The following is a 71,878-nucleotide window of genomic DNA, read 5'->3' as shown; positions in this document are numbered from 1 at the left end:
ATGGATCCTAGACGATCATAATTTATCATAAGTAGGAACGTTACTTTTGATGAGATTCGTATGGGGATGAAGTGAAAAGAACTGGATGTTAAAGAATCAGAAACTATGGTGGAAAAGACTCAATTTGAGGTGAAGGTTCCTACTAGTGAGACTAGAGACAGGGGAAGTAGTAGGGACTCCTATTTCAGTACTATTGAAGAGCAACATACAATGTCTCCTAATTATCAGTTGGCGCGTGATAGAGTTATGAGAGAGATTGTACCACCTCAAAGGTACGGTTATGCTGATCTTATTTGTTATGCTTTGAATGTGGTTGAAGGGTTGCACGATTAAGAACCAAAGACCTTCAAGGAAGCACAGAAAAGCAAAGATAATCAAGATGGTTGATTCTAATAAATGATGAGACGAGTTCACTGATGAAGAACTGTACATGAGAACTTGTGAGACTACCTAAGAAACAAAGGGTGGTTGGATGCAAGTGGATTTTCAAGAAGGAAGATATTCCAGAAATTTAAGAACCAAAGTTTAAGGTAAGACTTGTAGCGAAGGGTTTCACTTAGGTGGAAAGGATTGATTACAATGAAATTTTTTCACCCGTGGTAAAACATTGTTCTATAAAGGTACTTATGGAAATTGTAAATCAATATAATCATGAGTTATAACAAATGGACGTCAAAACAACTTTCTTACATGGACACCTTGAAGAGACAATCTACATGGAACAACCTGAAGGTTTTGTAGAAGATAAGGCTAAAGTATGTTTGTTGAAGAAACCTTTGTATGGATTGAAACAAAGTTCAAGGTAGTGGTATCGTCGGTTTGATGAATTTCTTCTTAAACATGATTTTGTAAGAAGTAATTATGATAGATGTGTATACATATTGAAGAGGATCGAGAAAATAATTATCTACCTCCTCTTATATGTTGACGATATTCTGATGGCAAGCTCTAGCAAAAATGAAACGGTAAGCTCAAGGAGATCTTGAATAATGAATTTGAGATGAAAGATCTTGGTGAAGCTAAACGAATCGTGGTTATGGATATCATGAGAAGGTGTAAGAAGAGTGAATTGTTCTTATCTTAATCTAGTTTTTTTTGTTGAAACAGTCAAGAAATATATGCATTAATATACTTAGGCATAAGAGATGCCCTCAGTATAGCAATAGCAGAAATTTAAAGCAATTTAAATCCTGCATATACTGATACAAATAATACAGTAACACAAACTTAATCCGCCCACCAAACCTCAATCCTCCCACATAAAATAAACAGATTATAGTAATTACAATTACAACACCTATCCAAACTATAAATTCCAATAACTTGCAGTCCCACCGACACAAAACCATAACCGAACTCGGTTGAAGATGCAGCCAGAAGGAAAAACTTGTGACTCCATCTAGTTACTTGAAGAAAGTGATGAAGCAGTTTAAAATACAAGATGCTAAAACCGTCAACGCTCCTTTGGGTCATCACACGAAGTTTTCGGTTAAACAATGTCCTCAAACTCATAAAGAGAAGAAGATAATTGAGAGTACTTCTTATGCAAGTGGAGTTGAAAATATTATGTATAGTATGATTTAGTATGGTTTATAGTATATGCAATCAGCATAATAAGTTGATTAGTGGCAAATTCTGATTAGGTTTATTGAAAAGCTTTGAAGTGGGTAGCTGACTTAAGTCATGCTTGATAGTAAGATGATGGGCATACTATGACAAGGTCTATTATAGGAATGTCGGACTCTACCCATACAAATATGTCCATACTCTTCCAAAGCATTTTCTTATTACGTTAATGTTGACGTAATTTGATAACATATGAAATGATCGTAAATTAATATTCAAATTTATAAAAATAATCTATATGATAATAACTTTTTTTATTTAACCATTATTTAAAAAAATATCTATTTGATATGATTTATTGAATGAGTGTAAATTTGAACTCTCCTACTATAATTTGACTTTGACATCAATGAGAAAAATTTGCCTCAAACTCGTAAAGAGTAAAGAAGATGCCGCATAGAAAATCATCGAAAGCAAAACTAGGAGATATGGTGAATACATATGGCCAAGTTAATTAAACCTACGATGAAGTTCAAACAACAACTTCGCGAAGCCATAGATTTTCTGTTCACACGCGGTCCCGCTTCTTCCGCCGACTACACTCGTCTTATACTTCACTGTGCTCAATCCAATGACTTCAATCAAGCCAAGAGATTACAGTCTCACATGGAACTTCAACTTTTTCAACCCACAGATTCCTTCATCCATAACCAACTTCTTCATATATATGCCAAGTGTGGAAAACTCTCAGATGCTCAGCAACTGTTTGATAAAATGCCTAAGAGGGATATTTATTCTTGGAATGCATTGCTTTCTGCTTATGCCAAGGTGGGTTCGGTCGAGGATTTGAATGCAGTCTTTGATCAGATGCCGCAGAGGGATTCTGTTTCATATAACACGTTGGTTGCTTGTTTTGCAAGTAATCGGCTTTCGAGTAAAGCACTGAATTTTTTTGTGAGAATGCAAGAAGATGGGTTTCAGCCTACTCAGTACTCTTATGTGAACGCGTTGCAAGCATGTTCTCAGCTCTTGAATTTAAGGATTGGGAAACAAGTTCATGGGAGAGTTGTTGTTGGTGAGTTTGAGAAAAATACTTTTGTTTGGAACGCTGTGACTGATTTGTATGCCAAGTGTGGTGATATTGACAGGGCACGCTGGCTATTTGATGGAATGATTAAAAAAAATCTTGTCTCGTGGAATCTGATGATGTCTGGGTATGTGAAAATGGGAAACCCTGATGAGTGCATTCATTTGTTTAATAAGATGCAGTTATCTGGTTTGAAACCTGACCAAGTTACGGTTTCTAATGTTCTCAATGCCTACTTTCAATCTGGTCGTGTAGATGATGCGAGGAATATGTTTAGTAAAATAGCCAAAAAGGACGAGATTTGTTGGACTACTATGATAGTTGGTTATGCACAAAATAGAAGAGAGGACAGTGCTTTGATGCTATTTAGTGACATGCTTCGTGAAAATGTTAGACCTGACAGCCACACCTTTTCTAGTGTCGTAAGCTCTTGTGCCAAGTTAGCATCTTTGTATCACGGTCAGGTTATCCATGGAAAAATTATTCTTATAGGTGTTGATAGTAACGTGCTTGTATCGAGTGCACTTGTTGATATGTATTGCAAGTGTGGAGTCCCTTTGGATGCTCGGCTAATTTTCGAAACTATGCCTATTAGGAATGTGATCCCTTGGAATTCCATGATTTTGGGTTATGCACAAAATGGACAGGCTCAGGAGGCCTTGGCTCTGTATGAAAGAATGTTGCAAGAAAATTTCAAACCTGACAATATTAGTTTTGTGGGTGTCTTGTCTGCGTGTATCAATGCTGATATGGTTAAAGAAGGACATAAATATTTCAACTCAATCAGTGAACACGGAATGACACCCACGTTAGATCACTATGCATGTATGATTACTCTCCTTGGTCGGTCGGATAATATTGACAAAGCGATGGATTTAATTAAAGCTATGCCTCACAAACCAGATTACCAAATTTGGTCTGCCTTACTATCTGTTTGCTCCAAGGGAGACAAAGAGACTGCAGAGCTTGCGGCTAATTATCTGTTTCAACTGGATCCACATAATGCTGGACCTTATATTATGCTTTCCAACTTGTATGCCGCATGTGGGAGATGGAAAGATGTAGCAGTTGTAAGATCTCTTATGAAAAACAACAATGCAAAGAAGTTTGCTGCATACAGTTGGGTCGAGGATGGGAATGAAGTCCACCGATTTGTTTCTGACGATCAAAATCATCCAGAAATGGAAAGAATCTATACTGAATTGAACAGATTGGTCATAAAATTGCAACAAATTGGCTATAATCCAGATACGGGTATTGTTCTACATAACGTGGGAGAGGAAGAAAAATTGAGATCCATCTCGCACCATAGTGAGAAACTTGCTCTTGCATTTTCTTTAACTTTAAAACCTAATGGAGTTTCACCGATACGGATCATGAAGAATATACGTATTTGTGATGACTGTCATGTATTTTTGAAGCTTGCTTCAATTGTTATAGCTCGACCAATCATTATAAGAGATTCAAGCAGGTTTCATCATTTCTTTGGTGGAAAGTGTTCTTGCAAGGACCACTGGTAAAGTCTCAATCAAATTGTGATATCTTCTGAACTTTGAATGTTTTCGAAAGAAGGGTCCACAATATCATATGCACTTTGTATCCTGTCTAATTGAAACAAGATGAAAAGCTATGATATGGATTGAGATTTCAAGGACTTGCGAAACTGTGCAAAATGCGAATGTTAGGCAAGAAGAACAAGGATGCTATGATGAAAGCTTCTTTTGACTAAGCAAAGCAGCTTAAGACATTTGGGGCTACAACACAATTATGTGTTGAGTTCAATGATTAAGATAGACCCTTGAAAGAGTGTCCAGAAAATTATTAAATGCATGCGTCTTGATGGAGATCAGGGGTGGAAATTATGTGATGTGTACCATATGAAACACTATATTGGCCGAGTAAATTGCTTGTTTATTAATGTAAAATTATGATTATACACATTCACAAGCATTACATGTTTTATATTAATAAAGGAAATTATTTAGTCGTCTCCCTACTATTGTTCTAATTGTTCTTTTCTTTCTTATTAACACATTTCAGTTTTTGTTATACATCATTCTTGTTCTTATGTTTTCTATATTTTTTTACATCTTATAACTGATCCGCAGACCACAGTCATATATTTACATTTTACTGTTGAATAGTGCTACATCCTACTAATAATCTTCCTCGTATTTTAGAAGAGAAATGTTGTAAATATATAACTTAGCTCTAATTAATATTTTGAATTCAATCAATAAGATTCAGATTTCTTTCTTTTTTCCAACTTTATAACAAAGCTCCTGCTTTGCTTCTGCATTTAGTTGCTGTGATTGGTTTTTTTTATTCGTGGCGCCCAGTCAATGTCGCCTGTCGTTAGCCACTATCCTTCGTCATTTATGGCTGTGGACAAAATCCCCCAGCAACTTATCCGGCAATACCACCCATATCAGGAGCACGGGAGCTTTTAACGAGCTCATAGTAGCTCATGTGTTCAAATTCTTCAGTCACTGCATTTTGTTACCTTATTATTTTTGGTATCTACAACTTATCTTGTTACCCTTGTCAGCCAAATTTGCCAATCCAAGGCCCTCTTCTGGACCATACCATACTGACCAAAGTTGAAATGGTGGAAGTGATGGTTGATATGATTCAATCTAACTCGGTGGAAGCTGGCTGAGAAATTGAAAAGATTTAAGGGGCTCATGCACATTTAAAATTTCTGAAACGTGAGTTCGAAAGACACTTGGACGCAGTGAGGTGGATGATGATGTTGTGGGAAAAGTCATGCACAAGCATCAGTGTATCTGCTTTTCTTGATGGGCTCTACCATCTCACTCAAGAGCTCCACTTATGCGAGTGTGGTGCACTTGCACTCCAAACTCATATCAAATACCCTTGTATTGTATTGACTACTATAGGAGGATATTCTCTTCTACACCTACATCGAGCACCACATTCCATGTCCGCTCGATGAGATATGCTTCTACTTTGGATGGATTAGATGTGGATTCTGTATGATGCAGTACTAAACCTCTAATAACTTGATATCAAGTTGACTAGATCTATGTTGACTATATGAACAATATGTTGTATGGAGGATCAAGGCAAAACCATCTTTGAGGGCGTGTAAGGTGGACTACAATACAGGCCTAAAAATTTTCAGTGTTAAACTCTAGTTAAATAGGACCTCATAAAATATTTGTCACAATCAAACCGTGCAAAAATAAGACTTTGTTTGTTACCTACGATTGAACCATACCTAGCTTACACAGAGTCTCTAAAAACTTGAGACGACTCTGGTTCAAGGTGACAATCTTTTAAATATTTGGGAGACTTAGGTGGGATACATGATGGAGTATTTTCGGAAACCACATCCATAACTACTTCGCACGCTTGAAGGAAACATTTGTAGATGTAGCAACCGGACATGCAACTGAAAAATACTTGCATGAACACAAACATAACAACTGACTTTACAAACAACCAATCATAAATTTTTATTAGTTAAAAAACAAAAATATTTTTTTTCTCTCTCCTACTCAATCACAACCACCCCATGAATCTAATTAAAAAAGAAGTTAAATTTTAAATAAATTTAAAGATTTCTCTTTTTTTATTGGTTGTTCCTAACACCAGTGATTTATGTTCGTATCTATGCAAGTTTTTCTCCATGCAACTAAGTTGGTCCCCACATGTGTATACGAGACATTGCAAAACATAAACCACAAGAAAATACACACCACTTTCTTATGCAACACACCTAGTATCAAACACTCATTGACACTTAGGATTTTTACAATAACAAGAGGTGAATAATTTGTGTAGAACAATAATCACTTTTATAATCTTAAGTGATGTATCAATTATCTTGATCTTCCCTTCCAAATATAATAGATCAATTATTCAACCTCAAGAACAAGAATCTGATGGGATATGAAAATGTTATGCAGAATGTTCTTGACAAAGTTTGTGAAAGATGAGGGTAAATAAGTAGAATAACTTTTTTGGAAGAGGTAATTTGAATTGAAAAAATTCTGCATTTTATAGATGAAGAAAACCTTTTTGAAAATCATTGCAATGTGATAGGCCCAGCAGGATTTTAAAGAAGCCCATATGGCAACAGGACTATATTATGAATTAAACTATTTAATTTTTAAGTAGAGTTTATTTTTATTTCCTTCAAATTGGACTCAGCCAAAATATTGTTCCTAGGCCCATTAGTTATGTCTTGTATTTAATAGAGCTGCTGTCTCTAATTTGCAGCATGCTGAATGAAATGAACTTTTAATTTGTCTCTAGTCTTTATCTTCTTTGAGTAGAACCCTAGTTTATGGTAGTAGCAAATCCCTTCTTATCACAATGGTTAAGCAAATAATCTGAAAAATGTCTTGCAATGAAGAAGTGTTATGAAAAGGTGCAAAGATCACAATATTTTTTAAGAAAAGTTGCAGTGACAATCAATAGCACAAACATGACAATCGATTTTCATGCTCCAAACGTTCAAAATATTTCAAAATCTACCTTGTGATAATCGATTGCACCAAAGTGACAATCGATTGTCATGCCTAAAAAGTGTTTTTTCGCTTTGGCATAATGCAAATCAGTTTTGGTACAATCGATTGCACAAGAGGGCCGATCGATTGTCATGCCTTAAAAATCGATTGCACAGTTATGGATATTAATGCACATAAATTTGTATAAATTGATTTGTTTGGTTCATTTTCGTTCACAATTCATATCAATGGTCTCTTACTCATATCTAGTCAAATTAAACTCCAACCTAGTTGCACAATAAAGGAAATCTAATTTATTTAGGATGAACATTGATTTTACATTGTGTGATTTTGTGATCTGAAGGACCAACTATCCGACACCCTGTATTACTACTTACTCCATGCACATTAGCCTACTTTCGATTTCTCTGAAACCACTTTCATTCTCCACCGCGCGCCACCACCCTTCCTTCCTTCTCCTCGCTACACAACTTTTCTCAACTCACCAACATGTATATCACGCCAATCTCAACATCGCAGCCCTCTCACGCGCCGGTAACATCAACGCCGCACGCCACCTGTTCGACAAAACGTCCCCAAAAGATATCGTCACATGGAACTCCATGCTCACAGCCTACTGGCAAAACGGCTTTCTACAACACTCCATATCACTATTCGACTCCATGCCAATCAAAAACGTCGTTTCATGGAACTCCATCATAACCGCATGCGTTCAAAACGACAACCTCAACGACGCGTTTAGTTACTTCACCGCAATGCCGGAGAGAAACACTGCGTCGTACAATGCTATGATGTCGGGTTTTGTGAAAATGGGACGCGTGGAGGAAGCGCAGAAATTGTTTGAAGAAATGCCGCGGCCGAATGTTGTTTCGTATACTGTGATGATTGATGGGTATGCCAAGAAGGAAGATGGGATTAGGCGTGCGAGGGCGCTGTTCGATGCGATGCCGAATAGGAATGAGGTTTCGTGGACGGTGATGATTAGTGGTCTTGTTGAGAATGGGTTGTATGAGGAAGCGTGGGAACTGTTCGATAGAATGCCTCGGAAGAATGTTGTTGCTAGTACTTCTATGATTACTGGGTTTTGTAGACAAGGGAAGATTGAGGAAGCTTGGAACTTGTTTCAACAGATTCCATATAGAGATCGCGCTTCTTGGAATATAATGATAACTGGTAACCCAATGTTTATAATTTTCATTCTCTCATTCATTTTTATTTATTCATTCAAAGCTTTAAATTCTACCAATGTTGATGTGCATGCCTACAAATGCAAACAAATGCTTAGTGGTTGAATTGATCTAATGATTACCATTGTTGATCTCAAATCCTTTAGATTAATTCATAGGTTGAGTTTTGGCTGACGTGGATAGAGGAGCTGGACATGATACAAGTCCATTCCATTTCATCTAATTAATAGGATTTTTCTACATCATATTATTGAAAATATTCAAACAGTATCAGTAATTTTATTCTATTTCACTTCATTCATTTCTATTTCTTTTCATTTGTTTGATGTCACAGTAGTCTTATCCATTTATAATGTATTTTGATGAGGGAGAAAAAGACGAACTTGTTACAAACCTAGGAATATGGCATGGCATTGTTCTTTTCTCTTACACTCTCATTGCACTGTCTTGCTTAATATTCCATATTTTCATAATTGATTCATGGTTTGTAGGCTATGCCCAGAATGGGAGAGGGGAGGAGGCACTAAATTTATTTTCACAAATGGTCAGGACTGGTATGCAACCTGATGACTTGACTTTTGTTTCACATTTTACTGCCTGTGCTAGTCTTGCATTACTTGACGAAGGAAGACAGGCGAATGCTCTTGTAATTAAGCATGGCTTTGATTCAGATTTGTCCGTGAGCAATGCCTTGGTTACTATGTACAGTAAATGTGGTGAAATTGTCGACTCCGAGTTAGCCTTTAGGAAAATTTCTCATCCGGACATTGTTTCATGGAACACAATCATTGCTGCATTTTCGCAGCATGGTCTTTATGACAGAGCTCGGTACTACTTTGACCATATGGTAACAGTCGGTGTTGCACCTGATGGCATAACTTTCCTGAATTTGCTATCTGCCTGTTGTCGTGCTGGGAAGGTTGATGAGACCATGAGTCTTTTTTACTTGATGGTCCATAATTATGGTATTCCGCCAAGGTCTGAACACTATTCTTGTATAGTTGATGTTATGAGTCGAGCGGGTCAATTGAAGAGAGCTTGCGAAGTAATCCAAGAGATGCCATTCAAGGCAGATTCCAGCATTTGGGGTGCTCTCCTTGTGGGCTGTAATATCCATTCAAATGTGAAATTGGGGGAACTGGCTGCTAGGAGCATTTTGAATTTGGATCCTTATAATTCTGGTGCTTATGTGATGTTGTCTAACATATATGCTGCTGCTGGCAAGTGGAAGGATGTCAATAGAGTGAGGGTTATGATGAAAGAGCAAGGAATTAAGAAACAAACAGCTTCTAGTTGGATGCAGATTGGAAACAAACTCCATTGTTTTGTTGGAAGTGATCCGTCGCATCCAAATATAGATGATATTCATGAAGCTTTAAGGAGGATTGCATTACATATGAAGGTAAAGGGTAACTCTGAAGAAGAGGCTATAAGTTAATTTAAGCAAACAGTTTAGACTAGAGTCAATGCAGGTGTTATTGAAAGTCAGGGCGAAGGAATCATGTTAAACATTTAAGTTTAACACTTTATGCCAAATATGCTCTAACCCTAAAGATTAAAAGTCAGGATTATAAAAATTCAAGGAAAATCTGAAGTGTTGTGAACAGCCTAAGCAAGTTAGGAGCTGGGGACTAGGGACCGTGACTTATTGCAGTTGTGATAGGGTGGACTTGAAGCAGTGACACATACAAGGATGATATTTCAAAACATGCATTTGAAGAATTTGAATTTCCTGAATAGAGCAGCCTCGCCGTGATCAAATATGTTGAGACATGCATTTCAGATATAATGGTTCATTTGTTGCTGGATGATATTCTTATTATTCATATGCATGTGATGTGACTTTAAAGGATTAGTTATCTTCCAACTTAAGGGATTAACTGAATTATTGGCTTGATGTTAAAAAGTTGAACAAGGGAACTCCAAAGTAGAGATAAAGGTAAAAATTGAATAAGGGCATCCACAAATGCAGTAAATGAAGGGTAAATTATGATGTATTTATGGAAAAGTTTGGCTCTGTTTGTTCCTGTGTGTGATATAAATTCGATGATTTTTAGATTTACATTATGGGGTAAGGGTTACGAAATCGCGCGGACTTGCCATGAAGATTGAAGGAGGTTCTCATAGTCCATTGAAGAATATAAGATAGGCATATATATTAAAGTATATACAAAATCATGTTTAAAAGTGCATTGTGGATCCTCTCCTTCAATATTCTCTCAAAAGTGTATTTGCACGAGTGTGTTTTAGTTGTGTTTTTTTTTTTATACTGGGAGTGTGTTTTATTTGGTCAATTCCCATATCATATGTCAATCTTTAAATCATGTCAATTAAACAGTTGCTGCTTGCTAAAATCTTCTTTTCTGCAATACTAAAACTGTCATATAGTTGTTTAATAGTAATAATATGAAAAGGATACAAAACTATAAATGTTTAAAGATAGAAATATTCTCATACAAAGACAGTGGAAAATAAATAAAGGATCCAGGTACCATGGCCCAGGGTTGTCAAATTGATGCATACTGATTCTGAATAAGCATACAAGAAATGATGAGGTTTGACACATCTCTTTAAGCTTGCCTATCACGTACGTATGCTTAACATTTTTCAGGTTCATTAAGTCACCATCCATTAGCAATCAAAGAAATTTGGCATTCACTTTAAACAAGTCAATTGAAGTTTATTAGATACATGTTGGAGTATGAAAAGGGCAATTATGATTATCATTTCTAAATTTTGAATAAATAGTCTTATAGAATAGGTGTTAAAAAGTAATGATGAAAAATTGTTGGATTTAATTAAATATGAGTGATTAGTTCCACATTAAGTATATAATGTAATGATAAAATGTTTGATTTATCTTTTAAATCATTAAAATATATACTTAAAACAAACACAACATGCGTGAGAAAAGAGCTCAACCAAATACAAAGTCACAATCTTTGTGTATGACACATAAATCTGATAACTAAGGTCATAAAGTAGGAAGAACACATGTTATAACATAACCACAACCAGCACACCAACTAAACACAATCATTCAAACATCAATGCACACATGGATCCCAGGACCATGCTCCATAAAGACAGGGTATAGTTGTTGCCATATTACATAAAAACCATTGTCAAGAGATAGTCATTATATTGTTGACTATGTCATTCAAAATATCCACTTTATTATTAAAATTATGATCATTCCTTGCTTATTAAATTTAAATTGACCAGATCAAAACCTCCTCCGACAGAGGTTTTTCACTTCTATTCCCCATAGTGTCATTTAGTTTTTGAGTTGTTCACCATTGAGTGAAAAATCATTTGGTATGGCTGGCACAACTGTTGTTTCAACATGCAGCGTTATTTTAAAACAGTTTACAATCAAATATATATATTTTTATTTCATGACTTATTTGAATAATTATTGAGGAGTCTAATATGATTTTTTTTTTTTTAAAGTCGTACATTTGGAGGAAAAAAACTAAATGAGTCGTTTTAAAATGACTTGGTTTAGCAGATCCACTAAGAACCATTGGATAGAGATAAAGATGGCAAGCAGAGCCAAATCCGCGAGACCTACTCGCACCCGAACTCGAGTCAACGGGTGAAAATTCGAGTTGATTGGATTCGGATTCGGATGCCACCCGATATTTTGGGTGCGAGTTTGGGTAGTGTGAACTTGCACTGCACGAATCTAACAGGTGTGGGCGTGGGTGTTATTTTGTCACCCGAACAACCTTTGGGTTCGAGTTCGTGTGGCAATTTCGAGTGCGAGTTTGGATAGTGTGAAACATGCACCCGACCCGACCCGTTGTTATCCCTAGATAGAGATCACAAATGGAGATATTATAAATACAACAATAAAAGTAATGTTCCCCTAAGTGGGGTCGGCGGCTACATGTATCAACCATCGTTATAATATTCTAATTAGAATGTTTCTATTCAAATTGTTAATCTCAATATCTTTCTTAATAATTTCTTTTATAGTCTTTCTAGATTCTCATTTTTCTCCAATTGTTTGATTTATCTGTATTTATCTACTCTACTTACCATATATTATATAGGTCTTCTATCTACAAGTTCAAATCACCTAAGTCTATTTTTCACCATCTCCTCTACTATAGGTGCTACCAAAATGACAAGGAAAATAATATGGGTGTGTTCCAAAATGATAAGGAAAATATGCTAGTGGATTTGAATTTTGAATTCGAAGAGTGGTAACTCTTCATGGAATGTTGCAACTGTTGGTGAACCATGCTGTGGGCCAAAAGTCACAACTTTTGGAAAAGAAATTGTTTCACCAAGGGTCGCTACCTTGTGAAACAATATCAGCATGGCCTATAAAAGCATAATTTCGGATTCATAATTCTAACACAGAAAAATTGCAAATCCTCTAAAATAATTCCAGAGCACTCTTCGCTACATTCGAGTTTTCGCCGGTCTTGCGCAAACTCGAGAAGGCTGAATTATCCTGGGTATTCCTGCGTAGAAACTCCAAGACAAATTGGGAGTGCTTGAAATACTATAAGGAAAGTGTTTCGTGCACGATTCTAGCCTCGATTCCATTCGGTTTCAATTGATTTTCTAACAGTGGGGTCGGCGGCTACATGTATCAACCATCGTTATAATATTCTAATTAGAATGTTTCTATTCAAATTGTTAATCTCAATATCTTTCTTAATAATTTCTTTTATAGTCTTTCTAGATCTTCATTTTTCTCCAATTGTTTGAGTTATCTGTATTTATCTACTCTACTTACCATATATTATATAGGTCTTCTATCTACAAGTTCAAATCACCTAAGTCTATTTTTCACCATCTCCTCTACTATAGGTGCTACCCCAACACTCTAATATTTTCATTTATAATTTTATCCTTTCTAGTCTTACCACACATCCAATGCAACATCCTAATCTCTGCTACACATACATTACTCTCGTGTTGACTCTTAAGCGCCTAATATTTTGTCTCGTACAACATCACAAATCTTACTACAGTCAGATAAAATTTTCTCTTCGACTTGAGTACCTTTACATCACATAGAACACCTAAAGATGTTCTCCAATTCAGTCACCCAGCTTGAATTCAATAATTTACACTACCTTTTATTTCTTCATTATTTTGTATTGCAAATCCACGATATTTAAACAGTGACTTGACGGATGACGTGCTCTCCAACTTTCACCTCTAGGTTAGAAACACTTCTACTCTTATTGAACTTACAATCCATATACTTCTACTTAGACAAAAACCACGCGCTTCAAATGCTTGTCTCCAAGTCTCCAATCTATCATTTAAATCCTCCTTCAACTTTTTAAGTAGACATATATCATCTGCAAAAAGCATTCATCTCAATGCTAGCTGATAGGTAAATAGAAAGTGTACTATTTTGCCTATGTAGTAGTAATGGGAAAATCTCAAGTATCAAATCTCAAGGACTGCTTGACGATACAGAGTTTTGCTACAATTTTAATTAGACAAAAACTTCAGATGATTTGTTTGGTTTGATAGAATTTGTAATAAAAGTAAGCAAATAAAATATTGAACGATGAACAGAGGTGAGTAGATTGCTAGGATTCAGTGAATGATTCTTCATGCAACAAATTTTCTCTCTCAATGCAACAACATAATTTTCATGGTTAATTACCGATTCCTTAGAGTATTTAATCCTAAGGCCTTAGTGAAGAGATCTTTGACCTCACAACCTAATTACTATGTCCATAAATAATTACGGTTGTGATGAAGCATTCCAATAACAAGAATTTCCGGTTACAATAAGATATCCCTAGTCCTAGGTGATATGAAGTATAATATGTTCTTAATCATGTCCACAAATAATTTGCCGTCCAGCTAAACTTTTCATTCATATTCAGAATCTGTTTTTCTGACGGATAAAACATTACTAACAGATAAAGAACAAATCAACAAATATGAAAATTAAAATAGTTATTGCATCAATTGAACGAATTCATCACAATCAGAATCAGGGTCACCCCCTAGCAATAGGGGGTTTAGCTATTCATAATAATAACAGAAAACCTAGTGTTAATTGTAGACATTACAGATAAATGAGGGGAATCCAATCTTCAATGGCAAAAGCTCATAGAAATCTTCAATCCTTGCATCCAATATGGGTTCTCCAGCCTTCCACAGTGCATTTTCGCTCCCAAATTCGTCGAACCCTTGTGCCAACGCGTTTTCCTTCTTTTATTTCATCAATTCTGGGCTTTACAGCAAAACAGACCCAAAATATCGCGTGTTCACGCGTCTGGTGAAGTGACATGCGTCTGGGTAGAAGGAACACTATTAGTGTAATTCCTGCAGTCTGGCACGCGTCCTGGGCAAGTAACACGCGTGTAGAGACGCGTTTTGGCAACCAGGTGCATTCTGGCTTGAAAACATGGACAGGGACGCGTGTGGGGGCGCGTCTCAGCAGCGCATTATTTTTCTCTCTCTTCCACATGCGTCTGGGGACACGTTTCACCAACAGGATGAGCTTTTCAACTCTCACGCGTCTAGGGACGCGTTTGGCCAGTTGATGCGCTTTTCTTTATTTTTTCACTTTCTCGCACTGATTTTTCCCACTTCATTCATTTGAGTCTGCAAACACTTAAACACACAATCAAAGCATGAAATGCGGAATAAAGAAATGAAACACTTAATAAAATAACTCAAAGAAAACTAAAACCAAAATTAAGGTAAAAAGGTAGGGGATTAGGGTTAAACCTTGATGCAAATCTAATGTAATGGGGCAATCGTCTATTTCCCCACCTTGTGTCTGCACGCTAGTTGATACCCCTTCATACATATTTGGATAGCTCAAATATATGCAACCATAACCCCTTTTTTCTCTAGGGATTTCCATAAAATCTCTCTAGGCACTCTATCATACGTCTTCTTCAAGTCAATAAAAATTAAGTGTGAGTCTTGTTAGTCCACCCAATAGTGCTCCATCACACGTCATAATAGATAGATCGCTTCCATGGCCGACCTTCTAAACATAAAACCAAATTACTTTGCACGGACTTAAGTCTCTTTTCGTAGTCTCCGTTCAACCACTCTTTCTAATAACTTTATGGTATGACTCATAAGTTCAATCTCTCTATAGTTTGCTCAATTTTGTATATCCCAATTGTTCTTATAGATTGGAACTAAAGTGCTTATTCTCTATTCATCCGAAATTTCTTTTGACCTTATAATTTTATTAAAGAGTTTGGTGAGACACTTAATACCTCTTTCACCAAGAATTTTCTATACTCCAATCAATATATTCTCTGCCCCAACCGCATTACTGTTACTCATCATTTTTAATGCTTCATTTACCTCTTGTTTGGATAATAATTATAGTTTCGATCCTCTTCTATAATGATGAGTCTGCTAGAGTCTGGTGAGATATCATATCTTTCATTAAATAAATTGTAGAAATACGTCTTTCACCTATCCTTTATTTTTTTCGTGACAAAAAATTTTCCTTCTTCATCTTTAACACACTTCACTTGATCCAAATCTCTTTTCTTTCTTTCTCTTCCTTTAGAAAACCTATATATATAGATAGATTTTTCTCCTTCCTTGCTTCTTAAAGACTGGTATAATTCGTCAAAAGCTTAAGTTCTTGTTTCACTCACTGTCTTCTTGATCTCATTCTTAGTTTTCTGATACTTTTTCCAAGTTTCAGTATTTTTACACCTATGTCATTCTTTAAAATAATTTTTTTTCACTCTAACTTTACTCTGAACATTTTCATTCCACCACCACGATTCTAGACCCCTAAGGTTTAAAACCTCTTGATTATCCTAACGATATTTAGCCACTTTTCTAATCTCTTGAGCTATCTTATTTCACACATCATTTGCCATTCTTTGGGATTTTCCAATCTCTCCTTCCAAAATCTTTTGTTGGAAACTTTCTTGTTTTTCTCCCTTTCAGTGTCACTGTTTGATCTATGACACTCCAATGTGACTTCTTCTCTTTGCTCTCTCCTTTAATCTTACATCCATAACAAATACTCTGTGTCGGGTAATCAAGCTCTCTATGTCTGACTTCCTAATAAGAAAGAGAGCTATCTGAGAACATGTCACCCCATTTTTTATAAGCGATAAGATGCCCATCTCTTTTCCTAAACCAAGTATTTGCTATAGTAAGATCCAAAGTTGACGAAAACTCTTATATGCATTTATCCTCCACATTCATCTCTCTTAGACCATACATACGTCTCATACATGCTCTTAAAACCTCTTGTTACACTCCCTACATGACCATTTAGATCTCCTCCTAAAAAAAGCTTCTCTCCTTGGAGTATTTCTTAAAGTAAGCTCTTTAAAACCTCCCAAAATTTTATCTTAAGGTGTTCTGCTAATCCAACCTAAGGTGTATGATCGAAATAATAAAATAAAGATCGTCTTCACCGGGATTGCAAATTTAAATAAGACTGTAATTTTACGAATTAAAGTAAATATGCAGGATTTTCATATAGGTTTTGTGGACAATAATTACGCGAATAAAATTGGATAAAAATTGAGATAATGAGAATCTGTCATACAAGTTGGACCGCTAATAATTGATTTTGAATGTATAGAATTGATTTTCATAATTTTTTATGATTCTCAAAGAATTGATTCTGTTTTTTAAATTTTATTTTTATAATTTGTAGATTTTGAGTGTAAATATTATTTTTACATTGTTTAATATCCAACCAGACATGAGAATTCCAATTTTAAGGGCATGTGATCATGAGGTGATAATTGGATGCATTGGTGCCTAGTTGCCAACGGTTGTAATAACATGACACAAATTCATGAAAATGAAATGTGATAGTGATGAGTACGGTATTTCCCAAACCGAACTATATGAAGGAAAGTATCCACTTCAATTTCCTACTTTCCGAAACACGCCACCATTGTTGATTCATGATGTAATTGTAAATCATCACATGCTTCTCTTCCACATAAAGTAGGCCCACCAACTTATCCCTCTCTAGGACAGTGCTTGTCCTCCCACTACAAACCAAACCCATCACACACTATTTCCTTCCACCCTCCACCTGCTATTTCCTTTGCTTTCCCACAAATTATCCTTCCATTTCTAGATGAGGAGTGTTATTTTAGTACACACCGTATTTTTACATGTATAGAATTACAGCAATTATAACTATTGCTATGGAATGTAAAAAGGGAAAAAAATTAATAAAAATAAAATTTTTATATATATTTTTTATTAATAAGGGAGCTTCTTGTTTGTAGCAAAACATATTTGAATACATTTGAAGAACATTTGATTGATATAAGGGAGCTTTCAAGTTTTAAATACCGACATGAACTTGTTAGACATAGAACTTGACAATAGGTTATATAGAATGATACTCCTCATCTTACCAACTGGTTTTGTAAGGATGAGTTAGGTCAAACTTTAATGTTAAGGATGTCTTATGATTAGAGATTTTATTATGAGACAGACAGAATCAATTAAAGTGAAGTGGTCAAACATTAAAAAACATATTTTCAAAAAAGAATAACGACGCAATTTATTGTACGTTTGCCTTTTATTTCTATATAAATTTTATTATAATGTTTTTTTTATAATGTTAAAATTAATAGTTTAATTTTTATTCAACTACCTGAAATGAATCATTTTAAAATTATAATTTAATAAAAATACCGGGCTTTAGTATTTATTCCAAAAAAAAAAAAGTAAAATGTAATATTTTCTATATATTTGTACAATTTTTTTGACATGTATGATATGGTTAGCTAAATTGATTATTAATTAATTTGATACTACTTTCTGCTCATAATTGTAAAGTATAAAAAATTTCATCTTCAATACATTGAATAATTAATATATAAATAGGATATTTTGTTTTATATTTTGATACATAAATTATTCAATAGATTTTAAAATGGAATCTTTGTAGCTAAAAATGAAAGTTATATGTGCATACAAAACATGAGATCCCAAGTGAAGTGTCAGAAAACATATTATTGATAGTCTAGTTGTATTTGTCGTACTTGTAACTTGCAATAAAGGGCATCCAAAACCCAATCATTTTTTTAACCAAACATTTCCACTTTGGAATTTGGAAACCATAATAAAGATCCTATATGCTGTGCACGCAAACAACTAGTACAATTACAACATCAAACATAGAAGAAGAAGAAAAAAACCTTCAATCAACAGCTATAAGAATTGCTAGCTATCATCAATATAAACTTCACAAGCTTAGCCATGGAAAAGTATGAGATAATTAAAGATATTGGATCAGGAAACTTTGGTGTTGCAAAACTTGTAAGAGAAAAATGGAGTGGAGAGTTATATGCTGTTAAGTTCATTGAAAGAGGCTTCAAGGTTTTACACTTTTCTTCCCTTTCTTTGTTATTTTATAATTATTATTCAGTTCACATACATTGATTATTCACTGAAACTAGAAAATAAATTCTCTCTTATAAATAAAACGGGTGTGTTCAATTTATTAATGATGTTTTATTCAATTCCGTAGATTGATGAACACGTGCAAAGGGAGATTATAAATCACAGGTCCTTGAAACATCCCAATATTGTTAGGTTCAAAGAGGTATAAACATGTGTGTCATTATGCTAATTCAATAATTTTTCAGAAGAAATTTCAACTGGAAAATTTTCAATTTATGGTAATTCCATTGATTGCAGGTGTTGCTCACTCCAACTCATTTAGCAATAGTGATGGAATATGCTGCTGGTGGAGAACTGTTTGAAAGAATATGTAGTGCTGGTAGATTCAGTGAAGACGAGGTAGTTTATTGTAATTTGTAACATAATGTGTTGTTGGTGATTATGTTAATGAACTTTTTAGATTCTAAAAAACAGTAATGAAGATTTTATGCAATGTACACATTAGTCAGTGGCAAGTTGATGTCATGTTTCCAACAAATTTCAATTAGTAACAGTGACATATCTTAGACAAACTTTTCATTTTTGTCTTTAACAGTTTGTTTCTTTATGCTTTTTTTAATGTCACATATACACACAGTATTACTATTTTAAGTTCTAAATAATTTAATCTTGATTTTTTCTTCTTCATGAATATAGGCAAGATATTTCTTCCAGCAGTTGATTTCTGGAGTTAGCTATTGCCATTCAATGGTACCGTTCTTGACAAATCTGATTCTATTTGTTTCAGTCTCACTACTTTAGATGAACAAGAAATATATCATTTTCTTGCAGGAAATTTGCCATAGAGATCTTAAGCTCGAAAACACACTTCTAGATGGAAGCTCGGCACCACGGCTAAAAATATGCGACTTTGGTTACTCAAAGGCAAGAACTGATTATGTTATCACTTAAACTTCATTTAACATATGTTTCATCAGAAGCGCAAACACAACATTAACATACATATGTGTTCTGTCTGACACATAACGTTACGTGTCAGATACCTGACACATCTTCATTACGAAGATATATAATTTAATCAGAATATTGTTAATTAGGGACTATTTTGATTTGATGTGTTCTGTATTTGTTTTCCAGTCATCTGTTCTGCACTCCCAACCAAAATCAACGGTCGGAACCCCGGCTTATATTGCACCAGAGGTCTTATCAAGAAGAGAATATGATGGAAAGGTAACTATTGACTAACTTAATCAATCTAATTAATAAAATTATTCTTTTAGTCATTTGGAACTAAAATCTAGTCAACAATATGTTATGTTCTTATCCTTAAGAATGATTAGATTGCAGATGTTTGGTCTTGTGGGGTGACTTTGTATGTGATGCTTGTTGGTGCTTATCCTTTTGAAGATCCAGAAGACCCAAGAAACTTCAGAAAAACACTTCAGGTTAGTAAACTAATCAATAATTAATTTCCTTAATTAATTTTCTATAAAGTGTCCCTAGTGTAATATACATAACCAATCATAAAATTTATTAATTTGTTTTCAAATAATTTTGTCAGCGAATTCTCAGTGTCCACTATTCTATTCCTGACTATGTCCGCATCAGTCAAGAATGCAGACATCTTTTATCAAGAATATTTGTAGCCAACCCAGAGAAGGTACAAACAATTATTTATGTTCTTTGCATAACTTAACATTTCAAATTTGAATGCTCAAAATTTTAATTATTAATGATGCAGAGAATTACCATACCAGAGATAAAAATGCACCCATGGTTCCTAAAAAACTTGCCACTAGAATTCACAGAGGGTGAAAATAATTTACAAACTAATGAAAACGATTCATCATCACAAAGCATAGAAGAAATATTGTCCATAATTCAAGAAGCTAGAAAAGCAGGAGATGGTCCAAAAGTTAGTGAGCAGTTTGTTGGTGGCAGCATGGATCTTGATGATTTAGATGCAGATGCTGACATAGATGACATTGAAACTAGTGGTGATTTTGTTTGTGCTTTATAAATGATAATGTTGATGTTTGATATTCTACCTTAAAAGTTGTTTTAAGATAACATGTTTCTTTTTCCATCATATCCTTAACAATGTAAGGAATCAAACAACAAACAAACAAAGAAATGGAAGTTACTTGTCTTGATCTTAGGTTAAGTGGAGAATAATATAGTGGTGTTGATTTCTTGCTTTATTGATGCTTTTGTTGCACTTTGCTAAAAAAAATAGTATCAAGTTTGGAAGATATGTTGTTATATAAAAGGTTTCTTTAATTAGGATAATGTACTCTTTTTTTTTGGTTTTTTTTAGTTTGGTGTGTTTTGTTTTCTTGTACGAAACTATGAATTTTATGGTATGGTGATAAACAATCTATCATTGTCATTCTATCAGCATCTTAGGTAGAAGCACTAGTTGATAGTGTAATATGAATGATGCTGATGCATGCACCATGCTGCACGGTCATTAAATTAACTTTTGAAAATAAAATATTAGAAGCAATTCTTTATAAATAAGAGTTTGTTTGGTTAAAAAATGTTATAAATATTAGACAGGAAATGACAATTTGTAATACTAATTTGAGGCCTGTTGAACACGGCGAATTAAATATACTGTTAGTTTTTTTTTATAGAAAACAATTTCATTCATTAGATGAAAAAGAGAGAGTACAAACATAAAGAAATAAAATGTGTTAGGGCATTTCCCATCAACACATTGACAACATCACTAATAATTAAGACTAACAAGCTATGGACATTACAAAGCTTTGAGAGAATAGAAACCAAAAGGAAGGTACCAAGCCAAAACTTTAATCCAATCAACCAAGCAAAGTTTTTCCACAAGAGACATGTGAGTTTTGGAACTCCAATCTTTAAATCTATCCAATTACGGATCATATCTTTAGCTTTGACACTAGCTTTATCACGCTCAAATCGATTATTCGGGTTCACAATATTGATTAATCTCACCACTTGTGAATGAAACAATTGTTGACTGAAAAGAGGAGTTTGATTTACCACATCCCTAGTAAGATTCTTACTCCAAAACACATTTCCTCCGTCCAAGCTTCTTTGAGGCATTTCATCAAATACCTTGAGCACAAACTTAAAACAACCTAAATCTAATAATAACACACCCAACAAAACAAACCAAACAAGAAAAAATAGAACACACAACAAAACAAGTACAATAAAATAAACTATTACATGAAAACACACACATAAAATCCGGGCTTCCTTATCTTCCGGCGGTGGCGGCTCCGGTGGGGGTCGTTTTCCATGTCGATACCACTCTAGGCCATTGGTTGGTGGAGGTGATTTTAGAGTTGCAAATAGTTGATGGTTGATGGTGAAGAGGAGGAGGAGCTTGATGGAGGTTGGAGGAAGAAGCATGTATGGATCTAACATGAGTGAGGGTTTCAAAGGAATGAAAAGAGAGGAGGGAAAACTTACAATGGGAGAGAAACCTCCATTGAAGAGGAGATGACCACCATAATGATGGTGAATAACTTCCATGAAGGAGGAGGAACCCCTACAAGAGGGGAGGTGACACCCATCAAAAGAGGGGAACATAGAAAACCCTAAGTTTAAAGAGAAGGGAGAGCTTCTCTCTCTAAACATTTCACTCTCTCGAAATCATTTAATTTAATTTAAAGTTTTATGTTAATTCTTATCTAATGATTAGGCGTTTAAGCGGATCATAAAAAATCAATTAAACCGACAATCCAAATAAAACCAAATTGAAATAAAATCGATTGTTTCTGATTCAGTTCAAAAACCGAACCGAACCAATAAAAATCGATGTGGTTTGGTTCGGTTCTCGGTTTTAGTTTTTAAGAACCGCCAAACCGATAAATCGAACCGATGAAAATAATTACACTCTAAATCTTTTATTCCACCCATCATTAAGCCCAAATTTTTATCAGTCCAACCATTCTGCATACTTGTTTACATTTTCTTCCTTTCAGCAAAACACGCATCTAGAATCAAATTCCAAAACATAGAAAGTAGAGACCGTAAGTCATAAAAAACTTGTTTCTGCTCTCGCTGTCTACCACCATTGTTGCTCTCACTACCTTCATTCTAATATGTTATGGTCGCCTTCTTTGTGTTCAAGTTCTCTTCTTTGATTTCATATTTATTTATTTTACCTTTTTTGTTCCTTCTTCTTCAACAAAATTTCATACAGTCTTGTTACAAAATAGTTTCGATGTGTGTTTGAGGTGTGAAACATGTTAATTGATATGTATTTTGTTGTGTTCTATTTGTTAAGCTTTCAAATCTCTTTCCAACATTATGATGTCAGGTGTTAAATTTTATATTTAACAGTGAACTTATTTTATGATGCAATGAAAATCATGTCATTGTTTTGTATAGATTAAGAGCAACTTGTTATTTGTTTGAAAAAATAGAGCATGAAATTAATTACATGAAATATTTTATTTTACAAAATAATAGCATAAAATACATCGAAAAACACGATAGTGGAGAATACACTGATGAATATAATGTTTGGAAAAAACATTGCAAACCGATCAACCAAACCAAACCAGTTAGTTTAGTTCGATTCCATTTTTAAATATGTTAAAAACCAAACCAAACCAAATCGATGAAAATGTCTTCGATTCAGATCTTAATTTCTCAAAAGCTATTTTGTAAACAAATTTGTTTCTTTATGTTAATTTTCCTCAAAGATGTTAACTCGTACTTATGTAACAATTCAATTAGCAAAATTGGATAGAGTGAATCTGCAAACCTCGTATAAACAACTGAAGAGTATTTGGATGAGATCATGATAATGGATTTTTTTTAGTTTAATCAGAGATCATGAATTCAAAGAGGTAAGATTTTTTGAGTTTTTTTGTGGATTTTTGGATATGATTGATCTTTTGGGGACTTAATGAATTTTATGGTTGAATGAAGATTTCAATTATGCTTTGTTATTTTTTTTATTATAGAATGTTGTTATTGTTGGATTTGCTTTAGAATTTTATATATATATATATATATATATATATATATATATATATATATATATATATATATATATATATATATATATATATATATATATATATATTCCGCCTAATCTGGTTTGGGGATCAGTTTTGGCAGAGTGGTTTCGGTCTCCTCTTAATCGCAGTTGCGGGAATTGAACCGTGATTCTCCCTATCAAGTCCAACATCAATCACCACTGAACCAACTAAAAATTGGTATATGTGAAAATTTGTTTTTGGTGGTTTGTTTTTGTTGTTGTTGTTGTTGGGTTTAAATGTGGTTTGTTAGGTTTAAATGATATTTGTTGACTCACTTTGTCCAATTTTGTCAAATGTATTGCCGCATTTGAGAAAATTATAACAGGAAAGACCAAGTTGTCTAACGAAATAGTTGTTTAGAGACTAAAAAGTACTAATATTTATTAGATAAGAAACCTAAGTAAAATCTTAAATTAAGTTAAGGGACTAATTAAGTCGTTAACTTTTCATTCATATTTAAGTAAGATTGTTTTCACATTGTAATTATAATTTTCATTATATCAAATATCTATTTATCAATATGCTATTAGAGAGCTCCCAACTTTAATTGTTGTCGTCAGCAATTTTTTCCACCTTTAGTGAGAATTTTTCAAATGACCTTTTTCGGATCGTCACTATTTTACAATCCTATTCTGTTTCTTATCTTCGTTTAAATTTTTTATCACTTTCAATTATCATTGGACTCACTCAAAAATTGTTTCCCCAAAAATAACCAAGCTACTGTATTCGTCGCTCATATATCGGCCAGTTTCCAAAGTTCCCTCGCGTGCCCTCAGATGCCACCTTCATCCTGGTGCATGAGCCTCGTTCTCAACATTGCCTCACGTGCATGTGCATCACACATCGCCTTAGGCATCTGAATTTCCGATGATTTAGTCGTCAGTTTGCTTGTCTGACCCTCCTCGTTATGTTTATGTGGTCAAAATTTAATTCAGACACACTTTGTTTTGAGATATTTTTTTGGTTACAAATGTTTTTATCAATTATTTTCTTCAAGACATTCATTGTCGTTGTCTTGCCAATGTAAGAAGTTATAAAATTATGGCACACCTTCACTAGTTACTGGTAAGAGTTTGCTGTCTCGATCTTTAATTGTTTTTGGTAGTATTTTTAGGGACGCTTGGACTTTTGACTATGGTTCTACTAATCATATGACATTTGATTCCACATTAATATCCTCTTACACTCCACCTTCAAATATTCTTTATATCAATGTTGTTGAGGTATATATCCCATACTCGTGTTGTTTGCTCTAGAAGTATTGACTTACGATCTTCATTCAAGTTACAATTTGTACTTTGTGTTCCTATATTTTCAAACAATTTAATTTTCATCCACATGCTTACCCGTGATCAGAATTGTAAAGCAACACTTTTTACTTCTCAATGTGTTTTTTTCAAGACCTTACCACGAGGGAGATGGTTGGAATTGCAAAAGCAACGGAATTGTTATACTACTTCTCTAAGGAGCCACATGGTTCAAAAGTATTGTCCTCTTGTCTTCAGTCTTAGTCTCCATCTTTTTCCTCGTAAATTTGGCTTCAGCACAAACATCTTGGACATCCTTTATTTTACATAATTAAGTTTACATTTTTTTCTTTGTTCATACTACATTAGATTAAGTATTTTAAATGTAATGTTTGTTAGTTAGCAAAACACAAATGTGTCTATTATTTTAATAAAAGTGTTGAACCATTTTGTGTTATTCATTTTGATGTGTAGGGAGCTTCCTCTACATCTAATATTTTTTATGCAAATTTTTTATCGAATTTATTGATGATTGTAATCGAGTAACTTGGATTTTCTTGATGAATACTAAATCGGAAGTACTACAATTATTTATTCAATTTTATATTATGCTACAAACACAATTTATAAAGGTATAAAAAGAATTCTATTAGATAATAGAAAAGAATTTTCCATTCATGTGTTTTGCAACTTCACCTATAAACATGGTATTATCCATGAATTCACATGTGTATACTCCCCTCAACAAAATAGTGCTGCAGAAAGAAAAAAAAACTATTATTTACTTGAAGCTTCTCAATCTCCCTTATTTCAAATGTAAGTTCCCAACTTTTATTAAGGACAAGACATTTTTACTACTACCTAACTAATTAATCGGGTCTCATCTTAAGTCTTAGATAATGTAAGTTTTGTTAAAATTTTGCTCTTACGGTTTCCCTCTATTCCCATATTACTAAACCCCGAGTCTCGTGTATTTGGTTGTGTTGTGTTTGTTCATGTTCTTAAACAATATCACGACAAGTAAGATCCACGTGTTATGAGATGTATCTTTTAGGGTTATCCACCTAACAAAATAGGGTACAAATGTTATCATCCTCATAGTCGTTTTTTTTTCTTCAAAGATTTTATCTTACACAAAAGTGTGTCATACTCCACTTGTCCTTAGTCTCAATATGAGAATATAAATGACTGAGAGTTTGAGTCTGAGTTTCTTACCTTGATCTTAGTCTCCCTATAGAACATATCCATGTTTCAACTTGTAGTTGTCATATTTTAAAAGTGCATATTTAAAATTTGATGGGAGTGGCTTAAGCTCTAAAGCAGATGGTTGCTTAATGGATGAAATTTTGGCAACATAAACTACATTTAAATCTACGACATCAACTTTGTCGGTAGAAATCTCATAAGAAATATCAGAAGAAATATCAACATGTAAAGCAACTTCAATTTCAACACAAACTGAACATATGTGAGTATCAGTACAAATATCACAAGTATATGCGTCATCAAAATCAGACAAAGACTGGAAATCAGCAAACGGTGAATCATGTGCAACAAGTACTCTTAATGTTCTATTTTGATTAGCCATGATATGATTATTAAATTAAAAATCATATAAAATCACTATCAATAATGAAAATTAAATCAATAATTAAATCAAAATCAAATTAACACAGAATCAAATAAAATCATAAAGCACAGCAATGCAACAATTACAGAAATGCTAACAATGTCCCTGTAGAGAAAATGAATGAAAAAATTAAAAAAACAATTAAAATAAAATCTAAAAATCTTATTAAAAATCAAATAAAATAAAATAACGAATCTATAATTTTTTTTGGATTTAAAAAAATGAAAATACAAATAAAATCAAATAAAATAGAAGAAAAGGAATTTGCAATTTTGAGGGTCGAAACCTCTTAAAAGTCTCTTCTAAATGAGTACTGTTTGTTTAATTTATTCTGATTTTGTGGATAAATTTTGAAGCAATTTGAAATAGTAACTTACTGAGTCACCTGAAAATAGGCTGGAGTACTTACAAGTTACAACTATGCTGCAACCCTAAAAATCAACAAAACAAATAACAAAAAAATACAAAAACAAAGGAAATTGCTAACAAGACTCTAAACTAGGATTTTAAAGTTGCTTAAAATAAACATAAAGTTTCAGACAACGGCGCCAATTTGATCTGCTGTCGCACACAGGTCAAAAACAAGATTAAAACATAGTATATGGAAGCCACACTCGAGTCATATCGCAAGGACTCTTGAATGTTTTACCCAACCGATTGAAAATAAGGGGGTTTAACGTTCAGAACTTAAATCGAAGATGATTAAGGTAAAAGCAAGATTGATAAATAAGTTAATCTACTATATTGATTTCTTACTTATCATTGATTCTTATAATTCAAATTCCCTAAGCTGATTCCATCATATTCTATTATAATACCCACTTACAAGCGCAATTGATATCATATATTGTATGTTCCTAATTTCTGAATTAAGCAAACGGATTTAAGCAATCGCGAATTAAGCAAACGCGACTTAATCAACTGCAATAACGAAAAAGCTACGCTGAAATTAATCTAATTTAATCAACTATATCCTATAAGCAACAATCAAACTAAGCAAATGAAATTAATCCAATTATGCAAACGATTTTATAGGTGGAATTGAAAAGAAATTGAAATTAATAAAAATCTCAAAGTGGACTTCGAATACAGCAGATCGGCTCTTGGAATTAGTTCTCCGTGAAATTCATACAAAGATGTATTTTTTCGTGAAGATTCACAATTATGAAATAAGCTGCATTTTTGGTTTAATTTTTTATATATTATTTTAAATAACTTTGTATTTTAAATTAAAAATAATTTTAAAATATAAATATTAGATACATAAATAATTAAAAAACAAAACATTTATTTTGTGTTAGGATTAATACATTATTTTTACTTTTATTTTCTTTAATTGTACAAAAAATATAATAACACGTGCGTTTGCAGGAGTACTGGTGTGGTACACATGCTTTTGTTTTCAAAATGTAAATAAGAAAAACAAAATTGTTTTACCAAAGTAATCCGTTATTTTTAAAAGAAAGACATTTTTTTAAAATAAAAATAAATTTTTTTTACCAAAATTGTTTTACATCAATAATTTTACATATATTATCTTTAGAAAAAAATGTATCTTAAATTAAAAATAATTTCTAAATAAAAAATACTAGATGCATAAAAAAATAAAAAATAACATATTTTCTTGTGTTTGGATTAATACATTATTTTTACTTTTATTTTCTTTAATTGTATAAAAAATGTAATAATCCGTATGCGCACGGATTTTAGTATGGTTACTCGTGCGTTCACATGGTACTTGTGTGTTACCCGTGTATTTTTAAAAATAATTAACTCGTGTCTATAATTTTTTGATATCTATAAATATTTTAATTTATAGTATATTTTTCTCTTGTACATAAATATAACTTTTATTTAAGCCATTTTTATAATTTTAATTTCAAATTATTTTTTTATAAATCTATTTTGGTCATGCCGTGTTGTAGTGAATTGTTGATAAAAAAAAGGTCATGATAACAAATATAAATATAATTTAAGAAACATATTTTTCTTAATTTTGAAGCTAGTGACAGTTAAAAAAAATCAATATGCAATCAAATTTTAAAAAAGGAATTAATTTTGCTAAAGAAACAATAATAAACACAATCAAATAGTTATGAAATAACGTGCACATTATAGAGTAAAAATTAATGATAATTACTTTTGACATTTATAAAGTATGATAAAATATTAACATGCAATGTATATTTCTTAATTATTAAATAAATTATTTATCTAGTAATAATAAAAGTAATGTATAAAACAAAACAAAAATTAAAAAACTAAAAAAGAAAAGATGGCTATAATAAGGGGAGGCACTGCATTTTGTAGTTATCCATAAGAATCAATCAAAAAAGTTAATATTAATATACAGTACAAAATCAAATCTAATTTTTTTCAAATGGTTCTAAGTCTCACCAATTACACCAATTAGAGCATAACACACGACAATCACTTAATAATAAAATAATAAAATGAATAAATAAATAAATAAATAAATAAATCAAACAGACTCTTATTTCTCTTTCATCGTACCATTATTTTTCTTCTTCTTACGATAAAAATTTCTCTTCTTTATCCAAAAACCCACATGAATCAACTAATGAAACAAAAAATCAAGGAACAATAACATGTTACATATCGAAAGCACAACAGGATGGTCGGATGCAGATGAGTCAGCGAGTGGCGTCGGAGAGATCATAGTGGTCTGGGGCTGCATGGGGAATGAGCGCGGCGGATGTGAGCGGTTCTGATGGCATGTTGCGCAAATTCAGAGATGGTGTTGACGTCAGTGTGGATCTGGGATGAGCACAGTGGCTTCGTGTTGCTAACACGGTGGTTTGGCTCAGACGCAGTCCATCGCTCTTTTGTTCTCCTTTCATGTTCCATTTCATTTTCTGTGTTTCCTGCAGACAAAAATTGTACAATTGTGAGTTTATGGTTTGAAATTGTTGTTATTACAGGTTTATATTTTGAATGATGATAAAGGTTGTGGTATGATTTGATGATACAGGAACTAAAGCATTAGTTTATGAAGAAGAAGACAACATATATCACGTTTACAGAAAAAGTTTGGAAAGATGAAACTGATTGATATTGGAGGCAAGGGTTTAGGGTTTATATTATGAACAGTGAGAATACAAAAAGTCAAGGATATGAATGTGGGCAGAATTTAAAAGACAACAAATATTATAATGATTCAAACGTTGGTTTATATATGAGATTGAAAAATTAAAAGGCATAGCTAGCTGCTGGTTGGAAAAAACAAAAAAGACTCTAATAATCGTTAAAGATTCCTCATCAATTAATGTGATAATTAGTGGATGTAAAATACTTTAATAATTGCTTAAGATTTAATTAATAACAAAAAAATCTGAACCATTTTTTTTGTTTTCAAAGCCCAATTTAGTTATTATTATTATTGATGAAAAATGTAATTATAAATGAATTTATTAATTAAATAAATATTTAAAAGATAATTAAATAAATATACTCATCTTGCTTTATTATATTGTATGATTTGGGCTCTAATAGAAATTGTTTCGATCTCGGGGTCGGAATCAGAAAGGGCCACGAGCGTCTTGCACGGTGTCGAAGAGGAGGAGAGGGGGTGTACCTGCAAGGTACTCCGACGATCAAGTCAGTACGACCACAAATACATGTAAGTGTTTAGGGTTATGAGAAATGTGTTATCTGACCCTCTCAAGGGAGAGGGTTTATATAATGCCCCCAATGTGTGGCCAACTGTCCTACTTTTTAGGCTAAGCCGTGAGTTTAGGCCCTAAACTCGTAGCTGCCAGAATTATAGGAGTAGGCCTAAGAATTCTAGGGAACTGCTCGACACTAGCCGTTAGGCGAGCAGAAGGGCGATTATGGTCGACATGAGGTGAGATCTAGGGAGCCAAACGAATGCCCAAGGACGAGGGAGTTGATTTGGCCGGTTAGATGGCGTCGTGCTCGTGTCGGGCGCGAGGAGAATGTCTTCCCTGCCCGTGCATGATTGGGGCTAGGTCATTGGGATTGTCAGAGGTGGACGTGAAATTGGCCGCTTCTTAGTGTCGTGCGGGTCCAGAATAGAAATCGACTCGAAAATTACCAAACCCGACCCAAAAACCGAGTATTTTCTCAACTCTAGAATAAAACTGAATTATTCGACCCTTCTGCTTTTCGAACTGGAATTTGGCTTCAACATGTAACTTGTGTCTTATCTTTTCAGCTTTCCAACTTATATTAGAATGTGCAAAATGGAATCTCGTAACCCAAGTTATGACCTGTACAGCGAGAAGGTAGCTAATATCTATTAAAGCTTAAAATAAGCACTCATTCAGAAAATAGGCAGAATTCGATTTAACTTTTAAAAACCTTTTAAAACTAAATAAAATAATGTGAGAAGTCTTATAAAAGTCTTAGTACAAAGCAAACATAAAATCATTGTTGTTGGTTTTGTCAACAACAATAATTGAGTTCGGGTAAAGTTGAAACCAAACAGCCCATTGCCTCCCGTCATAGACTGTTGGAGACAAAATTGTACTGATGATGCAAAAACATGGAAATCAGCAATGCAGGTCACTTTAGTCACTGGGAAGACGAAGTTAGGAAGTCATCCTAATTTGTTTGGTAATTTTGTATGTATGACAATTATTATATGTATATATTTAGTCGGTTAGTATTTATATCGATTCAGTTATTCGAGAAAATCAAGGAAAAAAGTGGGGGGAAAGATACTGATACTATACCGAAAATTTCAAAATTTTCTGAATTTTTTTGTTAAATATCGGAAATTCAAAAAATTTCGGTAATTTATATCTTTGATCAGAAATTTGAAATTTCCGGTAATCTCTCATCTTTCACGGTAAAAAATGGAAAGTTATGGAAAATTTTCGGCAATCTTACGAAACTTTCGATAAAAAACTATATATTTCAAATTTTATGGTATTTAGAAGAGACTATAACATAAAAGTGCTAGAAAAGGGGGTGTGAGACACAACTTGGAGGTGACAAGTTAATTCCTCGGTGAGTGGTCATTGGTTTAGTTGAGGCAAAATTTTTTAGAAATTTGCTTAAGGCAGCCTATAGGATTGCTACCATACCCGGTGAAACAATAAAAAATATCCTTAAATTTTAAAAATGTATATTCGGACACACTCCTGCACACGTAATTCATTTACTTTAGAACTACATCTCAAATCTATACATAAACTTATTCCAAAAGTATATCTCCAAACCCTATAATATCCAACATTAAAGTACACTAGTCAACCGTTCACTTGAATCAAGTAAATAAATTCATATCATTAATCATATACTACACTGCTGCAACCATCGCAACAACAATATACTAACATCAACTAAATCCAAAATTAAAATAATTAGCACAAAAAGTATGTCTATAAATATATGAGTGTATTTGGAGATACATTTTCAAAATATAAGGGACAATTTAAATTTTTAAAGAAATTTTCTGACATTAACCATTCCCATTTTTTTAAAGTTAGGAGAAGGGTAGTGTAGTAGTGAGGGGTGTAGTGGGGTGAGGGCTTGAGGAAAAGGCCCACTAACTCTGAAACCGCATGATTTGCCAAACCAAAACCCTATCAAAAAACCAAAACCAAAACCGAAACTGGGCGCCACACCTCTTCCACAGCACAGAAACCATGGGAGGTCGCGGGAGGTCACGAACTCAACGAAAGCACTTTCGCGACAACAGAGAAAACGTTTGGAAGCGTTCCAAATCCGATCCAGATGCTTCCTTATCCTCAGACAAAACTCAAAATACTCATTGGGCTCCTTTCGCTACTCAGAACCCTTCCTTCGATTCATATTACAAGGAACAGTTAATCGTCGATCCACAAGAATGGGACAAATTCATCACAGTTCTCAGAACACCCTTGCCTGCATCCTTTAGAATCAATGCTAGGTAAAGTGCGTTGCAACTAACTTTTCACATTCATTGCTACTTCCTGTTTACATGGATTTTGTTTGTTGGTGTTGCAGTAGTCAATTTGCTGACGATATTCGTTCGCAATTGGAAAATGATTTTGTGCATTCTCTGCGTGCCGAGGTATGGTTACTGCGAAAGTGGAAGTTATGAGAAAATGATGTAACTGTTTTTTGTTTTTAATGTGTGATATTAGAATGATGTGAATTGGTTATTTTAGGTTGCTGAAGGGGGTGAGACGGAGGCTATTCGGCCATTGCTTTGGTATCCAGGGAACTTTGCTTGGCATTCCAATTTTTCAAGGATGCAGCTTAGGAAGAATCAAACACTAGAGAGGTGAATATGTAATGTTGATTGTTTGTTATTTATAGAAACAGGGAACTTCAAGTTTTTTAGCTACTGGGAATATTGACAATTTCTCAATTAGTTCAAATGCATATATTATGTAGGAATGTATCTGTGTTGTTTTATTGTTTTATTACATATGAATGGATTGATTTAAAATTTACCAGTTTGTCACTGAACTGAAACAGTTTCTTGGTGACTTTTAGAATATGGTTGTACTATTTGTTTGTTTATTGTCTGAAGACGTGGTTCTACTCTACGTCTAACTTAGTAATCTCTTCTCCCCCTAGTTTATTTGTCAATCTTATTTGACAGTGATAATCTTAGAATTTTGCGATTCATTGGCTCGAAAAGGGGACAAAATTGACCAGTTGGTTGAAAATTATAGTACTTTGCAATATATCATATTAAATGAGCAGAGTCACTGGATGCCAAATTATCAGGTGATCTCAGTCAGGATAGTGAAATTCTAATCCTAAATGGCCATTTCTTCAACACAGAACATGTTTTGTTTCTATTTTTTCCCTTTCTAAAAATATGATGATAGCCAGAGTATTTGGTCATGTATTGACTTGTATGATGCAAAACTAGAAAGACCATCCTTACTCTTGTGCATTCTTTAAATTTTTTATCTTATTATACAGATATTGTGATTGATCTCTCCTTATTTTTACGGAGGATATTGAGCTTTTGCTTGTTTTCCCTTTTAAAAAATGATTCAAGAACAAATCATTACACACTTCCAAAATTGAATATTATTAGAGTCTGTTTGGTAAAGCCATAAAAAGAGCTTTTAGCTTTTCAGCTCATATAAATAAAAAAGCTCTGTTTGATAACTGTTTTTAGCTTTTAGCTTTTTTACTAGCTTTTATTTTTATTTTTTTGAAAAGCTATTTGAAGTAGCTTTTGAGCTTGTAGCTTGTGACTTTTTCTTCCATTTATACCCTTATTATTGTAACAAAAATCTATTTTTACCCTTCGATATATATTATGATTCAATGTTTAATGTTTTTTTTAATCTTTAATATTAACATTTAAAGTATACAATAAATTTTAAAATAGTGTTGATAATTCTCAAGTTATTGAAACTTAATCGAAGAATCAATGAGATTAACTGAGACGACGAAAATTAAAATTTTTGTTATATTTTTATGGTATAATATTAAATAATAAACTTATTTTTACCATTAATTTAACTGAATTCAAATTTCATGTATTTCGTTAAATTTATTTATATAATTTATATACAAATGTAAAATATTTTGATGTTTCTTAAATTTTTCACATATATTGAAATTGCTTTGTAAGTTTGTATTAATATATTTTTTTATCAAATATATAAATTAATTTAATAATAAAATAATATAGTAGATGAATAAATCACAATTTTTTTAATAAGAATGTCCTTTTGTGTCATTTTGTTTTTATCAGCTAGTGTAACAGCTAATTTACCAAACACTCAAATTAACTTATCAACTATCAGTCACCAGCTACCAGTCATCAGCTACCAGCTACCAGCTAGTTTTATCAGAGCCTTAAATTAATTTATTTCTCAGTTGTTGATATATGACCATTGGAGTTGGAGGAGTCACTGGGCACATTGTTCATGTAATTATCTTTACTTCACACAGGGGAATTGGAAGAGTCACTGGGCACATTGTTCATGTAATTATCTTTATTTCACACAGGGGAAGAGAGAGACACACACATCAAAATGCAGCAATATGAATATTGACTAACGACGAAAACACATTCTATTTTATTCTTATTATACTGTTATCTCAATTGCTGCCTCTAATTCGCTGAATTCTCAGGTTCCACGAATTCTTAAAGCTAGAGAACGAAATTGGAAATATGACAAGACAGGAAGCTGTCAGTATGGTGGGTTTCTTTATCTCCTCTTTCATTTTCATGATCGTATATAATGATTTTCTTTTTGTTCTTGATTTCTGAATGGCTAAATTTCTTAGGTTACTACTACTTTTGACGTCTTAAGAATTAATTTATACCACTCTAATGGTTGTTTGTGACAGGTTCCTCCCCTATTCTTGGATGTGCATTCAGACCATTTTGTACTTGATAGTAAGCAATTTCTGGTGCACTAAATACCCTGTTTTTTTATCAGCCATGATTCAATTTGCTACATTTGAAACTCAAGCTTTGCTTGTTTTGACCTTTCACTTTTCTTTGTTTTAGTGTGTGCTGCACCAGGTTCCAAAACATTCCAATTGCTCGAGATTATACACCAATCAACAAAAGCCGGATCACTACCTGCCGGAATGGTTTGTTTACATTATTTGTGTGCCAATTTTAATTGCTTTGATCATCAGTTGGTGGTCAGCAGCATCTTATATATTGGACTCAATAGTTTGCTAAAACTATTGACCAAAACAGCAAGCTCCATTTGCAACATTTGCTAACTAGTGTCTTTTTTGTAATTATAGGTTATAGCAAATGATCTTGATGTCAAAAGATGTAATCTTCTCATCCACCAAACCAAAAGAATGTGCACGGCCAACCTAATTGTTACTAATCACGAAGCACAACATTTCCCAGGATGCCGTTTAAAAGGGAATCATAAAAGAGAGGAGTTAGATCACAATATTCACCAACTGTTATTTGATCGTGTTTTGTGTGATGTCCCGTGTAGTGGAGATGGTACGCTTCGTAAGGCACCTGATATGTGGAGAAAATGGTAGTTTTAATTTCTTCTTGAGCTTCACTTTCTTTTCAACCTAAAATATTGCTTTTATGACTTATTTTACTTCTGCAGGAATTCAGGGATGGGACAAGCGCTTCATAGCCTACAAATTTTAATTGCTATGCGAGGTACTTTCTGAATATTTTGCATATATTTTAGGGCATGCCTTTGCTAGCTTGTGTTTTCGTTTCCTTATCCGGCGTCGTCATTATGCTCAAATTTGTTGGCTTTTTTCAATTAGAGTATTGCTAATCGGTAATAGGCAATGTAGGTCGCTCACCAAGTCTACCTTTTGTTCAAGACATTTTGATGACTTGGATTTTAATCCTGGCACCCGAGGCTCGTAGGCGATATAAAAATTCATTGTAAATCCTTCTCGAGGTTGGGGGGAGTACTGAGTTGTCTTTCCCTTGAAATGAGGATAGCCCCTCCCCTCACACTAAAAACTTTGTAATCCTTCAGGAAAAAAGATTCATAATAAGATGACACAAGTCTACTGATAATGGTTTAGTGTCGTACTTTATGAATAATCAGAATGCATGATCATAAGTTGAACTCAACTATACTTATCTTAGTTTTCTAGCATGGGAAAATGAGCATTTAGGTTTAATCACAAAAAGTTCATGTTGACTTTAGCTGAGTTATCCTTTTGTTTAAAATTTGTCTTTATCATTGAGTGAAACCCTTTGTTCTTCTAGATTAATATTTCTCTATAAATCTTTGGTCTGTACATCTTCCCTATATATTTGAAAGAGATCACACTTGTATTATGTTGAGTCTCGAGGAGTGGAGTAGTAGGCTAGTAGCTTCTCTACCTGTCGTGTTTGTCATGTGTCTTTTGAAGATGAAAAGCATTATTTTGCACCAAGGAAGATATTTGTATAAAGCTGTTTAAACTGATTTCGTTGAAGAATTTACTTCTGTTTATTTTCTTAAATAAATAGAAATGAATTTGTGAAACTTCTATTGCAGTAATCTTAACAACTACATTGATTATCTCAGGTTTATCTTTACTCAAAATTGGTGGGAAAATGGTTTACTCTACGTGCTCAATGAATCCTATTGAAAATGAAGCTGTGGTTGCAGAGGTAATCTACTTTGAGTACTCTATATTTTCATGAAGCCATGCTAGTTGACGTCTTGAGTCTTGACTCAGAAAAGTGTTTTGGTATATAAGATAAGCTAGTCACTAGTTAACCTCGAAAGCACAGTACACGGATTTCTTAGGTGTAACTGTAAATAAAAATTACAGATGAGCCTTACACGCACAAAGAAAAAATTGAACACTGGGAGAAATAGGTAGGCCTTGAGAGTCTAGAACACGAAAATCTAACAAGGAGCTGTCTCAATTCCAATTTTCTTTATACCCTCTTTTTACTGTTTTGCAGGTTTTGCGGAGGTGTGGCGAGTCCGTCAAACTTGTTGATGTGTCTAGTGAGCTTCCACAACTAATTCGTCGGCCAGGTCTCAAGAGATGGAAGGTTTGTGTTTGCTGTGGCCACTTTAACATACTTTCTTTTTGCTTTCAATCCTAGTTTTGATTATAATGCATATTTTAAGTTTTTTTTAATAAGCCAAAATATATTAAGATATATAATCTAGCACAAGGAGTGCGGGGAAAGAAAGAAGAAAAATGTTACAAACATTATAAAGATCAAGACTTGGCCTAAAAAACTAGCCTACTGCCTACCGAAACACAACCCAAAAAAAGGATTACAAGGATAAGAACACAAAACAAGACAAAAATAAACAACCCGACCAACCAAGATCAACCTCAATTCAATGGCGGATTAGACCACCATTGATGAAGAAGGTAGTCAAACTCGGGAGATTTTGCTTTCAACCACTGAGATTCCATTTGTTCAAAGTCAACAATTTGAGATACATAAGATTCTATTTGTTCAAAGTCAACAATTTGAGATACATATGATTCTATTTGTTCAAATTGTCTAGAGTTCCCAAATTAACCATAGGCATACCAACAAAATCACCTGAATCGTTTCCTTCATAGCCGTAGTCTTTGAAATTAAACCACAAAATTAGTGTTTGTACATGCCCAAGTATTAGTATGTTTCTGGGTTTTCTGGAGATCGTGTCCTTTTATATCATATGATGATACAATCTATAGGATTTTGAAGGAAAACAGTGGTTGGCTTTCTTAGTTTCCTATTTTATGTAAGGTAATTGGTGTTCCAATGTAGTTCAACAGTTGTGAGTAAAATACTGTTAGGATACTTCAAGAGCCTAAGTCAAAAGAGGATGATGTGTTAGTGGAAGTGGGACATGAGAGACCTAAAGTGTGGAGAGTTTATGAGAGAAAAAAAGAGAAAGGAGTGGAGGGAATAACTGATAGAACGAGGTTATCTTTAGGACGTTATGTTTTATATTTTAAGTATGCAGTTTGTCTTAAGGCAGTTATGCATTCTGTTTTTATTAAGTATACAGTTTATGTCAAGGAGTTATGTCATATGTTGTATTTTGAAAATGACCACTTGGTTGACAGGGATTTTGTGATCCCACTTACCCCCAACAATTCCAATCTTAAATAGAATTGTGTGTTCTAGCCAGATTTAGAAAAAAAATCGTGAAACCATTGATTATGAGCGATTTTGGCCAGTTCCGGCCACAATCAACTGTTTTCCGATCAGCACCATTACAAGCCGAGAAGGATGGCAAGATGCCGAGGCGCAACAATTACGGTTCGGCAGAGGCCATTTTCCCACAAATACACCTGCCTACCAAAATATCATATAAAATCTTCAAATATATAGTATTATTTTCTCGTTTTAGTAATATTTAATTTTTGTTACAAACGTATTGCGATCTTGCTAGCCCTTCCCGCTCTTACAAAAATAATTGGGTAGAATCTTCAGATCTTAGTTATGATCTTACTGTCCCCTTCTGATCCTATGCAAGATCCCAATTTTGACAACCTTGCTCTTGGTCACTTTCACATATAGAACGGTCAAGTTTTTGTTTGTAGCAGTTTGCTTTAGTTTTTTTGTTTTTGAAGAGCTAAAATGAAAGATAATTGCATTTGATAAAATCATAGTTTTATTATATAAGACTTAAGATTAAGTCAATATACAATCAGCAGCATTAAATGTCATCATTTTAAAGCTGTTTGATTTTGGAGATGCAGGTATATGACAAGAGCAGTTGGTTGGCCTCTTACAGTGATGTTCCTAAGTTTCGTAGAAGTGTAATTTTTCCCAGTATGTTTCCTTCTGGCAAAGGAAACCAGGATCTTGATAGTGGTAATGGTAATAATGATATGGAAGATAACATTACTAGTGTAGAAAATGGAAAAGCTGAAGATGGTGTTGAAGCACTAGAGAATCCTGTTACGTCCGAGTCTGCTGATGAAGTTTCAGCTTTTCCTCTAGAGCATTGCATGAGGATATTGCCTCATGATCAGAACACTGGGGCCTTCTTCATTGCTGTCCTGCAAAAAGTTTCTCCTCTGCCAGGTAGTCTCATATAATAACATCTCTCTATCTCTATCACTATCTCTATCTCTCTCCCCCTCTTTCTCTCTAAGCTTCAGTTTTTACCTTTTCATTTTACCTGGACTTTTGCTCATGATGTTGTTTTCGTTCTTGCAGTTGTTCCGGAAAAACCTAGCAAACAAATTGTTGAACAAAATGTAGAACCACCAAACCAGAGTCTTGAGAACGCACAAACAACACAGATCAATTCATCTGACGGTACAATTGAAGAAGTCGTCAAAGCAGTTCCAGAGGAAAATATGATTGACAGTCTATCCAATACAGAAGATTTGGAAGCTACTCCTCTTACACGTGAAGAACAGAATTCTGAGGAAACTGAAGTGCCACATAATGCACAGGACACAGCAAAGAAGGTTTCAGGCAAAAGAAAGCTACAAATTCAAGGCCAATGGAGAGGTGTTGACCCTGTTGTCTTTTTTAAAGATGATACAATTATTAATAGTATAAGGGACTTCTATGGGATTGATGAGCGTTTTCCATTCAATGGCCACCTTATCACACGAAACAGTGATACAAGTCACGTGAAAAGAATTTACTATGTCTCCAAGTTTGTCAAGGATATTCTTGAGTTGAACTTCTCAGCTGGACAGCAACTGAAAATAACCTCAGTTGGCATGAAGATGTTTGTAAGTATACTTTATTCTCAACCTCAATTTAGAGATATTGTTCTTGTTAGAATTTTTATATTACATGATTGTCTTATTTTATTTGTCATCCATTTTTTGGATTTAAATAAATAATAATTTGTGTAGAAGATAATAATGTCTCGGTTAGAAAGCTAAAAAACATCGGTTTAGGCATGGTTGACATTCAGTCAGAGTTTGAAAAGTTTAAATAGCAAAAGAGAAATGTGTAAATTTTTTACTGTTTGACATTCAAATCAATGTTAATTTATTAGAGTTAGATACTAGTATTTCATAGGTCATTTAATGAATTTCAGTACTGAGTGAAATGTTCTTGCCGTTATCTTACAGGAAAGACAAACAGCACGAGAAGGTAGCGATGCACCATGTGCTTTCCGGATATCATCTGAAGGATTGCCCCTTATTCTCCCATACATAACAAAGCAAATTATACAGGCATCTCCTGTGGACTTCAAGCATCTTCTGCAGGACAAAGATGTAAAATTTACAGATTTTGCTGATGCCGAGTTTGGTAAAAAGGCAGAAAATCTATTGCCAGGCTGTTGCGTGATAGTTCTGGGTAAAGGTATGTATCCCAGGTGATGCTTTAGAAAAGGTTAAACTACACCGTTTGTATCGACATATCTGTTTAGTGACATTTTTCCTTTTCTGTAGAGAACACAGTTGCTACAGAGCCCCTCAAAGTTGATGAGTCAACAATAGCCATCGGATGCTGGAGGGGTAGGGCAAGGTTGTCAGTGATGGTTACTGCAATGGACTGCCAAGAATTGCTTGGAAGGCTTTTAATACGTCTAGACACAGAAAAGGGCTCTTCTGGGCTTGCAGACAAATCCTCTAATGATGTGGGAGGTGAAGCCTGTACAGAAGTTGAAGGATAAAAATCAAAAGCTACTATCAGTTAGAGAAGGACTCCTCAACTGATATTTAATACTCTGTTGTAACAGATATTTATTATTTATGCTTATTACATTTACAGAAATGATTTTTTATTTAACCAATGAATGTTCAATGATTAATGTTTGTGAATCTCAGTCATTAGTTTCTAATACATACCTTGTTTCATATTTGTATTGGTACTCATAATCCAATGCTAGGAAATATTGCATAAATTGTTTGTGAGAAACACCATTTCTATACAACTGAGGTTCATTCAACATGAGAGATGATTCCGATTCTACTGTGCATCCAGCTTATCAATGGCACAACTTTTAAATTTTGGCCAAATTCATTTATGTAAATCATTACTTAGCATAAAGGTTGCATGTACATGATTGATTTGTCGGTTAGTGTATTGTTGAGCCTTAATATTGTTTTTGGATTTATAAAGAATCTTGTCATCCAAGCCAATATTTCTGAGCTTTGCTAAATGGTCACAGCTGACAAATAGCTACAATAGGCCACGAGGACACGAGTAATTAACATCACAAAACATTCAGAGTCATATCTATTCACTTGAGAAGTTCGTGAATCATGAATATTATACCAGCAATCTATAATTCTATATTAACCTTCATTCACTTGAGAAGTTCGTGAATCATGAATATTATACCAGCAATCTATAATTCTATATTAACCTTCATTTGTTGTCCTTCACTTCGGAGCCCAAACAAATTAAATTTGAAGTATACAAGAAAGAAATCCGCCAAACCTTTCAAAATTTGGTAATAGGAACATAGAACCATGAAATTTACTAAATTGAATCAAATAAAAAAAATAATCAAGACTGACAACACATACTGCTCTTAGCAGGGACCTCCTGCCCTGGACCTGGAACAACAATTTTCTGCCCCAATAAAGAAGCTGAGTTCCCATTTCCCTGACTTTCATCAGCAGCCAGGTTTTTCTTGTTGACAATGTTGTATATCTCAGTCAAAACTGTCATGAAGGATGACTCAACATTAGTTGCTTGCAATGCAGAGGTCTCTAAGAAAAACAAGCCTTCTTTCTCGGCAAACTCTTTGGCATCCTCTGTTGATACATCACGCTGGTTCTCAAGATCACTCTTGTTCCCTACAAGAATGATGACTATATTCTTATCAGCATGGTTGCGAAGTTCTTCTAGCCAACGGGGTATATGATCAAAGCTCTGACGCTTCGTGATGTCGTAAACCAACATTGCTCCTACAGCACCCCTGTAGTATGCACTTGTAACTGCTCTATATCTGCACCATAAGCCATTGAAATATTAATGCAATTTATTGTATTTTGTACTGGAAAATTAAACATGCACGTGTTACTCATAAATCTGTTTTGTTTATCTTTCTATATTATTATTCATATCCCGCAGCTTGAGAATGTAGAGCAAAAGCCAGACAGAAAAACAAATTACAGGGGTTCATCAGCTTAATTGATTAACAATAGTTTCATATGAATAATTTATTAAATAGTAGCATTAATCTCAAATCCTGTGAAGTCGATCAATCTGCAAAATTTAAATCTAATGAGACTGCATTTTTTAATTCCTTTGAGTTTTACAATGCTGCAACATCTATTTAAAAATAATACTCAGGTAGCTTACTTGTAAATGAATCTAAAACATTGCATTAAACCATTTAATTTCACATTTTTATGATTATATAATCAAGATTATAAATAACATAAAAACAAAAACGAACAATAAACTGCACCGTTATTCTTTTAGAGACATTTTATGAACATTTTTATGAATATATTATTTTAGACGAGACACTTTATGAACATTATTAACATACTTTATTATAGAAATCTCTAACAAGAATCACAAATACTAAAAATAGTCATTGAAATGTGAATTAATTTATAATAAATTAAATAGAAGTAATTTCGTAAAGAAATAGGTGGATTTTTTCTTTTTGTAAACGATCTTGCAAAGAAAAGGTGAAAAAGAGAAGGAGCGAGTATTCAGTTCAAAATTGAAATGCCAAAACACATTCTGATCTCCAATCATACACTTCGCGATCGATCTTTATCTACTACAATCAGATCACGCAGGAAACGACGCAGATCGCGTAGTAAACGACGCAATAAACGGTTGTAACATAGATAACAGATTCAGTTGTAGTTACCGAAAGCCGTTAGAAAGTTAGTTAGAGAAAGAGAGAGTACCGTTCTTGACCAGCAGTATCCCAGATCTGAGCCTTGACGGTCTTATGATCGATGACAAGAGTCCTCGTCTGAAATTCAACTCCGATGGTGGACTTCGAGTCCAAGCTGAACTCGTTTCTTGAAAATCTCGCTAGTATCTGTGATTTCCCCACCGCTGAATCACCAATCAGAACCACCTTGAAGACGTAGTCAATCCTCTGGTTTGCATCTCCGTAACCGCCTGAACTTGCCATCTCCGATCACAACAATAATATTATTTCTCTCTGGTTCTTCTGTGAATTCAATTATATACTCTCTCTCACACACACTTGAGTTCTTGTGTTTCTTTTGCTTCAAGATTAAAACTACTAATAAAGGAGTTTGAGTTTTCAACAGCAAAAAAACTAATAAAGGAGATAGATATATTTAATAATAATAATAATAATAAAGATAATAGTTGGATGGATCCTGTGATAGGTGAGATTAGACCATTTTCTGAAATTGTCTTTTTGATTAAATGAGTTAACTATTTATTTATAATTTATTAATATGTATTATTGTTACAGTGATGATGCACGAAGGGATGAAGAGGTGTAATTGCGCGGCAATGAAAAATGCCAAGCTGGCATGTGTTGTTTAGTTTAGGGTGAAAAATGAAAAGTGGCGCAAGAGTGTTGGGTGTCGGTTTCTACACGAAAAACATGATTGCGAGTGGGAGAGATTCGTAATGATAAACTAATTAATGTGAAATAAATAATAATGATTGTGATTGCTAAATCAGAAAAGCGTGTCCAGGGACGCGTTTATGAAGTGAGTGATTACAATTCTGAATTTTCTCCACTACGAGTATGTGAGGAAGAGGAGTAGAATTCACGTTTCATCTAATAAAGTTAATATTATTAGCATTTCTAGTCTGATGAAATAATGAAATTACTAGTACTTAGACCCGTGCGAGGCACGGGTTAAATAATTTCTAAGTAAAAAATATATATTTTAAAATTATTTATATTTTAGAAATTTTACTTACAGTAAGATTATTATTGTATAGATAAAATGTCATTGTTATTAATAGTATATATAAAAAAGTTAATTTAATTAAATTTTTATGTAAATTATAAAATAAAGTTTAAAAAAAAAATAACTCGTTAAATAAAATGGAAATCAATCAAGATGACATTCAAATTAAAAACATATATATGTAAAATTAAATTATTATAATAAAGTTTCTCCTTATATTAAAAAAAATTGTATTAATGGTCATAAGTAAACAAATTAAAATTCTCAAAAGCAATAAATGAGAAATGAGATGATAAATTAATTAAAACTACTGTAAATAAAAAATACGAAATAAGTTCTAAAATTTATTATAAATTTAAATTTGGTTAATTATATTTTATAACCAATATAATAATATATGTCATGATTTTAAAAATAAATAAAAATGAAATATGTTCTATATATTATAAACTTATGTTTTATTCTGTTATTAATTGTAGAAAATAATTTTTCAATAAAGAATAATTTACTAATTTAATAGTTTTTAAATCAAAAATCATTTAATAATTATTTATTATTAATTTAGTAGTAATTTTAAAATTAATTATTTGTAACATACATAATTAAAAAAAATTACTTTATTCCCGTGTTTTGAATTTATATCCATTTTTAATGAATTTCAATAGAATTTATTATGTTTTCAATTTAAAAATAAATTATACATTAAGAAAGGGAAAATATAATTACTCTAAATATAATTTAAAAATGTATAACAAAGACAAATAAAAAAATCACTAAAAATAAAATAAATAATATTTTAAATTAAAACTAAATAAAAAGATTAAATAAATACAATTTCATTTTATTTTAAACATAATTAAGTCTATTTAATATTTGTTTTTCCTAGTTTCAAAATTTTTGAATTGAAATGCTTTAAATAGAATTCATTAAGTGCAAATTAATACCGTAATAAAGTTTTACCGTTCACTAAAAATAAATTAGCATAATTATCATAATTAAAAAGGTTAAATCTACAATAATATTTTTTTAAAGGTTAATTGTATTTTAACATTTTTATAATTCAATTGATTGATTTAAAAAGCGATTAAAACCTAAGTATAATCCAAATATTAGAAATTAGTTGAGTGTTTGAAAATACCTTCATAGAAGAAATAATTATTTACAAAAATGTTAAACAATTGAAACAAATAGAAAATAATCAAAACATAAATTATTTAATATCTTTCATAAAATAAGAGTTTCTAAGAGTTAAAGCATGTCTATGCAATAGTTTTTGATTGAAAATACATTGCTCTTGTATCAAAATGCATCTGCTGCTTTATCCAAGGATGTTTCGAACCGCTCAATCCACCTGGTATCATCATGTAAAGAAAAAAAGTTCCTAATTATTAAAGAAATCATATTTTGACATAAATATTTGACATCAATTTAATGATTAACACTATTAAACTTCCTGAGTCGTCAGTTCGTCGATTTACTATGCCTGCATCACCACCATTTCAGTCGGAGTATGACAGTGACAAATTGCCGATAAAACAGTTTAGTTTCATATTCTGATGCCAGATCCTTATTCTTCCTCTCGAATATTAACAGATAGATGTGTTTCATAATTAAAGTGGTCATCGCAACTCTTTCTTTCATTAACCTGTTAAATAGAAAGAAATGTTAAAAAAATTAACAAAATATTAAGTCAAATTTAAGAAAAGAAACATGAGAGATATGCCTATCAAAACTTTAACTAAGCAACTTAGATCTCTAAAACTTAACCTGAACAACTTAGATTACTGAAAACTTAACCTGATATTTACTCGCTTCAAGATCTAACAAAACTTACTTTGTAACTTCAGCCAGAAACCTTCATGCAATATGAGTAGTATTAAGCTATTATGAAATCAAAAAGCACCAATTAACACTTTTAAAGATCATTTGGAATTGCTAAACTTCATCCAGTTAAATAAGTATCATTCTCATTTCCAAGCTAACCCTATATAAGATTATCCTGTTTTAAAAATGTATCTCTAAATCTACTTTGTACATAATAATAGTGCTAACTATCAAGAGCACCACAATACTTTTGTATTAAAAATAATACTTTAGTGCTTAAATCACTACCATAAAGTTAATACAACCAGAATAGAAGTTAAAACATGAATTGTTATAAATCAATACTTTGCAGTTTAAAGATTCAGTGTAAAAAATCATAAAGATTAAGTGTAAAAAACCAACAAATCAAAAAATCACCGAAAACGCCATAGATTTAAACACAACGAAAATAGATTAGATTTGTGCCACTAAATGTGAGAGTACTCGAACAACTGCAAAAAAAAATAGTGTAGAATGTATATCATTTAAACACAACGAAAATAGATTAGATTTATGCCATTAACATATTGAATAGAAAGGGGGGGGGGGGGGAGGAGGAAATACTAATAATTTAATGATGTGAAGAAAAGAAATTTACGCTCTTCCAGAGTCCCTGAAAACCCCAACTAACGCTTCAGCTTTGTCATAGAAACTGTCTTTCAGAGATATTACAATACTCTGAAAACCAAGGTATAAACTACTATTGTGCCAGAGCTGCCACAAGCCACTATTTAGTGTGTTGCATCACAATTTTATGGGGTGGACTTGCCTAACAGCCATTCACGCCACAATAGCAAGGGAGCTTAAAGCAAGTTATAATCTACTATTGTGCCAGAGCTGCCACAGGATACCATTTAAAATGTGTTGCATCACAACTTTATGGTGCGCCCTTGCCAAGCAGCCAGTCACACCATAATAGAAACTGGAGTGCATTCAAGAAGCTACGAAATCGAACACCACACCATATATGCCCAAACTATAAGCTATGAACTAATATTATAAATAAGACAAATAATGACAAATTAAAATAAATATAAAATTGTACCTCTTCTGCTTTACTACATTGAACTTATCCCCATTGTCATTTGACTCGATAAAAAATATCAATAATTTGGAATCCGACCACTCCAATTCATACATGGTATCATCGCCGCCAGCGAACAACTCTGGCTGAGTTTCAAGTGCTCTTGTCAGTCAAGCCCTCAAACCGGATCTTATCCAAAGCCTACATTACAAACAATCAAAGTTAAGAATCAAAACAACACTCACAGTAAAAACAACAAAATATCCATCAATCAAATCAACACTCCTAAAACTTTCCCAAATATTCCAATACAGTAATGTTCAATAATCCAAAATTCAATTTTAAAAAGTCAGTTCGTATTAATCAGAACAACATATGAATCAGTATCAATTACGAAATTGATATGAATTTAACAATTTAACAATGAAAAAAAACTATATACAAAATCAAAACCGCATTAATCAATAGTCGCTAAAACCGAAAATCGACGCCAAAGTTGTTTGAAACAAAAATCTAACTGGTTCATTCGGAAAGCCATGATATGAGAACTATGAATATTTGTCCATTGGGTGATGATGGTCGTAGGTTGAGTGGAGATATTAGGGTTTGAAGGAGAAAATAGACAGAAGATTTTTGAGAGAGGTTAACAATGGAGAGAGAGAAAATGCAGAGATGTTTTGAAAGGATTGTTTGGGAGGAGGAAAAAGTTTTTTTTAATGTGACCAATGAGCGCACCAAACAATTGGCATGGAATAGAAGAAAATAATAGTTGTTGATTAGAAATTGGGAGAAGAGAAAATAGAAGTGAAGGGTTTGCATTGAGAATAGGAAAGGAGCATTGAGAATAGAAAGTGAAATTATTGGGGACACTAAAATGTTGGAAGCCTGAAAGAAAAGTTAGAAAATAATTACATGATGGTTATTTGTATTTGGTCATACCATTATTAATGAGAGAAAAAAAATAATAAAAAAATAGGAGTATAATATAATTAAGGAAAGTTGCCATTTATAGGAGAGATAAAAATAGAAGAAGAGATGTGGGTTTGCCAAGTGTCAAACTTGCCCAAATTCTCATCTTACTTTTTTATTATGAATGATTTGGATTTTATCTAAAATTAGATTTATCTAAGCAAAATGAAATACTAGTATAAATTCAATATGAACGATATGTCTTGTACCATGTTAAAATATCAAGAGATAATATTAAGGTAAATATTTTAATATTTTTAAATTTAATTAGCTACGGCTATTTTCATTCAATAAAATAATAATATTTAACATCATATCATTTTTAATATTATTTTATTTTAAAATAAATTAAAAATTTAAATATACTAAAATAAATTAATATATGTGTTTAGTAGAGTGAATCTCACTGTGATCACCATTTTCTCTTAAAATCTTATGATTGATATTGTTTCGGCGCATCTAACAATATAAATTGATTCATTTCGTGCTTCCCTCAATCTACCAAAAACGATATACTCTTACTAAGAAAACACATTGACAACGAAAAGCAACAAAGTGTATTCCCTTTGCCCACTGCCCCAATGTCATTCTCTATTATACCACTACACAGTCTTTCAAACACGAGAGCTTTTAGAAGCCGAATTAGTTTAATCCACCGCCTTCGGTTCTATCGGAGGAGTCATCTCGAGGCGTTAATTACCGCCTTTAGTTAAGGATTGTCATCCCCAAGCGATACTTTGTCAAGCCTTTCATGCGAGACTTTGTTGAGTCCTTCAAGCAAGACTTTGTTGAATCCCTCGGGCGAGATTTTGTCGAGTCTTTCAAGAGGCGATTTTGTTGAGTCCCTCGGACGAGACTTTGTTGAGTACCTCAAGGAACAATTTTGCTGAATCACTCAGGCAAGCCTTTGTTGAGTCCTTTAGGCTGGACTTTGTAGAGTCCCTCAAGGGACGATATTGTTGAGTCCCTTGGGGGTGATTTTCTCAAACATTGCTTAGGAAAGATCTTATTCTTCACATGTCAACAAATTATTCACATCCTCGTCTTTTGCGGGGCATTCTATACCCCTATTTTCTTGGAGCCTTTCTTAAAAGGTTACGTACTTACTTTTGGCATTTTGTATATGATATTCTCGCGTGGTTCCCTTTCTATTATTCATAGTATTGGTACTGACCGAGTGACCTATTAGGGATCCTTATATGATGATCCAACAATGTTTCTGCCTCATAAGGCAGAAAGGATATTCTTGTTGAAGTCCAAAAATTTAATTACCCTATAGGGTGGCAAGGATATTCTCGTGGAAATCCAACAATATAATTACCCCATAGGGAGGTGTTCCTCTAAAACACATTTGGACTACCTCCTAGAAGTCAATCCAATGAGGTCACAATTGTATTGGTCACCTGAAAAGGTGATTGGATTGATTAAGGGATTCAAGCTACACGATGGGAATGTGTGTAAGCTCAAGAGTGAATATGTCTTGCTTTTCCTTCAGGTGGAAGCCCTTTTATACTTCTGAAATGATCAACGACAACCTTTATTGAGTAACCCTTGGAAACTCTCAATAATGGTACCTATCGTAACCTTTGTTGCCCTCCTTTAAGAGGCATGATGCTCTGTGTAATGGTCCAGACGTCACTCCGCATCCGTAACCTTTGTAGTCGGCTATGGATACTCGACAGTGGAGGTGATGATGGGATACCCCGTCCTGCTTGGGAAGATATTTCGGGTAGGGAAGAGGCTCCGACCTACTCGGCTGTATACTGCAAGCCAGCTTTCTTACCACTGCTATTTATCATAGAGTCCGACCTCCAACGGTGACCTAAATATTTTTGGTATGTACAGGAGGTAAGAATCTTTTTTGTGGAAGTCTAGAAATATAATTACCTCGCATGGCGGTAAGAATCATCCTACGGGAGTCTAATAACATAATTATCATGTCGGGCATAAAAGATCTTCTCGTGGAAGCCCGATAATATAATTACTCCATAGGATGAAAATGATCTTCTTATGAAAGCCTAACAATGTAATAACCCTGTAGGGTGGTAAAGATCTTTCTGTGAAAGTCTAGCAATATAATTACTTTGTAGGGCGACAAAGATCTTCATGTAAAAGTCCATCAATATAATTAGTAGTTAAACCATAATAACTTGTTGTAAATACCATAATGTGTTAAAGGAATTTCGTAAATAGGTGATTTGCCTTCTACCACTTAACTATAATAATATCTCTGATTGGTTTAGTTCCATATTTTAGGGATGAGTAGTCCATCGAATTCCCCGAGCGTGTAGGCCTCATTAAGCAACTTATGATATATGTGATACGACCCATCCTAATTAGGTTGTAGTTTTCCCAGCTAGGCAGACACTATGACTTATCGAAGCGCTAAATCGCCTTCCTCCATCTCTCTTGTAATTGTATCTCCTTGATGTCACCTATTTAGCGACAAACTATCAAATATGGGTGATGTCTCTCGTTTCGTGCACTAGGTTGGCGCTACATCTAGGCCTTTCCTCATTTTCCTCTTTGTTGAAAGGGGAGCATTACCATGTCGGCGTGTTGATTTCAACTGGTAGTATGCCGTCTTCCATGTATACTAATGTAAAAGGGATTTCTCCAATGATGGAATGATTGGTAGTGTGGTTTGACCGTAGTACTTCATGCAGTTGCTCAACCCACAAACCCTTGGCTTTGTCTAATTTCTTCTTGATTCCTTTCAATGTTACCTTGTAAGATGACCCTAGTTGTTTGTTTGCATGTGGGTAAACAATGGATACAAAATTAGTTTGCACTCTCATATCCTTGCATAAATTAACTACGACAACGCTAGAAAATTGAATCCCATCATTTGAGACAATGACTCTAGGTAAGTTGAATCTGCACATGGTGTATATTGACATGCTCATGACATTTGTCACACTTCCTGATGAAAGCTATGTTCTTCCTCATTAAAGAGGACCAATAGTAACCTACTCTTAAAATCTTGCAGACCAAAGTTCGTCCACTAATATGGTTGCCACAAGCCCCTTGATGAACCTCGCCTAAAACTAGGGCGGTCTCATGTTCCCCCAAACAAATCCTCATCAACAAAAATCGAATCACACACGAAATGATGCAGATTGCAGCGCAATAAATAGTTATAACATATTTGAATCAATATATAACTAACTTCTACTCATAGTAGTTAAAGTAAATGTGTTAGATAGTTAGTTAGAGAAAGAGAGGGTATCGTTCTTAACTAGCCGTGTCCCATATATGAGCCTTGACGATCTTATAATCAATGACAAGAGTCCTCGTCTGAAATTCAACTCCCATGGTGGACTTTGAGTCAAAGCTGAACTCGTTCCGAGAAAATCTAGCTAGTGTTGGAACATGTCCATGTTCCAATATGACGAAATTTTTTGTGGTTGTGTTAATTGAAAAAAATCTAGCTAGTGTTGGAACATGTCCATGTACCATTATCACTTATCAATCACCACATTGGACCGAAGTCCTTCTAAACTGGATCGAAGTTCTACAACACTAGACCGAAGTCCTACAACACTAGTTCCTTTATGAACCTAAAACTCAGCACGAACATTGTAACACCCCAAATCTATAATTTATGATTTTATGCTTTATTGTGAATATTATGTGGTTTTACGTTGATATTTACTGAGTTGTTAGTAGGATGTAGATGTTGACTTAGAAATTATTTAGGATAAATAAGTTGTAGTTGGGTGGTTTATAATTAAAATAAGTCTGTGGTGTAGAAACTAGTAGAATTATTTAGAGTTATTTTAGTGATTAAATAATAAGAATATTGATTTAATTTGGTAAATATATTGGAATATTTAAATAATAATTAAAATAAGGTGTGTAGAGAAATAAGGGGTAAGATTGATATTTGGGAGAATAATGAGGATACAATAAAGAGTTAGAGGAGTAAGTGAGGGTAGAAGTGAAAAAGCCTAATTAGAAGGATTAAAAGTAAAATCAAAAGGATAATTTAGAGAATTGAGATTTTTGGCACTAGGTGAAAACAAGTTTGGAGAGCTAGGGCATATGAGAAACCCCATTGAAGATTTGAAGAATTGCTAGAAAAACCTAAGGTAAGGGGGGAGATTACTTTACCATGGGTGTATATTTTATGAAGGGTAGAGAGGGATCTCACCCCCTCTAGATTGTCCATCTCTTTTTTCCCTTTGATGTTGTTTATGTGTTCTTGAGGAAATCTCTGTAATATATGTTATGATTGATCCAATCGTTGCATATCCTAATAATATAACCTTATTGCTATTATTCGTGTGACTGTGTTGAATACCAACTTCTTGATTAATATGTTTGCGATATCAATAATAGTTATGTAACTTAAATTTCCATTTTTTTAAATTTAGATTAGTGATTTCTGTCAAACTTTGATAAAACTCCTAACACCATTACCTTGTAATTTAAAAATATGGGTTACGTGTGGTTTCTTTGCCGGTTGGCTGGTGGTCCTAATTATCTTGTTTTAGATTTGATATTTTCAATTAAATATGTAACTATATTTTATGGAAAAAGTATTTCAAAATTGAATTATGGTTTTATTTGATAATGAATAGTTTATGATTTAAACGTGTACTGTTATATGTAATTAGTAATTAGACTAAAATTACATACAAGTATATTTTTTTTCAAATTATAAATAGGCTCCCAACAAAGGATTTACTTGTGATGAGGGGCATCCCTTTGTCTATAGAGAATTTGAAGTGTGCTTTTTGTGGTTTTGTTCTGGAAAGTCGGGACCACTCTTTCTTCATGTGTCCGTTAGTGAAGGTTATTTGGAGGGAGATAGCGATTTGGATTGGGAAATCGTTAGGCGGTTTGGAGGAAGATTGTTTACCGTCTTTCATGGAGTGGTACTTTTTTTGTAAAAAAAGAAAGTTAAAGAGGGAAAATATGGATTGGTTTGGTTAGCAATTTTGTGGATATTTTGGTTATCTAGGAATGAGATTTGTTTCCGGAATGAAGGTTGGAATGTGGATAATACGGTTTGTGTGAGATATTGGATCAAACTCTAGTATGGACGAAGGGTAGCTTCTTGATTCGACATGATTAAGCATGAAGTCGAAGGTTGTTCACATGCTTGTGTTGAAGATGCTAGGGTTGTTAACATGTTAAATTAGGTTTTAGTGTTTAAACCCTAATTTGTTAAATTAGCTTGTTTATTAAGTTGGCTTGTGTAATGGGCCTTGTGGAAAAAGCCTATTAGTTAGTATGTTAGATTTTATTATAAATAGCATACTAGTCTCTCATCATTGCTAAGCTGCAAATCCTTAATTAGGGTGAGAGAGGTTATTTGTTATTCTTGTAAACTTGTAATCTTGCTTTAAGAGAAAGTAAAATAATAGCATTTATAACCAATTCTTGTGTTCTTCTTTTCTTCCCTAATTCCCTATTATATTTTGTTCTTGACATCGTTTTTCACAACAGTTTGGAATATCAAGTTTTTTGTTTGGAAATGGTCGATCATAGGTGAAATTACTCACCCCATTTGTAACTTTTACCAGTTCAACAAAGCTCCTCTGTTTTATCTTTCGTAGCTCAATTTGGTTGGTAATTTCAGTTTTTCTTTTGTAGATGGTTTTTTAATACCGTCTTTCTTGTGTATCCAGGTTTTGAGAACCCTTAGTTCTCTTATTAATTCCACCTTGCTTACACACAAAAAAGGTTGCTTCTCTGGATTTAACCACTAGTGTTATATGATTTCTTAAGTTTCAATTTTGAGAGATGCTTCTTTGAAATTTGTACCGCAGTACCGCCACAGGTTAAGTCAGTAAGCTATGTTGAATTCTATATTGTCGTGAGGATTTTAAAGAAATGTGAATGCAATGATTTATGTATCATACAAACCTTTTATAATGATTATTTTATTAGCTTAAGTGTAACTAACCATATATAAATATTATAAACTAATGTAGAACATTTTATGTTATCAGTATAATTTTGGGTGGTGAATTATAATTATGCATGTAAGTTGTAGAATTATTTGTATGATTATATGCGGAAAATAAAATTATGTGTTTGTGTTGAGAAGTGTAATTCTAATTGAGGATTAATGTGAATGCTTACGGCGTGTTGTGTATGGTTAGAAGTGGAATTATAACTGTTGTTATTGTATGTTGAGAGTCCATGCATTCATGTTGTTGGAATTTCGGTTCTATTTTTGGTGAGCCTCGTTTCTATGGTGATGGATCGGGTGCGAGTAGCTAACTCCTTTGTATGGGGAATTAGTGAAGCGTTATCTATGGTGATGGTAGTGATTTGGTATGCTCCGGTTCTAAGAGAGAATCAATCCTATGGTGGGGATCGTGGAATGAAATGAACCCAAGTGTTCATATTTTGGTACCACATGTACGACGAGTCAAATGTTGAGTCCATTGTATCGTGTTGCATTGCATGGTTGTAGGTAATATGTTGTTTAATGATTCATTGGGATGTTATTGTGTGTGATGATTGATGATGAATGTAGGTGTGAAAAAAGGTTATGATGCGATGTAGGAATATGTACATGTCCTAATTTATTTTATATCTTTATATCCTATATCTTTTATTGTTGGATGTAATTCTCACCCCTTCTATTTGAATGTAGCCTCTACGTGGATAACGTGCAGATTCTCAGGAGTAGCATTACTGAAGTAAGTGGAATGATAGCTCTTGAAGTGCCTTCCATTTAGTGTCGTCTGTTTTAGAAGGGTCTTGCTCTGATCATGTAACATCGGGATGAGAACCGTTTTTATGTTATTTACATTTATGAATCGTTTGTTATACCTATATTTTATGCTGTTGAGAGTATAAAATTATGACTCTCATATTTATGTTGGCTGAAGTTGAGAAAGGTTTTATAAGACCAATGATGTGTTTGATTATATGTTTTAATTGTATTTCATTACGATGCAAATGTGTGATTTAATTTTTTTTTGATAATCTATGCTACGAAGCAGGATTGAATCTGATCGTACCTGATCAGAAGAATCGTCAAGGCCTGCTCGGATGCTGGTCTTCGTAAAGTGAGAGGGGGGGTGTACCTGCAAGGTACTCCGATGCCAAAGTGAGTAAATGAGCAAAGGAGAGCAAGTACTAGCTAAGGTTAGAAGAGAATTGAATACCTGACCCTCTAGTCAAAGAGGGTATATATAGCCCCCAGCGCTGGGCCATGATCTCGCTATTGGGTTGGATCCCCAAGCCCAACTAGGAGACTGCCAGGTTTCCTGAGCGGAAATATCGGAGGTGCGCGTACGCCCTCTGTCCTGGTTAACCGCTCCGAAGTCCAAGGGAAGACGCGGTCTTTTAGGAGCCACGTGGGATCCGAGTTATTCGGAGGATTGGATATGAAAGAGCCCTGCGCGGAGCAGGGTCCTCGGCAAGGATGACGTCCGGGGGAGAGTTAACGCCGGGCAAGGTCGTCTGCTCCGGGTAGGGTGTTAGTGCCGAGCAAGGCGTGTCGGGAAGGCAATGAACTATTCATGGGCCTCTGAGGCTTATTGGGCCGAAAGCGGTGTTGGGCCTAGCCTTGGCCCAGTCCAGAACAGGAGCCCCCCAAGTCGGAGTTTTCTGGTTAAGAAGCTGTGACTTTGCTTCTACGCTCGGACCCCAATTTTCGTGGTTGCTCGGTGAATCGGTCCTCGTTACACAGACGCGCTCGGAGGAAAATCCAGTGGTGGGCGAAACGTCGCGCGTGGGAAGCACGCGCTGACGTGGCATAGGCAATGATGGCCTAGGGTCTAGGAGGCGGCGCCTGTCAGGAGAGGCGACGCTTCGCCTTCCGAGCCTTTTTCCTATAAAAGGGGGCGAATTCTCTCATAAGGGAGTTTTCCTTTCTCTGTTTATCTGCTCGGCTTCGATCAAGGGTTCCTCGGAGAACAATTTCCCAGCTCGTTCATCATATCAAGATCGTTGCTTAGCGAAGGATTCTCCTCGGCCATCCTCATCATGTCTGCAAGTAAGTTCGTTTAGCCTGTCGTTGCTTTACTATTTTTCATAGGATTTGTGTTTCGCTTTCGAGGTCTTCGCCATCGTCATCCTCCCCGGGTTATCTAAGCGATGCCCGGGGGTCAGCGTGGGTTGGCAGGCCGGAGTACGTTGGCGTTAAACTGTTTAAGATAAGCTTTCCCGTTGTCGTGTCATCTGTGAGTCCTCGGCTGACGAGCGTTGTTCCTCGATGGGGTTTGGCCGGGGGCTCTGCTGCTCCTGCTCTACCCTTTCGCTTGCCTTGCGGTGGAAGGGTGGATTTGATGGACTATCGAATTCACTTCTCCCTTCTGCGTGCAGGTGAATCAGATTCGAGTGCTACCTCAAGATCCGGCTCGGACACCGACTCGACGACCAGTGACTCCGACAGCTTGACGGCAACTAGTTCCGACGTCGAAATTATTGAGGAAGATGGCACTCCCTCGGCTGAAGGCGCTCATACGGGATCCCCTGGTTCGGATGCCGAGGGAGGGGTTTCCCCTATGCCGTTATTCAGTTATGAACATATCGTTGCGCCCGATTGGATAGCCGAGGAGGCTCTATCTGTTGTTTCTCGGTACACCGCGTCTCTGGAGGGGGCATTTACAGAAATTGAGGTTCTGGGGGAAGGCGATCCGCCCAATTATCAAATAGGTTGCCCGTCTCCGGACGAACGCATATGCTCTCGGTTTGCCGGGGACGGGTTTGCGATGTACGATTACGTGTTTAGGGAGCTCGGCTTCCGGTTACCTTTCTCTGGTTTTCAGGTTTCAGTTATGGCGTTTCTATCTTTGGCGCCGTCCCAAATTCATCCGAATGCTTTTGCTTTTATGCGGGCATTCGAGATTGTTTGTGATTATTTGGGTATAGGCGCAACGTCTGCGTTGTTCGGAAGATGTTTTCGTGTTCAACGGCAGGCGTCAAACGGGCGGTACAGCTGGGTTTCGTTCAGGAATGCCGAGCGTAAACTCTTCGGAATGTATACTGATTCCGTGAAGGGTTTTAAGGATCGATACTTCGTTGTCCGCCCCCTAAGTCCAACGGCCTACTCTTCGGTGTCGGATATGGTGGCCGAGCGGGATGCCGAGGGGGAGATAGTGAGGGATGAATATGGGCAGGAAGTAAGGGAGTTCTGCACGACGTTTCCGTTTTTCTGGTGGAAGGGTCATTTTGCGTCTCCTCCGAAATACTATGCTTGGGAGGACGATGATTTGGATGATCAAGACCGGGAGTCATACTCGGTCCTCTGCAAATACGTAGATAGCTTTACTATGTCTCGTTGGGTGACGAGGAATGGGGATCCTGTATTGGACGAGGACGGGGTGCCGATCACGGAGCAGCGGCCTATTAATACCAAGGCTTTGCTAGCTTGTCGGACTCCCGAGAAGACCTGGATGTTGTTAGGTTGTGTCCGTTCACCTTGCTTTGTGATCTCTGTCCGGTATTTTGCTAACTTGTTTATTTTTTCTTTGCAGAGGCTATGCCGGAGAAGGAGGATAATATCCTGAAACAGGCATTGGATGCGAGGAAGAATCAGAAGAAGAAGAACCAGGGAACCGGAGCTGGAGAGAACTCAGGCTCGGCAGGCTCTCCTCACAAGACTCATGCCGACGAAAGGTCATCCAAGAGATCTCGTCCTTCCGAGGGGGGACGTCCAGATCAGTCGAACCTAGGTCCTGGGCGTGCCTTCGTGTTGCCTCCTTGCTACAAGGATGGAGGCTATTTCGAGAAGTTCCCCTTGGTTACCTCGCCGGACGAAGCTCGTCGGATCAGTGATATGGACCCCCCGTCCCTTCAGAAACAGTTGGCGTGCGACAGTGCCGCCGTGGTGAGGGTCTTGGGGATGGCGCAAGTGTTGGCCAGTGGAGGTTCGGGCTCGACCGGGGCCCTGAAGGAGGCCGAGGCGGCTAAGAAGGTGGCCGAGGACAAGGTGAAGGCCATGGAGACCGAGCGCAAGGAGCTGAGGAAGAAGGTCGACGCGGTCCTGAAGCAGAAAGACGCGGAGGTTGCGGCTGAGAAGAAGAAGCTGGCTGACCTTCGACTCGAATGGGCTCCCTCGGCTGACGAGTCGCCGGATGTGGCAGCTCTAAAGTCTAGGGCTGAGTTTGTGGAGAAGATAGAGAGTCTGAAGATAAGTCTGGCCGACATGGCCGATGTCGGGTTCGAGCGTGCTCTTAACCAGCTGAGGCTTCTGAACCCTGGTCTGAAGGAGGACAATGTCGGGCTCTCTTCGAGGATCGTGGATGGCGTGTTGGTGCCTGAGTCCCCGGGGAGCGAATAGTAGAAAGTGTAGTTCCGGGCCTGCGTGTCCGTCTTTCCCGGCCTGCGTGCCATTCTTTTTGTTGGGCTATGCCCGGATAATTTTTGGGGCCTGCGTGCCTGGCAATGATTGTAACTTTTGACATCGCCGGCCAATTTGGTCGGCAGCCTTAATGTTTTGTAGCTTCGCTTGTCTATATTCGTTTACTCGCTCCTTTAAAGTATTATCGTTGTATGCTCGTATTTTGATAACACTTCTCGGTGCTCGGAAACCGGGGTGTTTCTTCCATACTTAGGATTTTTTCGCTTTTAGCCGGCTACGCTCGGGTACGCCGGGGATCTGCTTATGTCTGAATTTTACTGTCGCATGTTTGCGTTGCTGTGTATTGATGATTATGGGATCCGCTCGGGTGTTCCGGGGACCTATCTGATGATTAGAATTTTGAGTAAGGACGATGCTCGGCTTGGATAGATTGCCCGGGCGTGTTGAGTACGGTCCGGGTGCGCAGAGCAGGTGTGCGCTTTTAGCGGGTACGAGACCATGTTTATGGCCAAGTTCTCGCGGCGTGAACGATCCCATCGCGAGCTGGGGTTCTGCCAATCAGGTACTTCCGCGGAAGGTCTAGGTGTAGAGTCTTCCGCGTGGTCGGTTTTCCCATTTCGTGGGAGGATCCGACCGCTGCTGTCGTGGAGTTCCCTTGTTCGTACCGATGACGCGGGTTCCTTCCCGGCTTGCACTTGTGCGGGATGCAGGTCTCCGGGGGTGTTAGGTCGAGTCTAACTGTGATAACGTCTGAGTTTTTCAGCGTTCCAAGGCCGAGCAAGTTTTACTCCGAGGAGATCTTCAAGGTAGTAGGCGCCGTTCTCGGTTTTATCGTAAACTCGGTATGGGCCTTCCCAGTTCGGGGCTAGTTTACCTTCGCGCGAATCTTTCATATTTCTGCGGAGCACTAGGGCGCCGACTTCGAATTCACGCTTGGTAACTTTGGTGTTGTAGCGGAGAGCTATCTGTTGTTTTAATTTTGCTTCTCGGAGGGAAGATCCCGTGCGGATCTCCTCAACCATGTCGAGTTCTTCCCTCATAGCTTCGTCATTGAGCTCTTCTTCGAGGGGTGCCTCGGTGCGCCGAGAAGGTTCTCGGATTTCCACGGGGATCACGGCTTCGGTGCCGTAGGTTAATCTGAATGGGGTCTCACCTGTGCTCGAATGGGGGGTTGTTCGGTATGCCCAGAGTACACTATGAAGTTCTTCGACCCAAGCTTTCTTGGCTTCGCCGAGCCTTCTCTTTAGTCCCCGGAGGATGACTCGGTTAGCCGCCTCGGCCTGCCCGTTCGTCTGAGGATGCTCGACCGAGGTGAAGTGTTGTTTCGTGCCGAGCTTGGCCACAAACTCTTGAAACTTTCTATCGGTGAACTGGGTGCCGTTGTCGGTGATTATGGCTTGAGGCACCCCGAATCGGGCGAGTATGTTTCGTTTGTAGAAACGGAGCACGTTTTGAGACGTGATTTTGGCGAGCGCCTCGGCCTCTATCCATTTCGTGAAGTAGTCGACGGCGACCACCAGATATTTATTCTGGTATGAGCCGACCGGGAATGGTCCGAGGAGGTCCATTCCCCAGGTGGAGAAAGGCCATGGTGACGATAGAGATTTAAGCTCGTTAGGGGGAGCCAAGTGCATGTCGGCGTGACGCTGGCATTTGTCGCATTTACGGACATGCTCTTTGGCATCTTGTTGCATGGTCGGCCAGTAGTAGCCGGCTCTGAGGGCTTTCCTCGCGAGTGATCGGCCGCCGAGATGCTGGCCATTGATCCCTTCATGGAGTTCTTGGAGTATCTCAGACGCTTGAGAGGCGTCGACACACTTAAGGAGAGGGATGGAGAAGCCTCGCCGGTATAGTTTGTCCTCGACGACCGTGTACGAGCAGGCTCGTCTCTTGATAGTTGAAGCTTCCTTCGCGTCGGCGGGTAGTTCGTCTTTGGTGAGGAAGTTATATACCGGGGTCATCCAGCAATGGTCGTCCCCGATAGCGAGCACTTGCAGAGCTTGCGCGTTTTTGCTTATGCTCGGTCTGGGTAAGAGTTCCTGGATTACCGACTTGTTTCCACCTTTCTTTCTTGTACTCGCGAGTTTAGATAATATGTCGGCTCGCGAGTTATGCTCCCGGGGAATGTGCTCGACGTTTACTTTTGAGAATTTTTTCATTTTCTCCCTGACGAGAGTGAGATATTCGGCCAGCGTGTCGTTCTTTGCCTGGTAATCGCCGCTGACTTGGGATGCGACGAGTTGGGAGTCGGTATAGACCATGACTTCGCGAGCACCTACGTCCTCGGCCAGGCGTAGGCCTGCTAGGAGGGCCTCGTACTCGGCCTGGTTGTTTGACGTGGTGAAAGACAAGACCAAGGATACCTCGATGACGAGTCCCTCGTCGTTTTCCAGGATTATTCCGGCTCCGCTTCCCGAGCTACTCGAGGCTCCGTCTACGTAGATGGTCCATTTGTTTTCGGTGGGGCCCGGGTAGTTAGTAATTGAGGTCATCTCGGCGACAAAGTCGGCGAGCGCCTGAGCTTTAAGCGCCTTTCTTCCTTCGTATTGGATATCGAATTCGGATAGCTCGAGGGACCATCGTAGCATCCTTCCCGCCATGTCTGGTCGGCTGAGGAGTTGCTTAATCGGTTGGTCCGTCCGAACGACTATGGTGTGAGCGAGGAAATAGTGTCTCAGTCTTCTGGCGGCTGTTATTAGGGCCAACGCAACTTTCTCTATCTGCTGATATCAGGCCTCGGGCCCTTGTAGGGCTTTGCTCGTAAAGTACACGGGCTTCTGTCCGTCTTCCGTTTCTCGGATTAAGGCCGCGCTGACTGCCTCGTTCGAGACAGCCAGGTAGAGATATAGGGTCTCGTTGCCATCCGGTCGGGATAAGACGGGCGGTTTGGAAAGTACCTGTTTGAGGTGAGATAATGCCCGTTCGCACTCCTCGGTCCATTCGAAGGTCGCCTCTTTCCGAAGCAACTTAAAGAATGGGAGGGCATGCTGGGCGGATTTTGCGACGAAGCGGGATAGTGCTGTGAGCATCCCGTTTAGTACTTGGATAGATTTTTTGTTGTTAGGGGTAGGAAGTTCCGAGAACGCTCGGCATTTATCCGGGTTGGCTTCTATTCCTCGTTCGGTTAGGTAGAATCCGAGGAACTTGCCCGCCCGTACTCCGAAAGTGCACTTCTCTGGGTTAAAACGCATCTTGCAGGATCTGGCCTGCTCGAACACCCGTTCAAGATGTGCGGTGTGGTCGTCGTCTTCTCGAGATTTGACGATCATGTCGTCCATATATACCTCGAGGGTGTCGCCGATCTCTCCCCGGAAAACCTTGTTCATCATCCGCTGGTACGTGGCCCCGGCGTTCTTGAGTCCGAAGGGCATTACGTTGTAGTAATAATTGCCCGACTCGGTCATGAATGCCGTGCATTGCTTGTCGCTTCTCGCCATGGGGATTTGATTGTAACCTGAATAAGCATCCATAAACGATAATAATTTATAGCCGGCCGAGTTGTCGACCAGCCTATCAATATTAGGTAACGGGTATGCATCTTTGGGGCATGCCCGGTTAACATCAGTATAATCAACGCACATTCTCCATTTTCCATTAGATTTTTTGACTAGTACAACGTTTGAGAGCCAAGTTGAATACTTGGCCTCGGAAATAAAATTTGCCTCTAAGAGGTCTTTTACAGCTTTCTCGGCAGCCTCCGCTTTCTCGGGAGACTGCCGACGCCTACGTTGAACTACTGCTTTTGCGGTCGGATTGATGGAGAGTGTGTGGCAGGCGACCTCAGGGTCGAGTCCGGGCATCTCTGCTGCGCTCCAGGCAAACAAGTCGGCGTTGTTCCTCAGGCAAGCTATGAGTTGCTTCCTCGGTGTATCCGGGATGTTATTGCCGATCTTCACAGTCTTGTCGGGGTTGTCACCCAGAGGAACGAGCTCGAAGTCCCCGTCCGGAATGGGCCGGATAGGGTGAGCTGTCTTCGGCTGTGGCTCTTCGCCATTCTTCAGCTCCTCTTCTGTGAAACGAGCGTCGAGGTCGACTGAGCTGACGTCTGTTGTCGTCTGCTGATCTTCAGGAGGGGATTTGTCCTCAGCCCTTGGTTTTTTGTTGGAGCTGGAGGGTGGGGAGATCAGCTCCAGTCCCTTTACTGATGCGTCGAATATCCTCCTAGCGGCTTCGATGTCGGCATTGACTGTGACTACTCGTCCTCTCTTCGTATAGAACTTCATCTTCAAGTGAACGGTTGAGGGGACGGCAGTGAGTTCGGCCAAAGTGGGGCGTCCGATGATGCAGTTGTAGAGGGTTTTGCAGTCTATCACCAAGAACCGTGTCTTGACTTGCCTGGAAGCTTCCCCCTCCCCGAAGGAGACGAGCAGTTCGACGTAACCCCACGGCTTCGTGGTTGACCCGTTGAATCCTTGGAGGTCGGATCCCACGTAAGGAGTGAGATGTGAGTCGTCCAGCTGTAGGGTTTGGAAGAGGTGGGAGTACATGATGTCGACTGAGCTTCCCTCGTCGACCAGGACCCGTCGGACGTCGAAGTTTGCCATCCTTGCTCGCACGAGCAGTGGGATTGTGGCGTTCGGAGCGCCGCCGGGTAGCTCCTCCAAGTAGAAAGTGATCGGTTCTGACCTCCCTTTGAACCTCCTCAGGGTCGGGGTCAGATCCGTGGTGGCGCTGATCAACTCGTCGAACTTCCTTTTCACGGAGCCGATTGTGAGGGAGCCAGGGTCCCCGCCGTTGGATATCAGCATTGCTGTCGGGAACCCTTCCCAGACGCTAAGGGCAGATGTCACTCCGACCGAGGGTATGAAGTCTTCTGGTCGGGTGACGGATAGTGCCACCTGCAGCGGCCTGGCATTCGGTGAGTTGCCCTCGTCGGAGCTCCGACGGTCCTTCCTTCTGGGAGGGTCTCCTCTCTTTGTGTACTTAGAAAGGTGACCCTCTTTGATCAGTGTCTCGATGGCGTCCTTCAGGTGTATGCACTCGTCCGTCAGGTGCCCGTGGCTCTTGTGATACTTGCAGTATTTGGACTTGTCGGTCCCCGGCCGGGAGGGATTCGGCTTCGGGGGCCTGATGTTGGAGTTTCTGAACTCGGCGTTTATGCACTCGGCCAGGATCTTCTCCCGTGAAACTTTCAGGGGGGTATAGTCGTTGAAGCGCCCTGCTGGACCTCTGCGCTCCTTTGTGTCGCGGGACCTGTCGTCCCTCTTTCTTTCGTTTGCTCGGGGCGCGGCGGACGGGTCTTGGCTCGAGCTCCGAGTAACGCCATTTCCCCTTGATGCTTTGACTGCGGCCGCTTCGCCTTCCTCGAAGGAGATGAAAGCCTGCGCCCTTTTCAAGATGGCGTTCATAGATCGCATTTTTTCGATCTTTATCGCTTTCCTGAATTCGCTGCCGGGGAGGAGCCCTCGCTCGAGGAGATACCTTTTCATGTAGTCGGTTGTCTCCACTTGGACGGCCTCCCTGTTGAATCTGTCGAGGTAGTCTCGGAGAGGCTCGTCGGTCCCTTGGACTACAGCTTCGAGGTTTGCCTCTGATTTCGGTTGACGGCGGGAAGCAGTGAAGTGACTCAGAAAGAGTTCCTTGAGCTCGGCCCAAGACTTGATGGAGTTGGGAGGGAGATTCCTGTACCAGGTCATTGCCCCCTTCCGGAGCGTGGTCGGGAAGATCCGACATTTGATGGAGCCTTGGACGACGTGATACTCCATGACGGCTTCCAGGTTCCTGATGTGGTCGTCGGGATTTGTAGTCCCGTCGTATGCATCCAAAGTCGGTGGTTTCTCCATCCCTCGGGGAAGACGGGCCCTTCTAATGCTTTCAGACAAGGGGCTGCGGAATTCCTCCTCGTCGCTGGCGCTCAGAGAGATCGAGCGTGTGTTACGCCGGACGGGTTCCTCCTTGCGAGGTTTCCTCCCCTTCCTGGCGAGCCTTCTATCCTCTCTGTCGGGAGAAGGGCTCTCTTCCTCTGCGGGCTCAGGCCTCCGATTTTTCCTGCTTTTCCGCGGAGGGGAGCGCGAGTAGGACCTTTGGCGGCGGGATCTTTTCGGTGGAGACCGAGAGGAGGATGGTGAGCGTCGGCGAGTCCTCCTGGGCGGGGAGCGCGAAGAGGAGGAACGCGATCGACGGTGTCTCCGCGGGGGAGAGCGGTGACGGTGCCTCTTTTCCAGTTTCTCAATCCGTTCGCCCTGGAGTCGGATGAGGCGGTTGGTCCGCTGCAGCTCTTTGAGGGTGACGAGGGTCGAGGGGTCGGTTTCCCCATGGGCATCTGTAGCATCCCGAGTCTGCCGATGGTGAGTTCTCGGTCTCTCACGGGAACGGGTGGAGGAAGAGGCAGTCTGCCCGTCCCTGTGGTCCGTCTCGTGTTGGACGCGAGTCAGCGGTTGTTCAGGCTGGGTTTGGATCAACTCGGCGTTGCGATCGTTCCGAGCTGTGTCCTCTCCGTTGTTCCGAGGTTGGAGCTGCTCGGCCTCGTCATTCTGAGCCTGCTCGACGTGCTGAGGTGGTGGTCTTCTGACGGATTGGGGGGTCTCATGACCTGTCCTCCCATTCCTTTCAGCAGAGTGTCGTCGACCTCCCCGTCGATGCAGAGCCTGGGTGGATTCCTCGATCATGTCCGTAAGGCGGAAAGGATCGGGGGTCGGGACGAGGACAGTGTTGTTGTTACCGGCCATGACGATCGAAGGATGGATTAGCTTTTGATCTTTGTTTCTTTAAAGAAGGGGAAGCTTGTTTCCCACAGACGGCGCCACTGATCGTACCTGATCAGAAGAATCGTCAAGGCCTGCTCGGATGCTGGTCTTCGTAAAGTGAGAGGGGGGGGGGTGTACCTGCAAGGTACTCCGATGCCAAAGTGAGTAAATGAGCAAAGGAGAGCAAGTACTAGCTAAGGTTAGAAGAGAATTGAATACCTGACCCTCTAGTCAAAGAGGGTATATATAGCCCCCAGCGCTGGGCCATGATCTCGCTATTGGGTTGGATCCCCAAGCCCAACTAGGAGACTGCCAGGTTTCCTGAGCGGAAATATCGGAGGTGCGCGTACGCCCTCTGTCCTGGTTAACCGCTCCGAAGTCCAAGGGAAGACGCGGTCTTTTAGGAGCCACGTGGGATCCGAGTTATTCGGAGGATTGGATATGAAAGAGCCCTGCGCGGAGCAGGGTCCTCGGCAAGGATGACGTCCGGGGGAGAGTTAACGCCGGGCAAGGTCGTCTGCTCCGGGTAGGGTGTTAGTGCCGAGCAAGGCGTGTCGGGAAGGCAATGAACTATTCATGGGCCTCTGAGGCTTATTGGGCCGAAAGCGGTGTTGGGCCTAGCCTTGGCCCAGTCCAGAACAGAATCTATGATATTTTTATGACGTGTGACACCCTTGTGTGGTGATTTAAATTTATTTATTTAAATGAATTCGTGGGGAACATCACCGATATAAGGCCACAACGGTGGTTCCTCTCTGAATAACCATATAAACATAACTCAATAATTTTCCTCTTCATGAGTCAATCGACACAAAACTCAGCGTAATAGTACACTTATATAATTACTTAACAACGTTCATCAACAAGGTAAAAACAACGTTACTCACAACCATCAACATCAACTCATAATTTCACATAACGCATAATAACTTTTTCACTTTTTATTTAAACATCAAGGTTTACAAAGTGGACTATAACCTTAAGTTATAACACTTTTAACAAAATCAACTCAACTCTAACCCGTCAGATAACTCACAACTTAGCTATAAACATAACAACAGGGATAACTCAAACTCAAATCTAAAATATTCTCCCTGCCTTTTTGGCGAGGTTTCCCAAAAACCCTTGCCCTTTTTTGACCTTCAGGGATAAAGTCTTCAATTTTATAGGTGTTTTTTTGAAAACACCTGGCCGATTCAAAATGGACCTTTCCAGTTTGGTGACCATTTACCTAAAGTCCTATCATTTCGATCCATAGGTAAAATAACTTTCCAAATTCACTCACAAACTAAAAATGTTTTTCGACTTAAATTTCTTATGTAGGCCTTAGATATTTTGTCTTTTATTTTTGTCTTATGAGAATGTTTAAGGTAACTAACCTTTCTTCATCCAAATCAACTAATTCGTCTAACATCATATTCCAAAAATGGTCCGAAGGAATTTCAACTTGTCTTTGAATTCTAGTTGATTGCAAATAAATTTCGACAGGCAAAACTGCATCATGATCAAAAGAGAGAAAGAGGAGAGATCAAATGATATCTTGTGACCTTCTCGATGATCGCCATATGATCCACTATGGACATCAAAGATTGCCATATAAGCTTAAATCTCACTAAAGCATTTTAGAAAAACTCCTTCAAAAGTCCTATTAAACAGCTCATTTCTAATAATCACATAACTTAAAGTCTTGTATTTAATTTTTTAGATTTGTCACTCCTGTCAAATTTTCTAAAAAGTCCATCGTAAGTTTTCACTAATCATTATTCAAAGATTGTCAATGGAAAAAACTTCAAAAAATATTACCAATCATTTCATCTTGTTCTTTATTATCGTTCATTACCAGCTCCATAATTAATTCCCTAGCTAAAGCCTCCCCATCATTATCGTCAATCATTTGATCATTAATATCCAATCCTTTCCAATACATGAAACTTTTTTTCTTTGTTGACTCCACCAATCTCCCTTCCTTATTACTATCAGTAATTTCCTAAAAAAAAGAACATTAATTTTTTGGAATCTCTTCAATAAGGAAACAAATTGCGACCCCGTTTAATACTTTCTAATTATTAACTATCACATGCGTTGTGTTTTTCCGGCCTTCAGCCCCCTCTGTCATCTTTGTTGTTTTTGCACTACTTTCCAAAGGCCATATTCTTTATCCACTATTCCATCATTGTCATACTCTACTGATGTTCCCACTCCTGGCTTCATATTCCCTGCCACATTAACTACATATTTCTATTTTGCTTTTATCGGGCAGCCTTCCTTAAAATGGCCAAATCTTATGCACGTAAGACAAAGGAGATGTGACCATTCATATTCTATTTTATATTCCATTCCCTTGCTAGTAAACATAGCTATAAGAGGTTTGGATAGGTTGACTTCAAAACATATTCTACCATATTTCCCTCTTTCATGTTGAATTATGTTCTTGTCCACTTTAACAGAACGACCCACCCTGTTACCAATAAAACACAGAACCTTAGCATCATAATACTATATAGGCAATCCTTCAATCCGAGTCCACACCGCTACGTCTTCAATGATATCGCTCTCAGAGTGAAAATTAGGAGTCTAATCCTTTACGGTAAGGTAATGATCATATATAAACCACACACTATCTGCAAGTGCTGCATTCTTTTCATCCTCACGTGTAAACGCCACTAAGTAATAATCATTGTTTAGATCAATGATGTTGATCTACTTTAATAAAGTCTCTAGTGCCTTATAACCAATTCTTCTCCCTAAACGTTTGACAATTACTCCTCTTCTCCATAGACGATGGATTCGTTTTTCTTCCACTTCAAATAACACGAAGTTTGGACAATCATAATCTCTGACCTTCTCTTCTTCCACTATCATACCTTCTGCCTCCTCAAAGTTATTATCTCCTAAGCCTTAATCACTCCTTTTCGTGTCTTCGATAGACATAATAACTTGCCCTGTTACCATAATGACATTCCTTGCTTATCCATGATAACGACATTCTTCTGAGATTGGATTGTTGTCTTCAATATCGCATGACTCACACTTTTGATTTTCTTTACGCTTCTTTCTTGTAGTTATTGCTCATCTACACTCTTATTATTGTTGGAGACAACTTCTTTACACATCACAAAAAATTGGATAATGTACCTTTAACCAATCACATGATACCATATAATTTTAACATATTTAATTATTTATTAAATATTACAATTGTTTATTGTTTTCAAAGCATTTTAAATTAGATAGATAAGAATTCACCATTATTGTTTTAAGAGAATGACAATATTGTTTCCATGTTTTTAATAAGTTTGACAACTTTCCTATCCACTCTACCTTCTGCCCAATACAATTCCTTTTAATTGACAAATACACTCTAAATATATACAACTTTTTATCATTTTGTATAATATATTTTTATAAAGGATAAAGTTGGTATTACATATCTATTTTTCTTAGACACTGGACTCAATGAAAAATTAGTGCATATAAAGAGAGGAAAACTAATTATTTTCAATAACCTAATTCACACCGCAATAGCATTTCGTTGCGTAGAATCGAAAGATGGATGAGGAAGAGCATGAGGTTTACGGAGGAGAGATCCCCGACGTCGCAGAGATGGAAGGAGACGTCGACATGTCCGCCGCCGACGATGACGCCAGTGGCATGAAGGAGCTCGACGAGATGCGACGACGCTTGAAGGAAATGGAAGATGAAGCCGCCGCTCTTCGCGATATGCACGCCAAGGTTGAGAAGGAGATTGGCTCCACTCAAGGTTTTCATAATCTCTCTAATTCATCTTACTTATTGAATTATCTATAGTCGTGAACACGATCATCGTTGTTCTCGTTGTTACAGAACATGGAATTCTTCAATTAACAGAATTCGAAGCTTTTTAGCTTTGCTCATATTTTATGATTGTTTATAAATTGAAATTAAGAATAGCTTGAATTATAATTTTAATAATCTTGCTTTGAAATTCGAAATTGAATTATAATTAATAATCTTGAATTATAATTGAAGTTTTGTGATGCTCTTGGTTTTTTGAACTCATTGATTGTGTTTCTTTTGTAGATCCTGCTGCTGCAGCTGCTTCTCAGGATAACAAGGAGGAGGCAGATGCTCGTTCTGTTTTTGTTGGCAATGTATGGATCTCTCTATTTCTTATCTTTTACAGTTTTTCGATCGGAATCATGGTTCCTTCTTTATGTGCAAGTTTTGATGCTGCTCTTATTTAGTTGGATGTAAAAATCTGATTCTGTTTTCCTAATCAACTTAACGGACGAGGCCTGGTTTAGTTATTATGAACTAGTTTTGTAGTCTTGTATATGGAAAAAGTAAATACTTTCCGCTCAGGATAAACAATAAATATAAAAACAAAAATGGCGGCAGTTTGTCGGCTTCTACTAAGAATCCTAATCAGCCTACGCTTATGCATTTTCATCACGGTTAAATTTATAAAAAGAATATAGAAATCGGAGTAGGCAATCCTCTCTTCCAACTTGTGCTTTTTTGTCGTCTTCGCCTTAACTGTCCTCTATGTGGAATACAACTTCCTTACCCAATAAATTTTGTATTTATATCCCTGTTAATAGCTCAACCCATTACGTGTACGGTATAGTTTGTCACAGTGTTAGCCTGGTTCTTTCTGTTCACTTAAATGTCTTCGTTATACCAAATGAATGCCACATAAGCCCGTCTCTTAATCAGAATTGTCGAATTGCAGCTATAGCAGACTTCCAGCGTAGCTGAATTTGAACCAATTGCAATTGTTCTGCAATATGCTATTTAGTATAAAGTGTTGTCAAGTAGTGGTTATAGCGGCACTATATCACTGTAGCATAGTGGAATTTCTGCTATTTCCCCGGATCCGTGATTGAGAACATTGCTCTTAACTCCATCATGTTTCAGTTTCCAATGACACATCGGGCAGCTTATCTTCTGGAGCCATTATTTAGCCTTTTTCCCTCTTAGGCCAGGCATTAGTTTGAACCCATTTATTCAATGTTCTTTATGTCAAAACAGTGGTCGCCAAAACTACATTTTTAAATAATGGTCCATAGTATAGTTATCAAACCCATCTGACATCAAAACTGCTATAGCTAGATGACCGCCAAGTATTTAGACTGCATAGTGGAGAGGTATAAACAATGTTTAAAAATTCTAGAGTCTATGCAGAATCGGTAGAAGATTGAAAAATCATAACTCGAGGATTGTAGCACGGATATTAAGATCCTATAGTGAAAAAATATATTTATAAGAGGAAGAGGAAGCACAGTTTATAGTAAGGAAGAGGGAGCATGGTTTATAGTAAAGAACAGTGTTATCAAATATCTGCCATTGCGGCGCTATGGCGGATATGCATGGCGGTTTTTGGGCTCGCCGCAATGGTAAATATTATCCTATGTTTTGAGGTTTTCTGCCATAATCTGCTATAACAGCACCGCTAATTGGCTAGTATGGCGGGATTTTGGATATTTGCCATGGACCGCCATAGAATGTCATCCGCCATCAACAACATTGGCATGGAAGAGGAATTTGTAGAGAAGAAGAAGGTTTATAGTAAGGAAGAGGAATTTATAGAGAAGAGGAAGGCTACTGACTGACGGTGTTTTGAGAAGAAGTAATACCTAATCTTAATTCTTCCCTTAAATCTGTTTTTTTTCTTTCTAAAGGAGTGTAAAAAGATGTCTCAAATCTCAATAAATGCCTAATTAATATTAATAAATATTAATTATGGGTTTTTAATGAACCCGATCCATATCCAGCTCATTAAAAATTTAGGGTTTTTAATAAAAAACCTAAAAATAAAAATCGCCGCAACATAAAACTCAGAATGAGTTCGCTGGTCAACTCGTGCGCTTTTGCCGAGTTCCCCTACTCGGATTCCACCTGAATCGCAGCATTCCGGTGGGAGTTTGGGGCGTTCACTTACTACTAGTCAACTCCTGAGTTTGCATACACGGGTATAAATGTTCAGGAATTAAAAATGACCTTAATTGAAACTTTAAAGTAGTGTTGTCAATGGTGGATAGCGGTCCATTGCGGAAAGCCAAAATCCCGCCACCATGCCAGTCGATTTGCGGCACTGTTATTGCGGATTATGGCGGAAAAATCCGCAATAGCGGCCGATATTTACCATTGCGGGTAGCCCAAAAACCGCCATGTATATCGGCCATAGCGCCGCAATTTGATAACACTGCTTTAAAGACATTCATAGTTATTAATCGAAAGTTAGTATTGGGCTAAACACAAGTGAACAACAATTAATGTCAAGGATCATAAAGGGGGAAAAATCAGAATAAGTGCCACTTCAAAATTAAAAGTTGAAAGGCAACTTTGATGAGTAGGCGAACATGTTTGTACCTCTCTGGAAACAAAAAATAACACAACCATTTATATATAAGCATAACACTAAAAATTGAGAAGTAGAATGGATAAGAGCTGAAAAATTAAACAGACACAACTCTGAATTCGCGAGGATGTAAACAGAACATAGACCGAATGACAGTTGTGTTCTGATGCGTAAAATGAGGATTAGCTGGAAACCATGCCAGCTTGCTACTGAGTTTTTCGGAAATGCTGTTAGAGAGTTGGTTTGCAGTCTATAAATAAACTGTCCAGTTGATCAAGATGCGCAGCCAAGATTAGACCCACGAGCTTTTGCACTTCTTGAAAAATACTATGTTCCATTTTCTTGGAACAATTACTTATTGTATTCTGGTTAATCAAGAACTTGTTACTCTCGATTGTGTCCAAGAATTTGTATAACTTCAGTAACACATTTAAAGCTTTATCTATTCTTTATTAACTGCATTGTGTAAAATACTTCAATACAGATTCGCTACTAGTTCAAATTTGTTCACACACCCTACCTGGGTGAATGCTTTTCAAAAAGCATTTGTAACTATTCAAGTAGTCATAGGAATTTGAGGCTTTCATTGGTTGTAAGTGGTGGAAAAGAGAGGTGATCCGTTGTCACTCAAATAGTGCTGGGAGAGAATGACACTTTTTTTTCTTCTAAAATCAGACTTATTTCTATATATTTCTGGCTGAATTGTATAGATTCATTTTGTATTGCATTCTTATATTATAATTTATTTAAAACTGTACATTTTTTGTTTGGAGTGATTACTGATAATCTTCAGAGACAGGGTTTGACATATGTGTCACTATGATCGCAGGGTTGTTATTACTCAAGTCCTATAATAACCGCTGGATGCTAACATTGTATTTTGTGGGTGGGCGGTTGGTGTTTTTTAGGCTCATAG

At 36.7% G+C, this 71,878-nt stretch overlaps 6 protein-coding genes and 1 long non-coding RNA gene across 7 annotated transcripts in view; 5 read left to right on the top strand and 2 right to left on the bottom strand.

Moving 5' to 3' along the window:
* The first annotated feature begins 1,904 nt into the window (after nt 1–1,904).
* LOC131603255 (pentatricopeptide repeat-containing protein At4g02750-like) lies at nt 1,905–5,556 on the top strand. The gene has a single exon (XM_058875553.1). The coding sequence runs from the start codon at nt 2,068–2,070 to the stop codon at nt 4,171–4,173; it is 2,106 nt and encodes a 701-aa protein (XP_058731536.1). The 5' UTR covers nt 1,905–2,067; the 3' UTR covers nt 4,174–5,556.
* A 1,505-nt stretch (nt 5,557–7,061) lies between these two features.
* LOC131603254 (pentatricopeptide repeat-containing protein At4g02750-like) lies at nt 7,062–10,804 on the top strand. Its single transcript, XM_058875552.1, has 2 exons — nt 7,062–8,322; nt 8,828–10,804. Exons 1-2 carry the CDS (start codon nt 7,530–7,532, stop codon nt 9,772–9,774), a joined length of 1,740 nt encoding a protein of 579 aa, XP_058731535.1. The 5' UTR covers nt 7,062–7,529; the 3' UTR covers nt 9,775–10,804.
* Nucleotides 10,805–18,297: 7,493 nt separating this feature from the next.
* On the top strand, nt 18,298–20,859 carry LOC131603252 (serine/threonine-protein kinase SAPK2). The gene is made up of 9 exons (XM_058875551.1): nt 18,298–18,671; nt 18,823–18,897; nt 18,993–19,094; nt 19,392–19,445; nt 19,527–19,619; nt 19,833–19,925; nt 20,036–20,140; nt 20,257–20,355; nt 20,437–20,859. Exons 1-9 carry the CDS (start codon nt 18,552–18,554, stop codon nt 20,713–20,715), a joined length of 1,020 nt encoding a protein of 339 aa, XP_058731534.1. The 5' UTR covers nt 18,298–18,551; the 3' UTR covers nt 20,716–20,859.
* Nucleotides 20,860–32,139: 11,280 nt separating this feature from the next.
* On the top strand, nt 32,140–40,791 carry LOC131603250 (uncharacterized). Its single transcript, XM_058875549.1, has 14 exons — nt 32,140–32,507; nt 32,585–32,651; nt 32,749–32,864; nt 34,688–34,754; nt 34,907–34,955; nt 35,070–35,155; nt 35,318–35,568; nt 35,647–35,702; nt 36,577–36,662; nt 36,963–37,055; nt 38,717–39,044; nt 39,180–39,709; nt 40,058–40,292; nt 40,382–40,791. Exons 1-14 carry the CDS (start codon nt 32,161–32,163, stop codon nt 40,603–40,605), a joined length of 2,535 nt encoding a protein of 844 aa, XP_058731532.1. The 5' UTR covers nt 32,140–32,160; the 3' UTR covers nt 40,606–40,791.
* Nucleotides 40,792–41,257: 466 nt separating this feature from the next.
* LOC131603251 (ras-related protein Rab11A) lies at nt 41,258–43,244 on the bottom strand. The gene is made up of 2 exons (XM_058875550.1): nt 42,812–43,244; nt 41,258–41,889 (listed from the first exon to the last, which is right to left on the bottom strand). Exons 1-2 carry the CDS (start codon nt 43,042–43,044, stop codon nt 41,445–41,447), a joined length of 678 nt encoding a protein of 225 aa, XP_058731533.1. The 5' UTR covers nt 43,045–43,244; the 3' UTR covers nt 41,258–41,444.
* A 1,751-nt stretch (nt 43,245–44,995) lies between these two features.
* LOC131607813 (uncharacterized) lies at nt 44,996–47,574 on the bottom strand. Its single transcript, XR_009285418.1, has 2 exons — nt 45,605–47,574; nt 44,996–45,452 (listed from the first exon to the last, which is right to left on the bottom strand). It is a non-coding gene; the product is annotated as an uncharacterized LOC131607813 (long non-coding RNA).
* A 20,514-nt stretch (nt 47,575–68,088) lies between these two features.
* LOC131603249 (polyadenylate-binding protein 2-like) overlaps nt 68,089–71,878 on the top strand; it is a 6,012-nt gene continuing 2,222 nt past the window's right edge. The window contains exons 1-2 of the mRNA XM_058875548.1: nt 68,089–68,382; nt 68,682–68,752. Of these exons, the coding sequence (XP_058731531.1) occupies nt 68,172–68,382; nt 68,682–68,752 (282 nt within the window). The 5' untranslated portion in view covers nt 68,089–68,171. The remainder of the gene's footprint in view (nt 68,383–68,681; nt 68,753–71,878) is intronic.

The sequence above is a fragment of the Vicia villosa genome, linkage group LG5, assembly GCF_029867415.1.
Source record: "Vicia villosa cultivar HV-30 ecotype Madison, WI linkage group LG5, Vvil1.0, whole genome shotgun sequence".
NCBI classification, from domain to species: Eukaryota; Viridiplantae; Streptophyta; class Magnoliopsida; order Fabales; family Fabaceae; genus Vicia; species Vicia villosa.
Note: the sequence above shows the minus strand (reverse complement) of the source record. Positions and strands in the feature narration are given on the sequence as shown.

Coding starts and splice junctions, on each gene's coding strand:
- LOC131603255 (XM_058875553.1), top strand. CDS start 2,068: ATGGCCAAGTTAATTAAACCTACGATGAAGTTCAAACAACAACTTCGC.
- LOC131603254 (XM_058875552.1), top strand. CDS start 7,530: ATGCACATTAGCCTACTTTCGATTTCTCTGAAACCACTTTCATTCTCC. Junction 8,323..8,827: donor TTGGAATATAATGATAACTG/GTAACCCAATGT, acceptor CATGGTTTGTAG/GCTATGCCCAGAATGGGAGA.
- LOC131603252 (XM_058875551.1), top strand. CDS start 18,552: ATGGAAAAGTATGAGATAATTAAAGATATTGGATCAGGAAACTTTGGT. Junction 19,446..19,526: donor TTAGCTATTGCCATTCAATG/GTACCGTTCTTG, acceptor ATTTTCTTGCAG/GAAATTTGCCATAGAGATCT. Junction 19,620..19,832: donor GCGACTTTGGTTACTCAAAG/GCAAGAACTGAT, acceptor TTTGTTTTCCAG/TCATCTGTTCTGCACTCCCA.
- LOC131603250 (XM_058875549.1), top strand. CDS start 32,161: ATGATTTGCCAAACCAAAACCCTATCAAAAAACCAAAACCAAAACCGA. Junction 36,663..36,962: donor ATGAAGCTGTGGTTGCAGAG/GTAATCTACTTT, acceptor ACTGTTTTGCAG/GTTTTGCGGAGGTGTGGCGA. Junction 37,056..38,716: donor CAGGTCTCAAGAGATGGAAG/GTTTGTGTTTGC, acceptor TTGGAGATGCAG/GTATATGACAAGAGCAGTTG.
- LOC131603251 (XM_058875550.1), bottom strand. CDS start 43,044: ATGGCAAGTTCAGGCGGTTACGGAGATGCAAACCAGAGGATTGACTAC. Junction 41,890..42,811: donor GATACTGCTGGTCAAGAACG/GTACTCTCTCTT, acceptor CTTATGGTGCAG/ATATAGAGCAGTTACAAGTG.